The sequence below is a fragment of the Aegilops tauschii genome, chromosome 3 (genome assembly GCF_002575655.3).
Source record: "Aegilops tauschii subsp. strangulata cultivar AL8/78 chromosome 3, Aet v6.0, whole genome shotgun sequence".
Classification (NCBI taxonomy): domain Eukaryota; kingdom Viridiplantae; phylum Streptophyta; class Magnoliopsida; order Poales; family Poaceae; genus Aegilops; species Aegilops tauschii.
The window spans coordinates 61,015,365-61,087,453 of NC_053037.3; the positions used below are offsets into that span (position 1 = coordinate 61,015,365).

The following is a 72,089-nucleotide window of genomic DNA, read 5'->3' on the forward strand; positions in this document are numbered from 1 at the left end:
CTCACAAACCGGATCAACTCACTAAAAGGCTCATGGTTTCGAGAGGGAACAATGCATGTTTGATGACGAATCGAGGATAGCTTCCTCTTATGAGCTTCAAAAAAATTCTAGAATTAACGTGCACTAATACAACTGTCATGTCAAAATTTGGAAAATTTCAGGGGTCATTTGACCTTTTTAAGTCATTTAAGTGATTTTCTAGCCATTTAATGACCGAATTCCAAATTTGAACTACATCTACATGCAGCGGCTAACCATAACAGTTTGAAAAAAATTTGTGTACTTGTGTGCGAGTTAATTCCATGTGCAGTAAATTGGAATGAATTTTCAAACATATTGGTGTCACGGCTTGGACACATGCATGGAATGCCATGGCATCTAAATTCTAGAAAATTAAAAAATGATCAGACGATGTAAATAGTTGATGTTCAAAAAAGAAAATGTAAAGATCTGGCAAGACAACCGGGCCGCACACGATTGGCACTCCATTTCGCGCCTCAAGGTTTGGAAGGTGAGTGGCGCGGGTTATTAATCAGACACAGTTCTGTATTGGAAATTGTCAGCTATTAAGTTCACACACGGCTTTTGTTGCGGGAATCATGTGTAATTCAAACTACAGTACTCGTAAATTTCAGCGACCGGCGTGTGTACTGATCCCGTTGATCTAGATTCTGGCTGCCAATAAATACTACCTTGCTCACGTCGTCCCGCCTGCATTCTCATCTACATCCTCCCCTCGCTCGCCCCCCCTCTCTCTCTCTCAAATCTCATGGTGTCGCCGATCTGCCCACGCGCCGACGAGGAGGCGCCGCCCCCCGAGGACGCTCAGTCGAAGAGCGGCAATCAGGAGGACCCCTACATGTCGCCGGATGAGGTTGCGCCAGACCCCCCAACTCTGGAGTGGTTTTGGGGCCAGTACAATCTTTGTCTGTGGGAGTCACTGCCGCTGGCTGAGAAAGCCAGGCAAGTAGCATTCAAGAAGGAGATGGCGGAGGAGGAAGCCAGGTACCAGGCGGCCTATGAAGCCCGTGATGCCGCCTGGAAAAAGGAGGCGGTGGAGCTTTGGGGGCGGGCGCGTTGTCGTGCGGAGGAGGTGTACAAAGACGGGTACTTCGCGAGGAAGGTCAAAGGTGCTAGGCGCCTCATCGCTGCATGGAGGTGGGCCGATAAGCTCCAGCGTGCCACCGACGACGAGCTTCGGTGGGCGCCCAATGAAATGGCAAGATCGTCCGCGCTTGTCCGCCAGCAAGAGGCAGATCAATGCGTCAAGAGCTACGAGACGGAGGAGGTGGAGTACTGCCTCCGCGTTGGGAAGACGCCGCGCACCAGGGAGCTGCTGGCGGGGGGCTGCCAGAATACTTCCCCTAGGAGGGATTATTAGTTTTAGTATTGTTCGTTTTCAATTTTATGCATTGTACCTAGTAGTTAAGTATCATCACGTCTATGTGATGATATTATATATATTCTGTGATGAACTAATGAACAATTAATAAATATTATGAATTCCATTTTCTATCTGTTTTCGTATACTAATTTGTATCTAGCTATTATCATCCACATATACAAAATGGAAAGCATATACACACACATTGAAATAGAACATATAAGAACGGAAAACATAGTACACACATTGTAACAGAGCAATATTATGATTGCTGGAATACATAGTGATCCACGTCGAAATGTCATGTGTGTACTAGCCACCTATGTAATTGGATGTTTGCCGCGTATCACACACATCTTGTTTATGTCAAACGTTTCTGTTCTCTTGGCTCAACACAAACAGTTTGCCGGAATGAAGTGTATGCCCTCCATTGCACACACATTGATCTGGTTGAACCATTTTTGTTGCGTTGCCTAATCGAAAACAGTTCATCCAAGTGAACCATATGCCGTATATCGCACACACCTTGATCTGACTGACTTATTTTGTGTTGCCTAATCACAAACAGTTCATCTGAGTGAACTGTATGCTGTATATCGCACACACCTTCATCTGGCTGTCCGTTTCTGTTGTTCCGCCTAATCACAAACAGATTATCCGATTGAACTGTATGTTGTATATCGCACACGCCTCCATCTGGTTGCCCGTTTCTGTTGTTCTGCCTCATCACAAATAGTTAATTGAACTGAACCATATGCCCCGCAACGCACACGCAACTAAAATCTGAACCGTATTTGATGTATCCGCCATCGCAAACGTTTTGCATCTTTTTTGACGGGTTTTTTACAGCAACGTTTGCGATTAATGCATCGCAAACAATTTCGTCGAAGGGTCTCTGATAGTAGTGTCGCGTTAGCAGCATCCTGCGGTAGTGCTTATTGCTTTCAACCTCAATCAACTCTTTTATTTTTCATCTACAATCTGAAACATTACTCTTTCCGCTGCAATTATCACTTCCTACCACAAGTTACATTAACCCTTGTAACTAGCAAGACTAGTGAGACTGATAGTACCAGTAGTTTCATTAGGAACCAATACAAGTGTTGTAGTTTTGTGCAGATATTGATCATTGCTTGTTGTTCAAGCACTCCTACTAATTAAATAAACTTTAAGGTCATCCACCTGAGGGAAATTGCTGCTTACCTACAAACCTCCGCACTTGGGGGCCAACAACTTCCTAGAACAGAGGAAGCATTTTTTCATGTAAATTTCCTCCTCCAACCCTGCATTTAGTAAAGATATATTAACATCCATTTAATGAACAATTAGATTGTTTGGGGGAGGGATGAGAGTAGTACTTGAATGGTGGTCAATCCGATCACAAGTACATAAGTATCAAATAAATATCTGACTTCCTTTTGGTTATAACCCTTGGCTACAAGCCGAGCCTTGTACTTTTCAATAGTATCATCTAAGTTTTTGCTTGAACACCCACTTACATCCTATAGTTTTACACCCATAAGGAAGATCAGTGATCTTTCATTTCCCATGAGCCATGATGTAATCCATCTCACTACGTACAACTTCCTTCTACTAGTCAACATCAGGAGATGCATAAGTTCTACAATAGAAGTGGGGGTATCATCCATGAGGTACACAATGAAAACCTCATCAAAATACTGTGTAGTCATTTGTCTCTTGCTCCCTCTTGGAGCTTCATTGTCATCATCCTCATGGATCTTATTTTGTATTCTCTCATAATGTTCCAACGAAGCAGTGGGTTCAAAATTTGTGCATGATCTCTAACTAAATGAGCTAGGCATATCTTTCATAGGAAAAAATCCTCAAATAAAATTGCATCATTCGACTCCATAATTGTACCAACATTCATGTCAAGTACCACACATTTCATCACTAGAAATATATAGCTAATGCTATGGAAAGCATAGCCAAGAAAATACACAATCAACGATTTTTGGCCCAAGCTTATGCTTCTTGGGAATTGGCACATTGACTTTTACCAAGCAGCCCCAAGTTCATAAGTAAGAGAGTTTAAGCATTTTCCATTCCCATTTCTTAAATGGGGTAATCTCTTTATTCTTTGTAGGAACTCTATTTTGGACATAACTTGAAGTCATAAAAAAACCCACCATTCCTTGGAAAGTCCCGCTGTGTCTAGCAAGTTGTTAACCAAATTAGTTAGAGTGCGGTTCTTTCATTTGGCAACCCCTTTGACCGGGACTAATAGTGAGGCATCATCTCATGGATTATATCATGTTCTCACAGAATAAATTTACCTCATATGGAAAATACTCTCTACCATGATCCGACCTAAGCTCTTTAATCTTCCGATCAAGTTGATTTTATCCTTCGGCTTATAGATTTTAAAGTAGTGAAAAACCTCATCCTTTTTACTAGATATACCATGCAATGTCTATTAGAGTCATCTATCGAAGTCATGAAATACCCTTTTCAATCCTTCGTCAACGCACCATTCATCTCACAAATCTCTGAATGTATAAGTTCTATGTTGTCAAGTTCCTCGCCTCAGTAGTCATATGAGACTTGCGAGATTGCTTTGCTTGCACACAAACTTGACACTTAGAACCTTTGACAATGGTGAATTTTGGGATTAAACTTGAATTTGTTAGTCGCATCATGCAACGAAAGTTAATACGAAAAATTTATGAATGACAAACATTCGATTAAATTTTAGTGCAACCATTATTAATAACTTTAGTACAAAAGCCTCACAAAGCTAGGCTATGCAAGCCTCCGCGCTAATATTATTTGCCAAAAAATTGACCATACTTAGAGAATATAACCTTAATAGATTCAAACACCAATTTATAGCCATCTAGACATCCGCTGATAAAAAAATATTTATCGTAGGGACATGTTGCACGTTCTTCAGTCGCACGGTCTTTCCCGAAGAAAACTTCAGATCAACCATACGAACACCATGAATAGTATCATGTGATCCGTTCCCATCAGTATGAAAGTAGTGCTTGCAAACTGATAAGAAGAAAACATAGAAATGTCAGCCCATACATGTATATTGTCACCCGTGCCAATCCATGATACCTCCATCCTGCATCACTATTTCCTATTATAATTTATCCTATTTCAATGATATATTTCAAATTATGATGCAACTATAATGCCTTTTCTATCTCAAAATGCAAGGAATACAAGAGAGAGGAGTTGCCGGAAGAAGGAAATTTGGACTTGCAATAGAAGAAAAAGCAATTTTTTGGGTAGAGTGGATTATTGAGAATTATTGTAGAATATATAAGGAATTATGGAGGAAAAAGGGCTAGAGGGGACCCACCATGCCTCCACACGGCCTGGTGGCATGGTCACCCCCTAGGCGTGCGCCATGGTCATGTGGGGCCCTGGTGGCTCGTCTCCCGATGCCCTTTGACCATAAATTAAGAAAATGCCCTGAAAAAATCACAGAGAATTCTCGGGACTTTTCCCCACGGTCTGCGAGGCAGAACTTTGGCGGAGCACTTTTTCTCTCCGGCAGAGCGATTCTGCTAGGGAAACTTCTGTCCCAGAGGGGAAATCGAATCCTTCATCATCACCATCACTCCAATCATTGTGGGAATCATCATCTTCATCAAGATCTTCACCAACACCATCTCATATCTAAACCCTAGTTCTTTCTTTGTGTTCAATCTTTGTATTAAACCTCAGATTGGTACCTGGGAGTACTTATGTGTGTTGATTACACCTTGTAGTTGATGCATAAGAGTTTTATTGGTGAAACATTGTTGAGTTTAGATTGTTCATCATATATTTATACCTATTGATCATGATCCATATGATGTGTTGTGAGTAGTTTCATGTGTTCTTTAGGACATGGGAGAAGTCTTGTTTCTAGTAATCATGTGAAGTTGATTACCATTCAATGTTTCGATGATATGTTGTGTAGTTCTTCCTTTAGTGGTGTTATGTGAACGTCGACTACATGACACTTCATCATCTTTGGGCCTAGGGGAAGATATTGTGGAATTAGTTGTAGATTATGGGTTCCAGGAGTGATAGAAACTCAAACCCCAGTTTAGGAACTATTGTGTGAGGGGTTGTTTTAGATCATATTGTTTAATGCTATGGTTAGAAACTCAAACCCCGGTTTATGAACTGTTGTGTGAGGGGCTGTTTTGGATCATATTGTTTAATGCTATGTTTAGATTTATCTTAATTACTTCTCTTGTATTTTCATATGCTTGCATGGAGAGTATAACCATAAGTAGGTATTTGTTCAAGTTAGGACAATATCTTAGCTCCAGTTCACCCACACAACACTTATCAAAGCAATGAATGGTAACTTAATGAATCATGGTGAAAGTAACTTGATGAGATTCCCGTGTGTCCTCAAGAGCATTTTAGCTATTATAAGAAACAACACTGGCTTTTCCTTAGATTAAATAAGGAATGAGCCACTTGCTGCACCTATTTACTTTTGTTACTATTTGCCTTGTTACGTATTATATTGCTAACAAACTATGTATCAAAACTATCTTCACAACACTTGTAGTGAAACCTTGCTTAAAACTACTTGTAAATTCCTTTTGCTCTCATTGGGTTCGACACCTTACTTATAGAAAGTACTACGATTGATCCCCTATACTTGTGGGTCATCAATCCACCATTCAGATGAATGACATACCAAAATAAAAGTAGGAAAATTACCATACCTGACATCCTTCATCTCAGTATCGCTAATAGTGAGATTAGAATATTGCCAATGTTCTCATGCTGACGCATGTCAAAGCGGTTCTTGCTGGCTGAATCCCAATGATCATCTGCCTCGTAGACAAGACACTCTCATTTCTTCTTCTTCTTCTTCTTGAAGTTTGCAGATTGAGAGGTTGTGTTCTTGTCTTAAAACTTTTCTTACCATCTTGCTTGTTCTTGTTCTTGAAATTGTGGGAATGGGAATTCTCTTCTCACACCATATTGGCACTAGAACTTTCCTTGTAGACTCGAGCACGTGTATCTTTTTCCCTCGTCTTCTCTTCCACATCAAGAGTGTCAACTAGATTGACAACGGAAAACTCTTACCCCTTGAGTTTTAGAGAAGTGGCGAAATTCCTCCACGAAGGAGGAAGTTCGGCAATAAACTTGTCCCGTGATACACAATTGAAATGCTCAAGTTCCTTAGACAGTGGCTGAATCTCATGAGGCTGCTCAACCACGGAGAGGTCACCAATCATCTTGTATTCATGATATTGCTCCATGACGTACAACTCACTTTTGGTGTCCGAGATCCAATCTTGGCTTCCAGTGCATCCCACATATCCTTACGACCTTAACAACCTCAATGATCATGAAAGGATCGGTGATCTTGTCACAAAGAACACTCATAACAGCACCTCCGAAGAGGGTGTCAATAGCCTGGAATGCTTGCTCTAGTCAAGGAGTAAGCGTTCCCCTGGCTTGCCCTTAGAGGCGTGAAAATAGTTCATGGTGGTTAGCCAAAGAACTGGCCTGAAACGCCATCGCTTGTAATTCATAGCCTCAAACGGAGGAGGTCTAAGGGTCATGGTGAAAGTAATTGAAGAAATTTACCTACACATATAAGTTTTGGGGGTTGTTAAATATTTGAGCAATTTTACATATAAATTAATCTTGAAATGCGATGGATAAATCATGACGAACGAAATAAACATTATGATCAAATAAACAATAGTTCTATGCATGGTAGACATGTAATCAAGTAGATATGATCAAAGCAATCTGTCCAGATCAATTAATAGTAGTAATAAAAAATCCCTAACATTAGGGATAAGAACACATACAATGCAGTGGATGATGAGGCATTCGCATTCACGATACCACACTAGTGAGCGGCATGCTGGTGAAGAGCTCATCAATCGCGGAAGAATTCGTCGTTGGGGAAGTAGTCGTGTGCCACACGGCAGGGAAGAATTCAGCAGTAGCGCTACCCAAAAAGACTTGATCATCCCTCTCATGTACAAGATCACAAGAGGCGGGTTCCGGAGACCTACTATCTCACTTCTCCGTGTGTGCCAACAAGAGAGGGGAAAGACGTAGGCAGCACAAAGCTTTGGGACGATGAGGCAAGCGCATAGAAGGCGAAGTGACTCACACGCACTCGTCTGCATAGATGAACAACCTCTTATAGGTGAGTTGCAACTGACCCACTCAAAAGAGGAAGAAAAACTGACGCTCACCGGGGATAGGAAGAGAAACACTCTACAATGGTTTAGTTTCATCTTTCACTAGCCAAAAACGTTTTGACTTCTTTCTTGCATGACAATAAGAAATTAGCGAACACGTGGCATATGTCCTAGCGCGGTTCGATCATGAAACATGACACGCGCGTGCGAGGCGTGGCTGGCGACGGAGGAGGAGGGTTCATGTATATGCCCCCTTCTCAAGCTCTTAATGTGTGGAACAACCAACTTTATACGTTTGTCCCAAACAACCTCCACTAGCATGATGTAGCTAAACTTACCACACCCGGGGCCATATTGGCCTATGTGATTTTCCCTAGGAATAAATGAAAGTAATAATGGGCAAAGCCCAATAATTCTAATAGGTTAATTTGGCTAGAACCGTTGGCACATTTAATAAGGGTATCAGCCACAATGTTAAACACCGGAAATATAGATTTCCTTGCCAAAGACCTTTCTTAATATGGAAATATTGACCAACATCATCATTGACTTTTATGGCTACCCTACCACCAGACACAAAGCTATTTTTTGATAAGGGGTGTTTTATTACTTAAAAGGTTTAAGTATTACAGCCGATCTCTGCGTAACTAAGATGCACGCAGTCAAACCAAGTCCAAACTCAAAAAGAAAAAGGGCGAAATACAAGTAAACATAAGACTATAAGCCACCTAATCCATGGGAGGGTCAATCCTGAAATCATGCTGCCATCCATGTCGGATAAAAGCATCCCTCGCCGTGCTATCAAGTCGTGTACACACCTCCATAAACAGGTCTCGATTCTCCACACGTTATAGAGACGACCATAAACAAAGTGTATGGGTACATCTGTAGATAACATGCACAAGAGAAGTGCTTTTATCGTTAAAAACATTATCATTTCTACATAGCCAAAGCGACCAAATAATGGCAAGCTCTCCCACCTTGAGAAGAATTCTAAACATGTGATCAATCCCATGCTCTGCCTGCACCATTGCCCCTCCCCTCCATGCCGACGACATCAACATCGACGCTGCTGCTGCGACTGCTGAGCCCCTCTATTTCTCCATGGACCAAGCTGGCAGCAAGGCCCCTGCCGATGAGACAGTCTCCACCAAGGCCTGCCGTGCTCCAGCTCCGGCCACCTCCACTGGGCTGCAGTTGGGCGCGGTCACCGCGCGGGTGCAACAGATGGCCATCCAGGAGGAGGATGCGGCCCCAACCCCCCATCGTCTCTTCGCGAATGTGCCAGCCCCTTTGTTGCCCTCGCCGCGTCCCTCTGCCCCGCTGAAGACAAGGACGGCCTCGGCTCCGGTTCGTCAGAGTGCTTGGCAGGCCAGCAACCAGACGGCGGTCCCGGTGGCGCACCGGGCCACGCTACGTCTGGTTCGCGATCTAGGGCTGCTCGGCCCGAAGGATAAGATGACCCCCAAGGCTGCGAAGGCGCTGATAAAGAAGTTCGATGAGCCGCTCACGGAGGAGGACATAGAAGGCCTGGCCAAGCTCACTCACGTGGATCGTGGGGCTCTCCGCATCACTGCTGGCCTCGCCGGGCCTGATGGTGCTCCCTGTGGGGATGATGTTTAGATATGTTACATTCTGCTGCATGTAGTCTCCAGAGGCGGTCAGCACTCGGCTGGCTCAAGTTAGGTGTCATGATTAGTGCTAGGTTAGTCTGCAAGTTCTCTTGCCGGTGGAATTTGGGGCCTATTGGTGGCCACCGGCATGCCACGGTTGTATGGGTGGTGTTCTTCCTCTTCATTAGTAATATGTTTGTCTCTGGAGAATCCCTAGTGCCCCATGAGTAACATCGACTGCGCCATGATGTCCTGGAATGTTAGGGGGCTGAACTCAGCAGCCAAAAGGGAAGTAGTTAGGGAGGCGGCAACGGCGCATAAGCTAGCAGTTCTGTGTCTCCAGGAGACAAAGATCAAAACCTGGACACAAGCTATGGTGAATGACATTGGAGGAGGGTGGATGAAGGACTGCGTGGTACTGCCTGCGTTAGGATCTAGAGGAGGCATAGCGATTTTTTGGAATAGAGAGCTGGTCACTGTGGCTTCTCAAGCCATAGGTCAATTCTCTATCACGGCCACGGTTAGTTTAGTTGGATCACCATCTAGTTTCACCCTCACCTCGGTATACGGCCCTTCTGACGGCACAAACAAAGAAGCTTTCTTCTCCGAATTAGTTAGAGCCGCTCCTCCTTCAAGCACTCCGTGGCTCCTGAACGGAGACTTCAACGTAATCTACGAAGCTAGGGATAAGAACAATCTCAATCTTAATAGGAGGATGATGAGTAGGTTTAGAGCGGCCCTCGACACGGCGGCACTCAAAGAAATTAAGTGCAAAAATAGGGGATTTACCTGGAGCAATGAGAGAGAATCCCCCACGCTAGTCAGCATTGACAAATTCTTTGCAAATTCGGAATGGGAGGCAATTTTTCCTTCTTTCATGCTGATGGCTGCTTCCACACCATGCTCGGATCACTGCCCTTTGGTCCTAGCCAGTGCAACTGCACCTCCCCGGCGGGCAAGATTTCGGTTTGAGAGTTTCTGGGTGAATTTCCCTCACTTCAGAGAAACAGTGCAGAGGGCCTGGAAGCGCCCAGCCACCCAATCATCTGCATTCAGCAGAATCAAAACTAGGTTTGAAAGAGTGGCCAAAGACCTGAAAATCTGGAGCAACAGCTTATTCAGTGACTCCAAAGTGCAGTTTCACATTGCATCAGAGATTATTCTGCAGCTGGATGTCGCCATGGAGAAGCGTCAGCTAACCGCCTCTGAATTCAACCTCAGAAAGCTCCTGAAGCAGAGAGTCATCGGTTTGGCAGCGATAGAAAGAGCAAGAAGGCGTCAAGCATCACGCATAACCTGGCTGAAGGCAGGAGATGCCAACATTGCTTTTTTCAATGCAAAAATCAACTCCAGGAGAAGACGAAACTTCATACACTCCCTGAAGACTGACAGTAGAGTAGCAACCGAGCATGACGACAAGGCAAACATCATTCACGAGCATTTCTCCAAGATTCTAGGCTGCAGAGAAGCAAGGCCTTGCACCATCAACTGGGCTGAGCTGCATATGCCCAGGGTGGACGCTGAGGGTCTCTACATCCCATTCACTGAGCATGAGGTTTGGACGGCCATCCTGGCTTCGCCTGCCGAGAAAGCTCCGGGTCCGGACGGCTTTAATGGCCAATTTTTTCGCTCTTGCTGGGACTTAATCAAGGATGAGATCATGGCAGTATTCAACCAATTTCACAGTCTATCAGGCGCAAATTTTGCAAGGATAAACAACACCTTTGTCACGCTCCTGCCAAAAAAAGACGGAGCAGAAGGTGTAGGAGACTTCAGGCCGATAAGTTTGATCAATTCGGTAGCAAAGCTCATCACCAAGGTTCTGTCGATGCGGCTTGCAGAGAAGATGGAATCCATCATATCACCAGCGCAGAGTGCTTTTCTCAAAACAAGATGCCTGCAGGACAACTATCTGTATGTTCGAAATTCAGTTCGTTCCTTGCACAGAACAAGAAAACCCGCTCTATTGATCAAACTTGATATAGCGAGAGCTTTTGACTCAGTTTCCTGGGAGTTCATATTGGAATTACTGCAAGAGCTAGGTTTCGGGCCGCGATGGAGGGATTGGATCACCTTACTCCTCTCCTCAGCTGCATCCTCCTTCCTGCTGAATGGTACACCAGGTAATTTCATCAAGCATTGCCGAGGTCTTCGCCAAGGGGATCCTCTATCCCCCCTCCTCTTTATCTTGGCAATAGATGTGCTCCACCGGCTAATTGCCAGAGCAGCGGAAGCTGGTATTCTAGCACCTCTGCCGGGCCGCGAGCTTAAGCTGCGCATCAGCCTCTACGCTGATGACGCGATCATTTTCGCAAACCCTAGGAAGGACGAGATAGACAAGCTAATGGAGATCATCAGCAGTTTTGGGAACGCATCGGGTTTGCATCTTAACATCAACAAGTCATCAGTCACGCCCATTAGACGTGAGAACATTAATCTTCAAGAGGTTCTGCAGAACTTTGGCGGCAGCATTAATGAGTTCCCGATCAAGTACCTTGGTCTCCCAATCATTTTGGGGCGAATCAGACTCGTTCATCTCCAGTTCATTTTGGACAGAATTAGAGCCCGTTTGGCAGGGTGGAAGGGCCGGCTGATGTAAATTGCTGGGAGGAGGGTGCTAGTCAGAAGTGTGCTGTCAGCCATCCCTACTTTCGCCCTCTCCGTGCTGCATCCACCCAAAGGAATCTTCAGAGAAATCAACAAAGTGCGCAGGCGGTTCCTATGGGCACAAGATGATCGGCTAAACGGTGGCCACTGCAAGGTGGGATGGAAGAAAGTCTGCACACCAGTTGATCGCGGGGGCCTCGGTATTCTTGATCTCAATAAATTCTCAAGAGCTTTGCGCCTCAGATGGATATGGCTATCCTGGCAAAATAGCGACCGCCCTTGGAAAGGTTCTGCGCTTCCCTGTGATGCAGGAGACTGGGAATTCTTTGACAAAGCAACATCAGTTACCCTGGGCAATGGCCAGATTGCTTCGTTCTGGCGATCCTCATGGCTTACATCTCCCTGCCTGGCAACTTTATTCCCGGATCTGTACAAGCACTCCAGGGGGAAAACCAAATGTGTGGCTGATGCTCTAGCAAATGACTCCTAGATAAAAGATCTAAGACAACGAGCAAATACAGAATTAACACGGAACTTTCTTATTCTGTGGAGAGCAATCAGGACAGCCAACGTGACCTTGCAGCCCCACTCTGAAGACACAATCACATGGCAGTTGCATACTTCAGGAAGCTACAGCGCATCCTCTGCTTACAATGCCCAGTTTCGGGATCTGCCAAGAACTGATTTCAAGACTTTGATCTGGAAAACCTGGGCCCCTGGCAAGATCAAATTCTTCTTCTGGCTCCTGCTTCAGAACTGGCTATGGTGCAACAATAGATTATAGCGGCGAGGTTGGGAAAATAACTATTTCTGCCCCCTTTGTGTGAGGAGCCTTGAATCCTCCACCCATTTGTTCTGGGAGTGCCCACTGTCAAAGGAGATTTGGCGCCGCACCTCGATCTGGCCGGGCTGCGAAAAGCTCACCCTGCTAACTGAAGACTGCAGCCTCACCTCAGAGCAACGAGTCCTCAACCTGCTCCAACAAGCAAGACCAAGCCTCAAAGCAAAGTTGAGAACAATGATTTTCCTGATTGCCTGGCACATTTGGCGCGAGCGAAATAATCGCATCTTCCAACACACAAATAGCCAGATTTGCAGCATTGTCTCAGCAATCAGTTGTGACATGGACTCCTGGAAGCTAGCTGGAGCGAAGTGCCTCCAGACACCACATGATCACTTGATCATGAACGATTTTCCCGCTCTCTACGTGCTTAATATATGAATGCCGACGAATGTCGGTTCTTTCAAAAAAAATATAGAACGAGCTAAATTGCATTGGAAAAACAAGTATTTTATTGTTTTGTCGTGATGACAAAAAACACATTGTGTACTTCCATGCCAATTCCTCTTAATAAGGTTATCTTTAGTACGAATGACTCCTCGATGAAGATACCACGCAAAGATTTTATTCTTAAATGGTATCTTCATCCTCTAAATCTTCTTATTATTATCAACTGGCACCTCTGACTAGATCAAAGCTCTATACATAGAGTCCGGCGTGAATTTACCACTCACGTGTAGGTTTCAACGAAATTCATCGGTACCTTATGACAGATGTATCGTGGACAATCTCTATAACAAAGTGTTACATGATTCAAGTCTGGTACCAATTAAATCTCTTCTGAACATCACATTTGGTGGAAAGGATTCTATAACCGTGGCGATAGTATCACCCTGTGACACACAATGTTGTATAGACACGAAGCTATTAACCCAAGTCCGCAATTTGGTCATACTTATATGGGAATAATTACACTAAAGTTTAGTTTAAACAACTCCAGGTGGCCAACACGAGGTCCACAAACAACTCCATGAGATCCTCCTTGATTATATCCTAGAAGCTCATAGAGAACTTCAGCCGGGCAACCATCACGACTTATGCTTAATCTTGATGTCAGGAAAGCATTAGACGGGTGGATTGGGTGTTTCTGCTTTCGGCGGGCTATGGCGGGCGTGAATCTGCGGCATTCTCGCTTCGGCTTCAACAACAATGATCGCCAATGGCATACCTGGCGAGGTCATCAACAACAGACGAGGTTTGCGTGAGGAGATCCCCTCTCTGGAGAGACAAAACAATTGTTTTGCCCATCTCCACAGACGCTGCGCAGTAGAACAGAGCCAAGCTACAGGAATCAATTGACGTAAGAAATAGAGAAACTAAATTTTATCCATGCCAATAGATTATGAAATTCAGCTGTTGCTCATAGCTCCACACAAAATAGCAAAAAGAATCCCAAACGCAAAAGCGTGATGCGCAATCATGGATGCCACTATAGCTCGGTGCATATGTGATTCGATTTGATTAGCAACTGGTTGCATCTTTGAACTTGCATTAGAAAAAGTAAGCGAAAGCTAAGACGACTCCATGAAGAATCTGATCATGCAATAAACATTTCCCCTTAGTAGATAAAAAGAAGCGCCAAAAATTTAAATAAACGAAACTGTTGGTCTGAATCATTGCGCACTTTGATCCCGTGATTCGACTCCTTTCGGCCGGAATTTTTTTTTTTGAAACTTTAAGTATGCTTGAATACATGCAGCTCAACTTATCGACATAATTTTTCAGCTGTTCTTGGAGTCATAATCACCACTCCAGCAAGTGGTGGTTCTCCTGTTGATCGCTCTTCTCACTTTGTTGCTGCATGATCTAACCAGAGAGCAGGGCCCGCCGGTAGCCCCAGAATAATTAGCATTTAGGCAGCTGATACTGATCAATCGTAGTACTAGTAGTTATTAAACCCCACTGTATGATGCACATAGACATAGACGTCGATTGCAACAGCTTTCGTCTTGTCTTGGTATTTTCTGGCACACATCACTGACTCATTTTTGCAAAGAAAACAACATGCTTGTACTATGTGTCGATACATACTTCCATCTAGCTACTGCTTCGAATGGGGTTCGGTGCAAGTCAGACTCGGACGAAACACTGGGTCCGTAAAATCTCACCAACACAAGGTCTTGGGGTCACATACGGAGAAGTTTTGACGAGTTAAAACCCTTATTAATTTAGAATGTGTTCGCCTGACAATGCCTTGTTGAACTTGTTGTCTTGATCTTGTTAACAAATTTTGAATCTATGCGCAGTTCCAACGATGACCCTTGGGAGTGACAGGGGGACTCAAATAGCCCCATTTAAAAAAAATTGCGAGCAAATATCGCCCCAGATAATAAACAGACAAGAAGCACAACACCGCATCACATCATGACGAAATTAACGAGAGATGAATGAGGCCGATGACCCAACAACATCAGCAAGAGAAGAGGCAGCGACAGCAACGGCAGGAACGACGACACGACGACAGTGGTACGAGCACCGCACGGCCGGCCACACCAATAACTGTACGCGCCAAGAGCTGCACTGCACGCCCTCGCCGGCCGCCGGTACCAGACTCACTACACATGCCCGCAGGCCGCAGCCAACCCGCTCAGCACGTGCATTGCTCCCGTTCCGGCACGTTGTCATGACCGGATTGGCGAACGCACGCACTATCTTGCGGTACGTACGAAGGGTACTAATCTTCGCTATCGGCGAGATTCTACGGAGAAGTCGAGGGGGGCCGAAAGCGAGATCCTCCGGAAAACGTACGTGCCCAATCACTCGCTCGGTCACCCGTGCAACGTGTCGCGGGGCTTCAGAGTTGCAATCGTAGTTCAGTTTTTTTTTTCGACCTGCTTTGCTCGATTTGTTGGATCGTAATCCATACTATTCTTAGGGTTCATTTGCACTAGATTTTCCGCTATAGCAGATTTTTCGTCCCCTCCAACTGCTCCGACCTTACGTGAAAATCCCGTGCTATCTTTTGCGCATTTTGTACAATCATATGCTGGTATCCAAGATCCAACTCCAAAAAATATTCCCGTGTTCATGCATTTGAGAGGTTCTACAAATCAAAGAGGGAGGCCCTCGGGTGATGAAGAAAAGATGATCCTCCGGGTGTCCATATCATGTGATGCACGGTTGCACAGGCCGAACCCGAGTCCCATGGCCAACACGAGGTGGAGAACATCTTGGTTCGAAAAGATGAAGAAAACGTGCGCATCCTGGAGCAGCACTTCATAGCACTTCACAGATGCAAATTACCACTCCGACTCTTTCGGCCGCGGCCCACGGTAATGACAGCGACCCTTTCAGATCGGACCGAGATAAAATACACGTTAAGAACGAGCTTTTGCATAGGTTCCTTGGGACGGTGCGGCATCAGGCAATGATGCGATGCGACCCAACCCAAACCCCACGCCACCAGAATGATTCACCTCACGCTCCAATCACTTGCTTGACTAGTCTCATGATCAAAAGCAGCCTTCCCCCTACGTGCGTGTCCCTCCCCTTCCATTGTTTTTCCTACGTTAGCTTTGCAGCACTCAGCCACATACTACCTCCATTCCTACATAAAAGACATTGGGCCCCAACGTCTTATACGACCTCCGTTCCAAAATTGATGACGTTTTGGTAGGCTAAACAGGTACTCCCTCCGTTCCAAAATAAATGACCCAACTTTGTATTACTAAGCAATGGTAGCAAGGAATGGAGCTGGTATTTTTTTTATAAAGAGAATATATTAATATCACGAAGATATTGATTACACCCAGCCTCTGCAACAACGCAATACCCTAATGGCATTATGGATGCACACGGCCAAAAAAAGAAGCTAAAAAAAAGAAAAGCCCGCTACAGAGTTCCAGTCCTTGCAGCAGCAGTACAACCACCACCAAAACAACACCTGAAGTCGAAGTTCTCCAAAAGTGATGCCTCGAAGAAGGAAACAGTGCACAAGCGCCGTCGTCACCCGTTCATACATCTTGGGTTTTCGCCCTAAAGATAGTCCCTGCTCTCAAAACAATGCCTTCAACAAGGCCATTGCCAGGCACAACCAATTAAGGCCAGCCCTTAGTTTTTCACCCTGAGAGGTAAGACTTTGAACTGCACTTGTGTTGTCACCCTCACTTACATACCACTGCTACAAAATCCAAAACTCCAAGCAAGTTCCTCATCGCCACAAAGGCTCCAATCACCATTACTAGTTCTCCAATCTCGGCTTCCGTGACATTCTCCGCCTCTGCCTTCACCATGGAACTAAACATATCCCATGATGGCAACAGATAGCAGAGCTTCGCACTGCTCCCTCCTTAACGGAGAACTAGTGGGCACGACCGAATCCCACTCGATCCAGCAATATCCAGGCATAACGCGCCCATGGTAGTTCGCCGGCGGAACCTTCAAGAACCCGACACGCCTACCGGATCAAGGAGGACAGGCGTCAGACAGATCTTCGTCTTGTCACTTGAGCACACCCACTCATGGACAAGCACCAACGCCATGGGTGGCCACCGCCTTGGCCTTGAATCTGAGGGGAAAACGCCGCGCATCGAGATGGAGCTCGCCCCGCCACCGTCGTCTACGGCACAGGCTTAGCCCGGTCGCCTCCTCCGGCGACGAGGAGGGGGGAGGGGGGGTGGAGGGGTGGGGCTTGCGATGGCCGGCGGCTGGGTCTCCCCGTGTCGGCGACGCGGGGGTGGGGACGACTAGTATGGATTCTGGAGATAGTACTAAGCAATCCAAACAATTCAAAAAAAAAATGTAAGCTCTAGTGGGGTCACGGGACTAGTCGCCATTCATTTGTCAGCAACGTCAGTCAGACCTTGAAGAAACATCAGTCCCCATTCACTCGTCAGCAATCTCAACCTGATCCAGATAGGACTGAACTTCATTAGTCTAGGTAAATCAGTGGGACCCTGTACTTAGCATTTAGCAAGCAAGCATGTGGGTATAAGAACGAGGCAAAGGCCAAAGAGAACGGTGCCTGCGTGCGTGTTGGCTGTGTTTTTCGTTGATTATAGCCGAATCCATGAGCGAAACAGATGTATAGAAAATATTGTGCTTTGAACCTTGTGTGTTAGTTGCAGCATCTGGTATTCCGAAAAAGCTTGTCCCTTAAATGGATGTATCTAACACTAATTTGGTGCTAGATACATTCATTTGAGGGACAAGCTTTTTCGGATGGAGGGAGTACTAGATAGCAAATCCCCCCTTTTCAGATCTTTCAGTACTTAGTTCCTTTCCAATTCATATCTCCGGAAAGCAGCAAAGACGCGATCTTCATAGGAAAGAACTGAAAACTAGAAATAAGCCACTGACTTCTTGCCTGAATTTGAAGCCGACTGATGAGGGGAACGTTCAGATATGGGGGTGGCTCTGCGTAAGAACACTTTGCTGAGGAAGCATCACAGCAATTGCTGGTAGCGCGGGCCTTCAAATTCAATATGCATCAGCCACTTGACAGCAAAAGATATGAGAAATTAAAGCTTTGGTTCATGCACACAGCAACACTCGATTGTTGATGTGGCCCATCTATGCATTGCACGCCGATCATCATTATCACTTGCCAAGAATTTCCTGGTCAAAGCGATGGCGAGTGCCATCTTCATTATCACCCCAACAATCCTTTGAATATTAGCTAAGCCCTAACAAACAGAACAAGCTAGTGAGCTACCTATAAAGAAAGGCATCAAGGGATTACGAAATTTCAGCTGCCGATTCGACAACGACCATGACAGTATATTGTTCGAAACGTGGCATTGGCAGTGTTAGTGGAAGAACACAAGAGGAAGGCCACAAGCAAAAAAAACAAGACAGGCCGGTCGTGTACGCACAGATTAGATGGGCATCAGCATCGCCTTGGGATTGACAAGGCAGGCAGGAACAAAAGGAATCAATGGCGGGGCGAGTGCTCTGCTAAAGGACAGCCGCTGGAACAACATTTCATTTCCGGGCAGTGTGGTAGGGCGGCAGTAACCATCAGCAGGCCAAAGGGGGGGGATCTCAATAGTGACCTTGCACAGAGCCGTGCTCCTGTTGCATGCAGCTGACGAGGAGGACACTGGCGGGTTGCAGTTCAGAGCTTTACGGGGTGTGGGTGGGTACATGGGGCATGATGAACAGGGGCGAGATGGCTCGGACGGAGGCTGATGGATCGGGGCCAGGAGGAGAGGATCCCTGTATGGGGCAACAGAAAGCGGAAGTACAGGCTCGTTCTCGGTCCTTGGAATGAGTGCCCACAAATGATCCTGCAGTCTCCGTGCAGTGCAGCGCAGTCCTGCATATCATTATGCATTTCCCTGTTACCACGGAGATGCGCCTAAACGGTAAAGATAAAGATGTCTGACAGGGTTTTGGGCAATTATGCGCTTGCCGGCTGTGAAAAGTTATGTCGAATGTCCACCCTCCCCCTCAAGAAAAAGCTGTGCTGAATGACAACGGTGAACGTGTGAGGTAACCCTGTTGTTCAACAGGAGAAATTGCTCACCAAATGATGGATGGAGGAGCAACAGGAGGCTTGGCCCCTTTGGCCATGGGAATTATTTGCCTACAGATTAATCTGCTGGAAGATCCTGCAGCTGCTTGCAGTACGCCTGTTTCTCCTTGCCGACCACCACATATTACCACAGCATCTCCATCTCTGCGCCGTGAATAGCACGCGCATGATACAGGGAGGCCCTGCAGGAGGAGTGGCAAAGGTAAAATATGAAACGAGGAACCATTTACTCAGCATAACCAGGATATCCGTAGAGCACAAACGCTACCTTAATTTGCACAGGTATTAGCAGAAAAAAAAGAGGCATTCCCTTAGAAAACATGATAAAAACATGCGGCGCTTCTCTGTCCTGGTAAGACCATGCAAGTCAATTATGAGTGGAGTTTGAATGGTATCAGAAAAAGGGGATGATACTGCTTAGTACAGACTTCTGCAAACAATGGAACAGTGATAGTGGTGGTAAAAGGGCCTACAGCTTTATATTTGGCAGATCTAGTCCGTGCAGTGAAACATTTCTAAGGCGGACTATAACATAGATATGCACATTAATATGGATTAAAAGAAAATTACCAGACAGCATTGCAGAGCCTATTAAAACCAACAACTTGGGTGGCAATTGGACCCTCTTTATTTATGGCCCCTACTATTGCACTATTTCTATGTAACCGGGTCCCTGCAAGGTGCATCGCATAATAAGGTCACGTTTGCTAGTGTTGATCATTTAGTGTCTCCATCTGTTCATGGCATAGTTTAGGAGACCAGATTATGGCAGCTCTAGCACGCAGGACACCGTCCAACAATGTTGAAAGGTCCACTGGATTGCATGTCCATCGTGCTTGTGCCAGATTGCATTTATCACGGGACTGGGGAGAAAATTATCAGGATACAGACCCCACTCATTATAAGCACTACCATGAACAGACTAATAATGAGATAAAGTTAAAACCTAGATAAAGAAGCATTGCTTAAAAGAGAGCAACTGTTCACAAGTATATGACTTTAAAAAGCTGCAAACAATGTACCAGAATTAGCGCTGCCATTTCGACCATTGGCTGTTCTTGCTCGGTTGTGCATGGATATGTGGAGGATAGAATACATATCATGTCATCAAGATCACTTTGAACGCTATGGTGATGAAGTTAAAAAACCCACTCAGCGCCCGTGTTTTAAGGGGGGCTTCGCAACTTATCTTGTTCATCCTGAACAGATAAGAATAATGGAAACTCATTAACCGAATTTCAACATAGGAAAGGACCAAAAGTGTTGTATTTAGCATGTCCAATTGATGGATCTATCATGCTTTTTAACTGGTAGGTTTCTGGGCTAACAACATCGTAAACTAGTTCAAGAAAGTTCAATTGAACAATGTACAACAAGAGAAAAATATCCGCTAAAATATGGATGTCTAACTCCTTTCTATGAAGCTACTTTATCCACTTAAGCCCTGACTGGTAGCATATGTATACACAGAACCCAGCACATGCAATTGAGAAGGGACTGTTAGTTCACAATAAGCATCTACATTTCCGCCCTGCAGCTCCAAGAGTCTAACTATGAACTCTAGCAGGATGCAGTTCAAGATATGGTAGGGTTAGCAGAGGACTTTTATGTGGTAGCTAGATAAAACCTGTGCATTCAACACAGCCAACTGAAAATGCATTCTTTCTTGATAAATTTACAGATTCAAGTTGATCAAACTACAGGTGCATTTAAGCAGATGTTGTGCTCACTTACAAGCTAGCATATAATTTCCCCACAAAACCTTCCTCAACAACAACAAACATATATATACATAAAAAAAGAGCAATATAAGCTTAGGAGGCAGAGACAAACAACGAGGAAGGTCTAATTACAATAAGGCAAGAAAATGGAACTTAATACCTAGAGAAACTGTGCATATTAGAAGCTTGTGTTCATGGCTCAACAGGCCATTGAATTTTGTATGTTCCGGCAGAGAAAAATCATGAATCTCCTCTGACTATATCACTCCAAAAGTACTTTCGGTATAGATCAGACAGAACCAAAAGCATAACCACGGCATTTCACACATTGTACAATTTAAAGACCACCCACCTAAATAGTTGGCAAAACTGGCAATGTAAAAGATTTATACCCCCAATCATCAGTTACCAAGTTTGGGGAGCTCTCCTAGAGGAAATGGCTAGCGACACAAGGTTTCACTCTGCACACGAGTCCCCCCCTCCCCCCCCCCCCCCCCCCCCCCACACACACACACACACATTCTATCTTATAATGAAAACTGGGGGGATTCTTCCCCCTCAGTCTCATCTAACTGCCAAGTTGAAAAAGCAAAATATCTTCCTATTTTGCGGTAAAAAAAGAAAATAATTAGAGCATTAATTATATGTTGAACTAATGCTTCAAGACAGTGACATCAGAATGGGCGATGAGAGTAAACTCAAAAAAACATGAGAACCTTTTCAACCGTGAAGAGCTTCTGCCTTAGCATGATTGCATCAATGAGACAAATGAACTTCTAGCCACCAACAGGCAAAAGAAAGGTGGGCAAACCTTAGGTGAAACCCCTCTCAATGCAACCTCTGTGGAAACCATGTGTAGAAGTTATAAAAGATTCCAATAAAAATACCATATGTATGGCAGTTATATTGTATAAACCTGTAAAATTTCAAGATAAAACATCAATTTTGGAAATACGGTATTAAGAAAAAAATGATATGAAGAGTGATAGTGAAAATCACTTCATATTTTGTCTTTTCTGTATCTTTCGAAATAATCTTAAAATTACAGATTTAGACAACGTCACCACATCTATATATAGTTATTATTGAGATTTTTTAGAACTTCACACATGACTCCCACAGAGTTTCCACGGAGAGGGTGGTTTCAACCTGATAATTACCCACAAAAGGTGGCACAAATGAAATAAATAATACAGCTTAAGTACTCTCAATAGGTACTCATGCTAGCTCATATGCACACAAAAAACAGTACTCCCTCCGGAACTAAAACCACGACAAGAACTATGTAACAGAGGGAGTAGGAACATAAAGAAGTCCTTCTGAGAACATGAAATGAATTTCTGACACTGTTGTTTTGGTAATTTTTGGCTATATACAAAAAGCGACAAGCACACAAAACAGTCATGGTGTTACAATGCATTCATCACAGTTATTAAAGTGTAACTGAATTGTCCAAGACTCTTACATAGTTTTGCAGCCTTACAAACCATGATCTTGAGAACTTTATTCTTCTGGTCATGGAAAACAGGAACAGTACATTCATACACATATTTGTGATATAAAGGGTAAAAGGAAGGCCAAAAGTAGTCTTAGAGACCCAACAAGGTAAAATTATTCACTGCTCAGTTATACATTATGCTACGAACAACCTATACAATTTGCTGCCAAATCAAATTACGCACACGTGTTTATGGAGGAGCACAAATTCAATAGTTCAGTGCATGCCACATAACAGAAGACATGAAACAAGAGCAGATGTTCTTATAAAAAAATTGTGAAATAAATAAATGAGACTACTGCAGTACAATCTCTTTCTATAGGTTGAGTAAGCAGTTGAACCAAAGTCTATACCCTGGGACTGGGGTAAGATATAACTGAATGTACTGTAAGGTAATTTCTACAAAATTCTCTGAGAGTTGCATGGACCTATAAATAAGAATTATATAAAGAACTAAGGCTTACTTTTAACAACAACAAAAAACATGTGAGATCAAAGACCCAAATGTTTCACTTGCATCTACCATTGGATGGACATCGTCATCATTATCAACTCAAGCAGAAAACATGGGACTTAAAAGAAGTGGCATCATACATTTAGCATCACAGAAGATGAAAAGGTTAGATGTGATTTGCATTGGCAAATGACATCCTTATGGAAAAGGATTCTCTGCTTGCAGTATTAGCAGTAGCGAATAGCTGCACGTCGCAGAATTTGAATTTAAATAGTGTACAAATACAACTACAACCGGAAGATAATACCATCAGTGGGTTTTTCTCCTCCAGAACCACAGCTCTCACATACACCGGTGATCATTCACTCGGTAAAAGAACTGTTCCAGGGAAAGAACTGGAGCCATTGTTTGGAGCTGGCTTCAAACTGAGAATGGAAGCAATGACATTGTATATCTCCACATTAACAAACGAGGGCACAATTTTACCCTCTTCGAAACGAGGCCCGTGTGCGATGAATATGGTCCTCATTGAGAAGAAGGCATTGTCATACCCGTGCGCCCCTCCACACTCATTTTTCTTTGATACTTTCATCTCCACCTTATAACCTTCAGCTACCAGCCCAATAATTGGTGGTATCCTATAGCTTTCCGAGTAATGCAGGCGAGAAGGCAAATCCTCCTTCAAGTACATCTTCAGATATTGCCCATTCTTCACCTTCCCAGAGCTCAGCCCTTCATTCATCTTGGCCACGACCACTGCCGGGGATACACCATCTGGTGGCCTGATTGCCAGCAATGGTGTCCTCGAAAGAACCCAATCAGCCTTCACCTCAATCCATGGAGCCAATTCCTCGAGAAACACTAGCTTCTGGTCGCAGGTCCCAACCATCCCATGATCCCCAACCAAAATAATGTTCACATCCTCGAACACCCCCCTAGCTTCCAAACCAGCAATGAGCCTCCCGATCATCTCGTCAATGTGCGTCACAGCATCGGTGATGGCTGGGTCATCAGGACCAACCTGGTGCCCCTGGTGATCTGGATCCTCAAAGTACAGTGTCAGGAACTGCGGCATTTCATCAACCGGGAGATCAAAGTAACCAAGGATGGCGTCAACCCTGTCCTCAAATGGCACAGAGCCATTATAGTGGCGGCAATACTTGTCTGGACAGTCCCAGGATCCCTTCTTCACCTCCGAGCCCGGCCAGAAGAACGTGGAGGCCCGGACCCCCTGGTCGGCGGCGGTGACCCAGAGGGGCTCCCCGAGCCACCACTTGGGCTCGTGGGAGCTCATGTTGAAGCTGTCCCCCGAGATGGGGTCGGGGAAGAAGTTGTTTACGATGCCGTGGGAGGAAGGGTGGAGGCCGGTGACGATGGAGTAATGGTTGGGGAAGGTGAGGGTGGGGAAGACGGGGATGAGGCCCTCGGCGGCGGAGGTGCCATTGGCGATGACGCGGCGGATGTGCGGGGTGGGGGCCTTGTGGTGGTAGCCGAAGCGGAAGCCGTCGGAGGATATGAGGAGGACCACCGGCTTCGGGAGCTTGGATAGCGGCCGTGCGAAGGATGCGGTGGAGGCGGACACGGCGGAGAAGGGCGGGCGGAGGAGGAGGAGGTAGGAGGTGGAGACGGCGAGGGCGGCGGTGAGGATGATGAGGAAGCGGGAGGCGGTGGGGGGCTGGGGCGCGGGGGCGGAGGGGGGTTGGGGGTGCGCCAGGAGGGCGTCGGTGGGGAGCGGCGAGTCGCCGGGGGAATGGGGGTGGTCGGAGACGGGCGGAGCTGCCATTGGGGGGAGCTCGAGTTCGCTGTGGCTCTGGGGGTTTGTGGTAGGTGGGGCGGAATCGTGTCGATCTGATTCTGTAGTCGCCATGGTGTGTGTTCAGATCGTGTCAGTTAATGGGCCTGTCTCGTGTATATTAGCTCGGGTTTTGGGCCAGTCAAAGCCCGTTTTTAAACAGACCGCCGGATATGGACGACGGATACTGCTCGTTTTTTATTATTCTGAACAATATTTTTCCTGGTAACAGATCGGGGCCGTTTTACGTGGCGACTAGAGAATCAGATCGAGAATCGGATCACGTAACAGCATAGGTGAGTCTGTAGCTGGTACAGCGAGCTATTTAAGCAGTGAGGCCTTTGCTCTGATGAAAGGGATCGAGCTCATTGAGACGTTGGGGTGCACAAATGTTAACACCGAGCCCGATTCTTTGGAGTTGATCAGTGCAAGCAATGGAGTTGGAGATCTTCAGCCCCTAATCTGCAATTTTGGCACTGTTTTGCGAAGGCCCGGTTCATCGAAGGAATCGCCTTTAATCATTGCCCCAGAGAGGCCAACCGAGTAGCTCATCAGCTAGCAAAACATGCATATGATAATCATTCAGATTTTATTTGGGATGGTGATCCACCCTCTTTTCTTTTACCATATGTATTAAACATGTAACTTTTTTGGCTGAACAATAAACACCAAGAGGTACCCCGTTCAAAAAAAAAAGGAGAGACTGTATTCACATGCAAAACAAAATGGGACAGATCCCCATACTGCATCCACTGGTCAGGATACAAGGAGCAGCAGTGCTCGGGCGAAGAAACTCCATGTCTACACCTTTGCAATCTCTAATTTTGATGCACCTGCGTACAGTCAGGGAAAGGAAAATGAAACAGGCGCTGGGAGACAATGGATGGTGCAATACACGATGAACTGTCCACTTGTTCAGCAATTACAAAGGGGTTGTTTCCTGAGGTTTGACACAATTTTCTAAACTTTTCAGCCTTGTGGGCAGCAACTTTATCCAGTGAAGGCTGCCCGAACCGATTATTCCAAATAATTAGCATCGAATGCTACAAAATTCTTCAGTGACAGCGCGCCAATCACCGCACCTCTGGGTGAATGCCCAGTCTGATTTGCGCGCAGCTACATGATTACACTACATGAGATGACACTCTGGCCAGGTCCCAATCTGAATGAGACTATTTGAGTCTGTCATCTTCTCTATGACTTCTCTTCGTCTGATTGACTCCCGTTGATGGCGTCGGCGAAGTACTCAACTGCAGATAATACCACAAATCATTAAGTGGGGCATGATCATCAATTGACACTTCATGGCTGACAGAAATCACAAACACAACCAAAATTACCTATGTCATCATTATGGTCTGGGGAATCAAGTAAGAGGTCCGAGTCCGAGGGCAGGAAAGGGGTACCTTCGTAGTTCTCAAGAGCCTCCAAATCTGAACATGAATGTGGAATACAACAGTGTGATTATAAATTTAGAATGACAGGCAAATAGGTTGCACAAAATAAATCTGACAGTACAAATGTTGTGTTACTTGACAGCAATCAGAAGCACAGAATTAGCTAATCAAAGTAGGCTATGTGTTCAGCTTTTCATCCTGAGTAAATCACAGTTTCATTTATCGAAGAGCTGGTTATCAAAAGAAATACTATCAAATAAAGTCAAACTACCAAAGCCAGAAGGTCACCTCCTAAACTTGTCAAATCAGCTGTAAGATCAGAGAGGCTGAAATTCCAAAGCTGCCCCAAGGATCGGATGGAATCCCTTGACGACCCATCTGGCCCTAATTGCAGAGGTTCTGTGTTCCCTATGTCAGATCCAAATGCTGAATCTAGCATCGATGTATCCATGGCCATCCCTGGTATCTCCGACGGAGTGAAAGGAGCATGGTTGCTTGATGCTGCCGATGAGGGACTCACAGCCATCTCGGATGACATGGCACCATGTGCAACTTCAGGTGCACCGTTGTCAACAACCATGCTTCAGGCAACATCAGGTAATCAGGTTAAGAAAATATTAGCCATGAATGTGAAAAGCAAGAGCAAAAGTAATCAGGCAACATCAAGTAATCAGGCTATTTGCAAGACAACAAGTCAGAATGCAGCAATCTACAATCCTAATTCCTACATTTGCAGCAATAACAGCTTAACGTACATTGGTTAAAAAAAACATGTTCAAGCAGCATCAGATTACATCATGTGAAACAGATATATGGATAACAACAAAAATGAACAAGATAATTTTTCTAGTGGCAAGTACCTTTCATGAAACATTTTTAGCAGAAGAATGATTAAAAAAACAATCAATAAATAAGCATCGTAGTTAAAGTATATAAATAAGTGAATAACATCCTGTGACATTATTCCAAAGAATCGACCACTTGAGTAAGCATTTGCTCCCTGGCAGTTTGACAAGTGCAGCAACAAAAATAACTGTATGTGCCTTACCTCAGTATGTGTATATGCAGGATGTGCTACAACTATGTGGACAGAAGCAACATCAAAGATAAAAGGTCCCAATCTTTCAATGTGCATACATAGAGAGAAAATGATTTGCCAGACAAAAATATTATCAAGAACATGATTAAACTAATATATCCCATGTGAAGGAAAAAAGAACATGGTTGAACTGATAAAGATAATGCTTACTCATTTCCGGAGTTCATGCGAATTGGTTGATAGCCACCTGGTGCAGGGATCCCATTCACCACATGACCGCCGGATAGACCACAAACCATCGGATCAATGTGAGGCTGGCCAGGAGCAGGCATCAGAGGTTGCTGAAGTACTGGATACCCCATTGGTAGATTGTTAACTGCACCAGATTCGGACTTGCGTTCAATAACAATGATAACGATACTTTCATAAATGTCTAAACCAGTCAATGATTAAAGCTAAACCTGAAACTTGTCTAAATCATGCTAAGGATAATATGCACCATGAAACTCAGTACAAGTGCAGAAAAAACCAATCATTTTAAGATCTTTACTCCTATAGATAGAGATATCATTACAGAGTCTTCCCATACCCAGCCAACACCACTGCAATAAATGATGGATAATATGGACCCGAGAAAGAAGAGGGCGAGCATAGTTGCTTATGATGATAAGATATTTTGATATAAGATGTGGACTTGCAAAACCCTTTCAGTAGAATCACATGAAAGGGGAGAAAATTATCTGATAGAAAAAGTAAACTGTAGTAAAAATAACAGCCAAGGAGAAAAGACAGCATATACTAGAAATCTTAAACAACAATGTGCTTGTTTAGCCTCTTTTGAGCGCTAGACATGTAAAACACGGACATTACCTGGCATAGGATGCATCCCATTTTGCATTGGAGCCAGTGGAACATTCGGATGTGCTGGATATTTCATCAAATTACACTGATGCTGCAACAAATGGTTGAACAAGATAATCTGTCTTTTCAGTTTCAATCTTATATAGTAAGCCCGAAAGAATTCAGGGTTCTCTTCTTCGAGTTTCTGCCATACTGAAATACAAAAAATATCAAAGAAAGTAAGCAGAAAGACTTCAGAACTCCAATAGATGTATATCTAGATGCTTGAGGTTCAAGAAATATAGTATAAAAGAACTTGAGCTCAGAGAGGATTTCAGATTTTCCGTCTGTCCTGAGAAATTACTATCCATGTAGGCATCGATGATCATAGGTCAAACCGGTAAGTACAGGGCTACAACTTCATTATATCAAGCTAATTTGTTCATCAATCTGATGGACAGGATTTGTGCATACTGTAGTAGTATTACTGATGTGCTCTGAATTACATGAAAGAAGCAGACAGATAAATAAACTAGTAAGTACAAAAAAGAACCCCAAACAGGAATATCATCAGCAACTGAATTTGCAACATTACCTAAAGTAGTGAAGCCAGGTTCTATTCTCGCGCGAGTAGAAAGCGTCCTAACAACCTCTCCTTTGGTCATGTATAGCTGCAGACAGCGCTCTATCAAATTCTGGACCTGCAGGAGGATGTCAAGTTTCATTAATTAGTTGACACAAGAGTGTGGGACACCCACTGTAGAGGGATCCGATATGGTGATAAATTAGCATTAATAAAAAAGGTTAAATACTACAGAATAACAGCTAGACATCTTACAAGTTCAATGTCTTCACGGGAGACTTTTCTATTATCATTACTAGCGACTGTCAAAGAACCAGGATCTCCTGCAGGAGCATCAGTGGCCATTGTGTTTAGTTGGTTACTTTGCACTTCATTGGTACCTTGGGGTGACATCTGCAGCTCTGTTGTGCTCTGAATATCCTGTAGGAAATTTGCATAAGTAACATAAATCAATCACCTGCTAAAGACAAAACAAAATGGATGCTAATACTGAAAACAGTATCAGTCAGTTATGAGTGCTATTAACAAGAAGAAAAAAAGATGCCTTGGCATTGAGGAAAGTTTCTCTATATTAGAGGTAACAACGGTATCTTGACTGGTACCTTTAATGCTGAATAACAGAGAACTGTTGGATAAAGAAAGTGTCGCAGCAGTACCTCATATTCTTGATATTAAGCACAAATATTATGTGTTCAGTGCTTAATCCTATATTCACCCGATAACCATAGACGTGTTGTGTTACGAATTACTTGAAAGCTGTAGCAAAATTCTGGTTCATATGCAATGTATAATGTATAATTATATTACTCTCTATAGCGATTTTCGAACCATTTCCTATAAGAGAATGGTTTCCATTACTTTGAGAAATGGATTCTTATATCAAACTATAGCTATTGCATTAAAGAAGAAAAGAAACTAATAGAAGTATCTGATTAGACTAACCAGACAATTTTTTAGTATTTTTACGCTCAAAGATAAAAAAAAACTACAAAGAGTATTTTCATCAACTGAAAATAGCAAGCAAATTCACCTGAGAATCCTTCATTGCAGTTTATCTGCTTATCACATACAAGAAGTAGCTAAATCCAGGATCAATGTCTATCCTGGTAGGAAAAATATATCGATGGTTATGCTAGAATGCATGCAAATGGTGTTACATGTCAGACGGATAGAAGTTAAAAATAAACATCAAACAGTTGCAGTGCGCTCTAAAATAGTCTTGCTGGAAATTGCCATGTTAGCTTTCCCATTTATTTCATTGTAGACTAGGAAGCTAATGATTTTCAAATTTGTTGCTCCGTTGAAAGGAAGAAAAATAATTACAGTGACATCATAGAGAGAATGAAGTATGAGGTCCTTCAAGGTATAAGGAAACAAGTAGTATTGATATTCTACTTCAACAAGTATGGCATTCTGACATTCATAAGATGGGACAATACTGGATGCTTAAATAAGAACATGTTGCAGGTCTCATAAAAAAAACTTGCGTATGCATCTACCGAACATACTGTGAGCTCAAAGGAAATGCATAATGTGGGTTTAATTTAACTGATAATATCCGTAATCGGTAAAAAAAAGAGGTTTGAGATTACTGTGCCCAAGAAGTACCATTCATAAGCTGAGAGAATTCACTGAACTTAACTTGACTCTGGTGTACCAGAGATGACAGTGCAATCTTAATCTTAGAAATTGAACTGGATTTGTAACATTGACCATCTAGAAATCATGGAAACAGAACAGCACGCCAAATACTAAATTGTTGACAGTAGGTACTCAATTAACATCAATTTTAACATATCAGTCCGAGACTAACACTTTCGTTTGCCAAAAAAATAAAGAGCGCTGGTTTTGAAAACAAAGCACATATTATAATAATTCTATGAAGTGCAAAAAACCTGGAAATGTAAAAGGGGGGAAAACAAGAAAATGGTGGGACAAAAATGAACGGTCCACAATCACTTGTGCCAAAATTAACTGATACACTTACAGTACGGCTCGCGTAAAAAGGAATTGCTCAGCAACCTAACCCCAAGAAGGGGCGGACTGAACGTGCGGCATGGAAATTCAGTAAAGAACAGAAATTGTTAAGAAAGACAAGATGGTGTGCCGGGTGTGCACCGGCATACCCAGAAATTGTGAAGGTCCCCGCCCTACCCTAGTGGTATTGGTTGATTTAACAGCACGGCACAGAGAATTGCTACTGCGGTGGATGAAAACAACCTAGCTGCTCATACCTCGAAGGAAGGAAGGAGCCCAATGGCGAGAGACTGGGACCGGGTGGAGACAGCAGCAGGATGTCCCTGGGGGCAAAGAAGAAAGTGAACGGCGATGGCGGCGGCGGCGGCGGCGGCGGCGCGTCTCCCCCGGGAGGCGAGAGGAGGGGGCGGGATTGAGGCGGCCGCTGCTGTAGGTACCTCCGCCGCGAGGAAGGGAAGGTCGGGAGGGAGGGGCCTGGGAAGGGGGAAGTGAAAAGAAACGGAAAATGTACTATACCAGGAAAAGAGGAGTAAGCTTGGCTATCGACAAGACAGTTTTAAATTTAATTAGGAGAGCACGTGTAAAATACTCCTAGATTGTCCTACAATATTGAACCCATGTTTTTAATTACAAGGGAAGTTAAGTCCCACGGGCCTCCAACTCCCATTCCCCACCTCTAACTTCCCCCAAACAAACACGCTGTTAGGAGTACTATTCTTAACGAAAGTATAGATAATACTCGACTTTTTTGAGAAAAAAATCTACGCATTGTGATAATAATTTAATTAGAAGTAGATAATGATTTATTTATTTATTTTTTACGGGGAAAAAGGAATTCTCATTACTCAAGGAGGCTTCTCAGCGAGAGCTAGGTTTACAACAGAATCCATCCCGGCAGTAAGCCAGACTGCTGTGCGCGGAGTGCTACGGCCATAGGCGGCCAGCTCATGACTAATCCTGTTCTGCAGACGGTTACAAAGAGTAAAAGAGATCTCCCTAGCATCGCTTCCAGCCAACCTATGAATCTCCTTTATAAGTGCACGATGTGACGATCTATCCATCTCGCGTGCTGTAATCATCGACACCGCCTCCGCGCTATCCAACTCAACCAGAATAGGTAGGTTAGATCGGTGCAAGGCCAGCTCCAAGCCTTCTCTGCATGCTTCTAGCTCCGCCTCTAAAGCGTTGTCGCATGTACGTAGCTCCCTACATGCGCTGTAGATGATCTCGCCTCTGTCATCACGCAGGATCATACCTCCTCCCGCCGCACCTGTAGATAATAATTTATTGACGAACTGACCGTACTTTAGAATGGCTAGATTCCTTTGGATACAACCATCTCATCTAGGTGTCTTAGGAACAATTATTTTGGTTGATTCTGTCGGAATCTTGAGAATCGCCCACCCCTAGATTCTTCTATAATATTAAACTTATTTTTTTCACAATCCTACCTAGTTATCTGGGCGAATGTCTGATTCTCAAGAATTGGACCTTAAACTTGGCACAAGTGCTCAGACCCCCACCCCCCTATCCATGTGGACCAGGGTTCGCTAAATCTTCTCTGGTGCCGGCATGTCCTCCTTCCCACCCTAAGTTTTGCCACCATTGTCGCCTCCGTGTTGGCTATGCTTCCAACCCGATCAATTCTCAACATTTTGCCGCAAAAAACATGGCCAACCGAAGGAAATATGCCCTAGAGGCAATAATAAAGTTATTATTTATTTCCTTATATCATGATAAATGTTTATTATTCATGCTAGAATTGTATTAACCAGAAACATGATACATGTGTGAATACATAGACAAACAGAATGTCACTGGTATGCCTCTACTTGACTAGCTCGTTAATCAAAGATGGTTATGTTTCCTAGCCATAGACATGAGTTGTCATTTGATTAACGAGATCACATCATTAGGAGAATGATGTGATTGACTTGACCCATTCCGTTAGCTTAGCACTCGATCGTTTAGTATGTTGCTATTGCTTTCTTCATGACTTATACATGTTCCTATGACTATGAGATTATGCAACTCCCGTTTACCGGAGGAACACTTTGTGTGCTACCAAACGTCACAACGTAACTGGGTGATTATAAAGGTGCTCTACAGGTGTCTCCGAAGGTACTTGTTGGGTTGGCGTATTTCGAGATTAGGATTTGTCACTCCGATTGTCAGAGAGGTATCTCTGGGCCCTCTCGGTAATGCACATCACTTAAGCCTTGCAAGCATTGCAACTAATGAGTTTTGTTGCGAGATGATGTATTACGGAACGAGTAAAGAGACTTGCCGGTAACGAGATTGAACTAGGTATTAAGATACCGACGATCGAATCTCGGGCAAGTAACATACCGATGACAAAGGGAACAACGTATGTTGTTATGCGGTTTGACCGATAAAGATCTTCGTAGAATATGTGGGAGCCAATATGGGCATCCAGGTCCCGCTATTGGTTATTGACCGGAGACGTGTCTCGGTCATGTCTACATAGTTCTCGAACCCGTAGGGTCCGCACGCTTAACGTTACGATGACAGTTTTATTATGAGTTTATGAGTTTTGATGTACCGAAGGAGTTCGGAGTCCCAGATGAGATCGGGGACATGACGAGGAGTCTCTAAATGGTCGAGACGTAAAGATCGATATATTGGACGACTATATTCGGACATCGGAAAGGTTCCGAGTGATTCGGGTATTTTTCGGAGTACCGGAGAGTTACGGGAATTCGTATTGGGCCTTAATGGGCCATACGGGAAAGGAGAGAAAGGCCCCAAAGGGTGGCCGCACCCCTCCCCATGGACTAGTCCGAATTGGACTAGGGAGGGGGGCGCCCCTTCCTTCCTTCTCCTTCTCCCTTCCCTTCTCCTACTCCAACAAGGAAAGGAGGAGTCCTACTCCCGGTGGGAGTAGGACTCCCCCCTTGGCGCGCCCTCCTCCTAGGCCGGCCGCCTCCCCCTTGCTCCTTTATATACGGGGGCAGGGGGCACCCCATAGACACAACAATTGATCTATTGATCTCTTAGCCGTGTGCGGTGCCCCCTCCACCATATTACACCTCGATAATATCGTAGCGGTGCTTAGGCGAAGCCCTGCGTCGGTAGAACATCATCATCGTCACCACACCGTCGTGCTGACGAAACTCTCCCTCAACACTCGGCTGGATCGGAGTTCGAGGGACGTCATCGAGCTGAACGTGTGCTGAACTTGGAGGTGCCGTGCGTTCGGTACTTGATCGGTCGGATCGTGAAGACGTACGACTACATCAACCGCGTTGTGTTAACGCTTCCGCTTTCGGTCTACGAGGGTACGTGGACAACACTCTCCCCTCTCGTTGCTATGCATCACCATGATCTTGCGTGTGCGTAGGAAATTTTTTGAAATTACTACGTTCCCCAACAGTGGCATCCGAGCCTGGTTTTATGCGTAGATGTCATATGCACGAGTAGAACACAAGTGAGTTGTGGGCGATATAAGTCATACTGCTTACCAGCATGTCATACTTTGGTTCAGCGGTATTGTTGGATGAAGCGGCCCGGACCGACATTACGCGTACGCTTACGCGAGACTGGTTCTTCCGACGTGCTTTGCACAGAGGTGGCTGGCGGGTGTCAGTTTCTCCAACTTTTGTTGAACCGAGTGTGGCTACGCCCGGTCCTTGCGAAGGTTAAAACAGTACCAACTTGACAAACTATCGTTATGGTTTTGATGCGTAGGTAAGAACGGTTCTTGCTAAGCCCAGTAGCAGCCACGTAAAACTTGCAACAACAAAGTAGAGGACATCTAACTTGTTTTTGCAGGGCATGTTGTGATGTGATATGGTCAAGACATGATGCTAAATTTTATTATTTGAGATGATCATGTTTTGTAACCGAGTTATCGGCAACTGGCAGGAGCCATATGGTTGTCGCTTTATTGTATGCAATGCAATCGCCATGTAATTGCTTTATTTTATCACTAAGCGGTAGCGATAGTCATAGAAGCAATAGTTGGCGAGACGACAAACGATGCTACGATGGAGATCAAGGTGTCGCGCCGGTGACGATGGTGATCATGACGGTGCTTCGGAGATGGAGATCACAAACACAAGATGATGATGGCCATATCATATCACTTATATTGATTGCATGTGATGTTTATCTTTTATGCATCTTATCTTGCTTTGATTGACGGTAGCATTATAAGATGATCCCTCACTAAATTATCGAAGTATAAGTGTTCTCCCTAAGTATGCATCGTTGTGAAAGTTCTTCGTGCTGAGACACCACGTGATGATCGGGTGTGATAGGCTCTACGTTCAAATACACGGGTGCAAAACAGTTGCACACGCGGAATACTCAGGTTAAACTTGACGAGCCTAGCATATAACAGATATGGCCTCGGAACACGGAGACCGAAAGGTCGAGCGTGAATCATATTGTAGATATGATCAACATAGTGATGTTCACCATTGAAACTACTCCATCTCACGTGATGATCGGACATGGTTTAGTTGATATGGATCACGTGATCACTTAGAGGATTAGAGGGATGTATATCTAAGTGGGAGTTCTTAAGTAATATGATTAATTGAACTTAAATTTATCATGAACTTAGTCCTGATAGTATTTTGCAAATTATGTTGTAGATCAATAGCTCGCGCTGTTGCTTCCCTGTGTTTATTTTTGATATGTTCCTAGAGAAAAATTATGTTGAAAGATGTTAGTAGCAAAGATGCGGATTGGATCCGTGATCTGAGGATTATCCTCATTGCTGCACAGAAGAATTATGTCCTTGATACACCGCTAGGTGACAGACCTATTGCAGGAGCAGATGCAGACGTTATGAACGTTTGGCTAGCTCAATATGATGACTACTTGATAGTTTAGTGCACCATGCTTAACGGCTTAGAATCGGGACTTCAAAGACGTTTTGAACGTCATGGACCATATGAGATGTTCCAGGTGTTGAAGTTAATATTTCAAGCAAATACCCGAGTTGAGAGATATGAAGTCTCCAACAAGTTCTATAGCTAAAAGATGGAGGAGAATAGCTCAAGCAGTGAGCATGTGCTCAGATTGTCTGGGTACTACAATCGCTTGAATCAAGTGGGAGTTAATCTTCCAGATAAAATAGTGATTGACAGAATTCTCTAGTCACCATCACCAAGTTAGTAGAACTTCGTGATGAACTATAGTATGCAAGGGATGACGAAAGTAATTCCCGAGCTCTTCGTGATGCTGAAATTGACGAAGGTAGAAATCAAGAAAAACATCAAGTGTTGATGGTTGACGAGACCACTAGTTTCTAGAAAAGGGCAAAGGGAAGAAGGGGAACTTCAAGAAGAACGGCAAGCAAGTTGCTGCTCAAGTGAAGAAGCCTAAGTCTGGTCCTAAGCCTGAGACTAAGTACTTCTACTGCAAAGGGACTGGTCACTGGAAGCGGAACTACCCCAAGTATTTGGTGGATAAGAAGGATGGCAAAGTGAACAAAGGTATATTGGATATACATGTTATTGATGTGTACTTTACTAGTGTTTATAGCAACCCCTCGGCATTTGATACTGGTTCAGTTGCTAAGAGTAGTAACTCGAAACGGGAGTTGCAGAATAAACAGAGACTAGTAAAAGGCGAGGTGACGATGTGTGTTGGAAGTAATTCCAAGATTGATATGATCATCATCGCACACTCCCTATACTTTCGGGGTTAGTGTTGAAACTAAATAAGTGTTATTTGGTGTTTGCGTTGAGCATGAATATGATTTGATCATGTTTGTTGCAAAACAGTTATTCATTTAAATTAGAGAATAATTGTTGTTCTGTTTACATGAATAAAACCTTCTATGGTCATACACCCAATGGTTTGTTGGATCTCGATCGTAGTGATACACATATTCATAATAATGAAGCCAAAAGATGCAAAGTTAATAATGATAGTGCAACTTATTTGTGGCACTGCCATTTAGGTCATATTGGTGTAAAGCGCATGGGGAAACTCCATACTGATGGGATTTTGGAATCACTTGATGCTTGCGAACCATGCCTCATGGGCAAGATGACTAAGACTCCGTTCTCCGGAACGATGGAGCGAGCAACTGACTTATTGGAAATAATACATACTGATGTATGCGGTCCGATGTGTGTTAAGGCTCACGGCAAGTATCGTTATTTTCTGACCTTCACAGATGATTTGAGCAGATATGGGTATATCTACTTGATGAAACACAAGTCTGAAACATTTGAAAAGTTCAAAGAATTTCAGAGTGAAGTGGAGAATCATCGTAACAAGAAAATAAAAGTTTCTACGATATGATCGCAGAGGTAAAATATTTGAGTTATGAGTTTGGCCTTCAGTTAAAACAATGTGAAATAGTTTCACTACTCACGCCACCTGGAACACCACAGTGTAATGGTGTGTCCGAACATCGTAACCGTACTTTATTAGATATGGTGCGATATATGATGTCTCTTACCGATCTACCACTATCGTTTTGGGGTTATGCATTAGAGACAGCTGCATTCACGTTAAATAGGGTACCATCTAAATCCGTTGAGACGACATATTATGAACTGTGGTTTGGCAAGAAACCAAAGTTGTCGTTTCTTAAAGTTTGGGGTTGCGATGCTTATGTGAAAAAGTTTCATCCTGATAAGCTCAAACCCAAATCGGACAAATGTGTCTTCATAGGATACCCAAAGGAGACTGTTGGGTACACCTTCTATCATAGATCCAAAGGCAAGACTTTTGTTGCTAAATTCGGAATCTTTCTGGAGAAGGAGTTTCTCTCGAAAGAAGTGAGTGGGAGGAAAGTAGAACTTGATGAGGTAATTGTACCTGCTCCCTTATTGGAAAGTAGTTCATCGCAGAAATCAGTTTCTGTGACGCCTATACCAATTAATGAGGAAGTTAATGATGATGATCATGGAACTTCAGATCAAGTTATTACTGAACCTCGTAGGTCAACCAGAGTAAGATCCGCACCAGAGTGGTACGGTAATCCTATTCTACAGGTCATGTTACTTGACCAAGGTGAACCTACGAACTATGAAGAAGCGATGGTGAGCCCAGATTTCCGCGAAATGGCTTGAGGCCATGAAATCTGAGATGAGATCCATGTATGAGAACAAAGTATGGACTTTGATTGACTTGCCTAATGATCGGCGAGCCATTGAAAATAAATGGATCTTCAAGAAGAAGACTGACGCTGACGGTAATGTTACTGTCTATAAAGCTCGAGTTGTTGCGAAAGGTTTTCGACAAGTTCAAGGGATTGACTACGATGAGACCTTCTCACCCGTAGCGATGCTTAAGTCTGTCCGAATCATGTTAGCAATTGCCGCATTTTATGATGATGAAATTTGGCAAATGGATGTCAAAACTGCATTCCTGAATGGATTTCTGGAAGAAGAATTGTATATGATGCAACCGGAAGGTTTTGTCGATCCAAAGGGAGCTAACAAAGTGTGCAAGTTCCAGCGATCCATTTATGGACTGATGCAAGCCTCTCGGAGTTGGAATAAACGCTTTGATAGTGTGATCAAAGCATTTGGTTTTGTACAGACTTTTGGAGAAGTCTGTATTTACAAGAAAGTGAGTGGGAGCACTACAGCATTTCTGATAAGTATATGTGAATGACATATTGTTGATCGGAAATAATGTAGAATTATTCTGCAAAGCATAAAGGAGTTTTTCAAAGATATACCTCGGTGAAGCTGCTTACATATTGAGCATCAAGATCTATAGAGATAGATCAAGACGCTTGATAAGTTTTTTCAATGAGTACATACCTTAACAAAGATTTTGAAGTGGTTCAAAATGGAACAGTCAAAGAAAGAGTTTCTTACCTGTGTTACAAGGTGTGAAATTGAGTAAGACTCAAAGCCCGACCACGGCAGAAGATAGAAAAAGAATGAAAGTCATTCCCTATGCCTCGGCCATAGGTTCTATAAAGTATGCCATGCTGTGTACCAGATCTATTGTATACCCTACACTGATTTTGGCAAGGGAGTACAAGAGTGATCTAGGAGTAGATCACTGGACAGCGGTCAAAATTATCCTTAGTGGAATAAGGATATGTTTCTCGATTATGGAAGTAACAAAAGGTTCATCGTAAAGGGTTACATCGATGCAAGTTTTGACACTAATCTAGATGACTCTAAGTCTCGGTCTAGATACATATTGAAAGTGGGAGCAATTAGCTAGAGTAGCTCCGTGCAGAGCATTGTAGACATAGATATTTGCAAAATACATACGGATCTGAATGTGGCAGACCCGTTGACTAAACTTCTCTCACAAGAAAAACATGATCACACCTTAGTACTCTTTGGGTGTTAATCACATAAGCGATGTGAACTAGATTACTGACTCTAGTAAACCCTTTGAGTGTTGGTCACATAGCGATGTGAACTATGGGTGTTAATCACATGGTGACGTGAACTATTAGTGTTAAATCACATGGCGATGTGAACTAGATTATTGACTCTAGTGCAAGTGGGAGACTGAAGGAAATATGCCCTAGAGGCAATAATAAAGTTATTATTTATTTCCTTATATCATGATAAATGTTTATTATTCATGCTAGAATTGTATTAACCAGAAACATGATACATGTGTGAATACATAGACAAACAGAGTGTCACTAGTATGCCTCTACTTGACTAGCTCGTTAATCAAAGATGGTTATGTTTCCTAGCCATAGACATGAGTTGTCATTTGATTAACGGGATCACATCATTAGGAGAATGATGTGATTGACTTGACCCATTCCGTTAGCTTAGCACTCGATCGTTTAGTATGTTGCTATTGCTTTCTTCATGACTTATACATGTTCCTATGACTATGAGATTATGCAACTCCCGTTTACCGGAGGAACACTTTGTGTGCTACCAAACGTCACAACGTAACTGGGTGATTATAAAGGTGCTCTACAGGTGTCTCCGAAGGTACTTGTTGGGTTGGCGTATTTCGAGATTAAGATTTGTCACTCCGATTGTCGGAGAGGTATCTCTGGGCCCTCTCGGTAATGCACATCACTTAAGCCTTGCAAGCATTGTGACTAATGAGTTTTGTTGCGAGATGATGTATTACGGAACGAGTAAAGAGACTTGCCGGTAACGAGATTGAACTAGGTATTAAGATACCGACGATCGAATCTCGGGCAAGTAACATACCGATGACAAAGGGAACAACGTATGTTGTTATGCGGTTTGACCGATAAAGATCTTCGTAGAATATGTGGGAGGCAATATGGGCATCCAGGTCTCGCTATTGGTTATTGACCGGAGACGTGTCTCGGTCATGTCTACATAGTTCTCGAACCCGTAGGGTCCGCACGCTTAACGTTACGATGACAGTTTTATTATGAGTTTATGAGTTTTGATGTACCGAAGGAGTTCGGAGTCCCGGATGAGATCGGGGACATGACGAGGAGTCTCGAAATGGTCGAGACGTAAAGATCGATATATTGGACGACTATATTCGGACATCGGAAAGGTTCCGAGTGATTCGGGTATTTTTCGGAGTACCGGAGAGTTACGGGAATTCGTATTGGGCCTTAATGGGCCATACGGGAAAGGAGAGAAAGGCCCCAAAGGGTGGCCGCACCCCTCCCCATGGACTAGTCCGAATTGGACTAGGGAGGGGGGGCGCCCCCTTCCTTCCTTCTCCTTCTCCCTTCCCTTCTCCTACTCCAACAAGGAAAGGAGGAGTCCTACTCCCGGTGGGAGTAGGACTCCCCCCTTGGCGCGCCCTCCTCCTAGGCCGACCGCCTCCCCCTTGCTCCTTTATATACGGGGGCAGGGGGCACCCCATAGACACAACAATTGATCTATTGATCTCTTAGCCGTGTGCGGTGCCCCCCTCCACCATATTACACCTCGATAATATCGTAGTGGTGCTTAGGCGAAGCCCTGCGTTGGTAGAACATCATCATCGTCACCACACCGTCGTGCTGACGAAACTCTCCCTCAACACTCGACTGGATCGGAGTTCGAGGGACGTCATCGAGCTGAACGTGTGCTGAACTCGGAGGTGCCGTGCGTTCGGTACTTGATCGGTCGGATCGTGAAGACGTACGACTACATCAACCGCGTTGTGTTAACGCTTCCGCTTTCGGTATATGAGGGTACGTGGACAACACTCTCCCCTCTCGTTGCTATGCATCACCATGATCTTCCGTGTGCGTAGGAAATTTTTGAAATTACTACGTTCCCCAACACCAACCACATCAGCCTTGACTCCACCTCAGTGCAATCACAAAGCTTTTCGGACAAAGAGATCCAGACAGGGCAAGAGAGCCCAAGGAAAGGCCATGAAAACTAGGGGCGGGAGGACGAAAACAAACTCCTTCGAAGTGTCCTAAACACCCAGATATAGCAAATTGTCTAGAAGCACCTTTGGTTTCCAAATACCTTGAAGGTATCGGATGGACAATCTCAAAAGTGCGAGCTAAGGAAAAGCTCAATACTTTCGTGAATAAGGCATTCACTCACAAATACTAAGTTGTAATTTCTCGCTGGTACCAGTTCTGACATAGCATCCTTTGGCATGCAACTTTGCATAATTGGGTAAGCCCTAAGTGACATAAGGGAAATAACTCAGAGGTACCGAAGGTGAAGGAGACAACTTTTGACTTTTTTTGGGGGGGGGGGCGAGGGGGGATGCCCGGACTTGCTGGAAAATGGCTCAGCATTTCTCTCGTTGGCTCGGTGCAACTAGTCGGCTGGTCTAGAGGAACCCGGATTTGTTATGTTGGCGGATAGGAGTGTATTTAGTCGAAAGCTTAAAGGGTGCATAGCTTGAATTCTCTGTAAGGTGTTTATCCTTAGATCTTTTGCATGTCTTTCTTTTTATAATACAATTGTTCTTCTCAACGTGGCTCTTTGGTCCATTAAAACCCTAAAGAAAAGTTACAAACGATAATCCTTGGGCTCTAACCTTCTTGATGATCAGAAGTAGTGGTCTCCATGCATGTTTCCACTTACCAAATGGACTATACCTCAAATACAACTTAAAAATACTAGTCCTCTTGATTACCTTGTCGTTAATCACCAAAACTTATAGGGACCTAGATGCGTTTTCACAGACTCATGTGTCCTAAATGACATGATAAAAAAATGCTCGGGACTGTAAGCATTCTGCAGCAAATATTTTTATGAATATACTTTTTGGACATTTGAGTACGTTTTTTGTGGAACTGTCATTCAAAAAGAAAATTACCTTTTTTTTCTAGTTGTATGTGAAAGATTGCTGCAAATCAATAATTCTTTCTTCTTTTTCTTAGCATTTATACTTAGATACTGAAATTCTGAATTACTCGCACGACAAGATTGTTTCTATTCAACAAGATTTTGTATCTCATAAATTTTTACTCCCTCCGTTTTAAAATATAAGATGTTTTTTAACACTATCAAACGTCTTATATTTTGGGACGGAGGGAGTAGGAACAAACGTCTTACATTTTGGGACGGAAGAAGTAGGACTGTTTCAATGCTAGTCTAGAGATTAGCTTTAAACCGCCAAATGGTATAAGCCATCCTTCCTGCACGTACAAAACCCAGTGGCACCAATAAATGGAGGCGTCGGCATCCTGCACGTGAGCGTGCCAAACCCTTCGCACACTGGAGTGTTACATATGTACGATCTCTTCTCCACTTGCCGATGGATGAAGTAGAAAGGTGCCAATTAATTCCATCATGTGTCTCCATCCAGATCAGGCCAGCATGGCTGCATATCTCTCTGAGTCCCCCGAAAACAACGTTGCTCAGTCGTTTGCCGCTGCTGCAGGTTCGGTGAGTGAGTCCTGGCCATTAAATGTCTCGGAGGAGCTCTGGAAGCGCGACTGATGGCAGCACTGGCCACGACGCTCGCGCACTGCAGCTCCACTGTGCCTGGATTATGTTGTCCACTCAGTCGTTTTCTGGGAGACTAATGGCGATTTCGGATAACTACGTAATCTGTAATGTGCCTCCGGGCTACTGGACAAGGGAGGAAAATGACAGCCCACTTGGCATGTGGTATGTGAGGTGTTTCTCTTGCATTGCTCCCCTGTCAATTCTTCACTTCTTTCTCGACCGTCTATTGTGACAAAAAATAATCAATCAAGGTACTGTAGTTGTCGCTGGTGTTTTTGTCCCGAGGATGACCGGCAGAGGGGAGGGGGAGGCTAAATTCCCACTGCTAGTTGCCTCCGTATTGGAGATGATGGTTCTTCATTGCCTTTTCTCTTCTTAATAACACTCATAATTGAAATTTCCTCTAGGATATTCAGAGCACGACAGAGTTGCTGATGTCACCTCAAGGTGCTGATGAAGTGCAAAGTAACCAACTAAACACAATGGGCATTGATGCTCCTGCAGGTCCTGGTACTCGCTAATAATGATGACAGAGAAGTGTCCCGCGAAAACGCTGAACTTGCAAGATGTCTATTCCGTCCATCCCATAATATAATAGGACGGGTCTAGCTGTCCGCCGAGGGCTCGCTAGCGGCCGGCCAAATAAAGTAAGCGTCTGTCCCCCTGTCTCAGGAAAGGCAGGACACTGCTAATTAATCATCTTATATCTTTTTCTAAAAACAATTAATCATCCTATATGATCTCTTTTCACGTGATGGATGTCTGCATGCCGCTGCATTAATGTTTCTCATGTTCGTCCTTTGTGCATTACTTTTTGGTTTTTAAAATTATAAAAAAACATATCTTCTAAACCGCGCGTCAAAATTCAGATCCGTTTTCATCGTTGAAACTCTCGCGACGTGCTCTTCAAAAGTATATCCCGCATGAGGATGTTTCGACGAACTAGTCTTCTGCCAACTAAACATCAATGTGTTTGCAACTAGACTACATTGTCGTGCCAACTGAGCATATGTGTGTGCAACTAGTGTCATGCCAACTAAACATCAATGTGTGTGCAACTAGACTAAATTACAAGCCAACTGAGCATATGTGTGTGCAACTAGTCTTCCTGCCAACTAAACATTAATATGTGTGCAACTAGACTACATTACAAGCCAACTAAAAATCAATGTGTGTGCAACTAGACTACATTACAAGAGGAGGTTGCATATCAACTTTCGTCGGCGTAATAGACTAGTTGCACATCAAAGTAGTCGTGGTTGCTAGGTTGCAACCTCATACGTGAAGGAAATATGCCCTAGAGGCAATAATAAAGTTATTATTTATTTCCTCATATCATGATAAATGTTTATTATTCATGCTAGAATTGTATTAACCGGAAACATAATACATGTGTGAATACATAGACAAAACATAGTGTCACTAGTATGCATCTACTTGACTAGCTCGTTAATCGAAGATGGTTAAGTTTCCTAGCCATGGACATGAGTTGTGTGATTGACTTGACCCATTCCGTTAGCTTAGCACTTGATCGTTTAGTATGTTGCTATTGCTTTCTTCATGACTTATACATGTTCCTATGACTATGAGATTATGCAATTCCCGTTTAGCGGAGGAACACTTTGTGTGCTACCAAACGTCACAACGTAACTGGGTGATTATAAAGGTGCTCTACAGGTGTCTCCGAAGGTACTTGTTGGGTTGGCGTATTTCGAGATTAGGATTTGTCACTCCGATTGTCGGAGAGGTATCTCTGAGCCCTCTCGGCAATGCACATCACTATAAGCCTTGCAAGCATTGTGACTAATGAGTTAGTTGCGAGATGATGTATTACGGAACGAGTAAAGAGACTTGCCGGTAACGAGATTGAATTAGGTATTGAGATACCGACGATCGAATCTCGGGCAAGTACATACCGATGACAAAGGGAACAACGTATGTTGTTATGCGTTTTGACCGATAAAGATCTTCGTAGAATATGTAGGAGCCAATATGAGCATCCAGGTTCCGCTATTGGTTATTGACCGGAAACGTGTCTCGGTCATGTCTACATAGTTCTCGAACCCGTAGGGTCCGCACGCTTAAAGTTAGATGACGATCGGTATTATGAGTTTTGTGTTTTGATGTACCGAAGGTAGTTCGGAGTCCCGGATATGATCACGGGCATGGCGAGGAGTCTCGAAATGGTCGAGACATAAAGATCGATATATTGGATGACTATGTTCGGACACCGGAATGGTTTCGGGGAGTATCAAACATATACCGGAGTACCGGGGGGTTACCAGAACCCCCCGGGGGGTTATTGGGTCTCATGGGACAAGTGGTGGAAGAGGAGAGGCGGCCAGCTAGGGGCGCGCGCCCCCCCTAGCCCAAACCGAATTGGACTAGGGGGCCGGGCCCCCTTTCCTTCTTCTTCTCCTCCCCTTCCTTCCCCTCTCCTACTTGGACTAGGAAAGAGGGGGGAATCCTACTTGGAGTAGGATTGCCCCCCTTGGGCACGCCTCCTTCCCTTGGCCGGCCCTCTCCTCCTCCCCCCTTTATATACGGAGAAGGGGGGCACCTCTAGACACAACAGTTGATCTCTTGATCTCTTAGCCGTGTGCGGTGCCCCCCTCCACCATATTCCACCTCGATCATATCGTAGCGGTGCTTAGGCGAAGCCCTGCGTCGGTAGCATCATCACCGTCACCACGCCGTCGTGCTGACGGAACTCTCCCTCAAAGCTCGGCTGGATCGGAGCTCGAGGGACGTCATCGAGCTGAACGTGTGCTGAACTCGGAGGTGCCGTACGTTCGGTACTCGGATCAGTCGGATCATGAAGACGTACGACTACATCAACCGCGTTGTGCTAACGCTTCCGCTTTCGGTCTACGAGGGTACGTGAACACACTCTCCCCTCTCGTTGCTATGCATCACCATGATACTGTGTGTGCGTAGGAATTTTTTTGAAATTACTACGTTCCCCAACAGTGGCATCCGAGCCAGGTTTTATGCGTAGATGTTATATGCACGAGTAGAACACAAGTGAGTTATGGGCGATACAAGTCATACTGCTTACCAGCATGTCATACTTTGGTTCGGGGGTATTGTTGGATGAAGCGGCCCGGACGGACATTACGCGTACGCTTACGCGAGACTGGTTCTACCGACGTGCTTTGCACACAGGTGGCTGGCGGGTGTCAGTTTCTCCAACTTTAGTTGAACCGAGTGTGGCTACGCCCAGTCCTTGAGAAGGTTAAAACAGCACTAACTTGACGAACTATCGTTGTGGTTTTGATGCATAGGTAATAACTCTTCTTACTCAGCCCGTAGCAGCCACGTAAAACTTGCAACAACAAAGTAGAGTACGTCTAACTTGTTTTTGCAGGGCATGTTGTGATGTGATATGGTCAAGGCATGATGCTATATTTTATTGTATGAGATGATCATGTTTTGTAACCGAGTTATCGGCAACTGGCAGGAGCCATATGGTTGTCGCTTTATTGTATGCAATGCAATCGCCCTGTAATGCTTTACTTTATCACTAAGCAGTAGCGATAGTCGTAGAAGCAATAGTTGGCGAGACGACAACGATGCTACGATGGAGATCAAGGTGTCGCGCCGGTGACGATGGTGATCATGATGGTGCTTCGGAGATGGAGATCACAAGCACAAGATGATGATGGCCATATCATATCACTTATATTGATTGCATGTGATGTTTATCCTTTATGCATCTTATTTTGCTTTGGTTGACGGTAGCATTATAAGATGATCTCTCACTAAATTTCAAGATAAAAGTGTTCTCCCTGAGTATGCACCGTTGCCAAAGTTCGTCGTGCTGAGACACCACGTGATGATCGGGTGTGATAAGCTCTATGTTCATCTACAACGGGTGCAAGCCAGTTTTGCACACGCAGAATGCTCGGGTTAAACTTGACGAGCCTAGCATATGCAGATATGGCCTCGGAACACTGAGACCGAAAGGTCCAGCATGAATCATATAGTAGATATGATCAACATAGTGATGTTCACCATTGAAAACTACTCCATCTCACGTGATGATCGGACATGGTTTAGTTGATTTGGATCACGTGATCACTTAGATGATTAGAGGGATGTCTATCTAAGTGGGAGTTCTTAAGTAATATGATTAATTGAACTTAAATTTATCATGAACTTAGTACCTGATAGTATTTTGCTTGTCTATGTTGATTGTAGATAGATGGCCCGTGTTGTTGTTCCGTTGAATTTTAATGCGTTCCTTGAGAAAGCAAAGTTGAAAGATGTGTTGGAAATATGCCCTAGAGGCAATAATAAATGGTTATTATTATATTTCTTTGTTCATGGTAATTGTCTATTATTCATGCTATAATTGTATTGTCCGGAAATCGTAATACATGTGTGAATACATAGACCACAACCTGTCCCTAGTAAGCCTCTAGTTGACTAGCTCGTTGATCAACAGATAGTCATGGTTTCCTGACTATGGACATTGGATGTCATTGATAACGGGATCACATCATTAGGAGAATGATGTGATGGACAAGACCCAATATTAAGCATAGCATAAAAGATCGTGTAGTTTCGTTTGCTAGAGCTTTTCCAATGTCAAGTATCTTTTCCTTAGACCATGAGATCGTGCAACTCCCGGATACCGTAGGAGTGCTTTGGGTGTGCCAAACGTCACACCGTAACTGGGTGACTATAAAGGTGCATTACGGGTATCTCCGAAAGTGTCTGTTGGGTTGGCATGGATCGAGACTGGGATTTGTCACTCCGTGTGACGGAGAGGTATCTCTGGGCCCACTCGGTAATGCATCATCATAATGAGCTCAATGTGACTAAGGCGTTAGTCACGGGATCATGCATTGCGGTACGAGTAAAGAGACTTGCCGGTAACGAGATTGAACAAGGTATTGGGATACCGACAATCGAATCTCGGGCAAGTAACATACCGATTGACAAAGGGAATTGTATACGGGATTGATTGAATCCTCGACACCGTGGTTCATCCGATGAGATCATCGTGGAACATGTGGGAGCCAACATGGGTATCCAGATCCCGCTGTTGGTTATTGACCGGAGAGGCGTCTCGGTCATGTCTGCATGTCTCCGGAACCCGTAGGGTCTACACACTTAAGGTTCGGTGACGCTAGGGTTGTAGAGATATATGTATGCGGAAACCCGAAAGTTGTTCGGAGTACCGGATGAGATCCCTGACGTCACGAGAGGTTCCGGAATGGTCCGGAGGTGAAGAATTATATATAGGAAGTCCAGTTTCGGCCACCGGGAAAGTTTCGGGGGTTACCGGTATTGTACCGGGACCACCGGAAGGGTCCCGGGGGTCCACCGGGTGGGGCCACCTATCCCGGAGGGCCCCGTGGGCTGAAAGTGGAAGGGAACCAGCCCATAGTGGGCTGGGGCGCCCCCCTTGGGCCTCCCCCCATGCGCCTAGGGTTGGGGAACCCTAGGGGGGGGAGTTCCCCCTTGCCTTGGGGGGCAAGGCACCCCTTCCCCCCCACTTGGCCGCCGCCCCCCCTTGGATCTGATCTCCAGGGCCGGCGCCCCCCCAGGGGGCCTATATAAAGGGGGGGAGGGAGGGCAGCAGACAACAGCCTTGGGCGCCTCCCTCCTCCCCTGCAACACCTCTCTCTCTCTCTCTCGCAGAAGCTTGGCGTAGCCCTGCAGGAGACCCGCTACATCCACCACCACGCCGTCGTGCTGTTGGATCTCCATCAACCTCTCCTTTCCCCTTGCTGGATCAAGAAGGAGGAGACGTCGCTGCACCGTACGTGTGTTGAACGCGGAGGTGCCGTCCGTTCGGCACTCGGTCATCGGTGATCTGGATCACGGCGAGTACGACTCCATCATCCACGTTCATTGGAACGCTTCCGCTCGCGATCTACAAGGGTATGTAGATGCACTCCCTTCCCCTCGTTGCTAGTATACTCCATAGATGCATCTTGGTGAACGTAGGAAAATTTTAAAATTATGCTACGATTACCAACAGTGGCATCATGAGCCAGGTCTATGCGTAGTTAGTATGCACGAGTAGAACACAAAGCAGTTGTGGGCGTTGAGTTTGCCAATTCTTCTTGCCGCTACTAGTCGTTTCTTGTTTCGGTGGCATTGTAGGATGAAGCGGCCCGGACCGACCTTACACGTACGCTTACGTGAGACTGGTTCCACTGACTGACATGCACTAGTTGCATAAGGTGGCTAGCGGGTGTCTGTCTCTCCTACTTTAGTCGGAACGGATTCGATGAAAAGGTTCCTTATGAAGGGTAAATAGAAAATTGGCAAATCACGTTGTGGTCATACGTAGGTAAGAAAACGTTCTTGCTAGAAACCTACAAACCACGTAAAAACTTGCAACAACAATTAGAGGATGTCTAACTTGCTTTTGCAGCAAGTGCTATGTGATGTGATATGGCCAGAAGATGTGATGAATGATATATGTGATGTATGAGATTGATCATATTCTTGTAATAGGAATCACGACTTGCATGTCGATGAGGATGACAACCGGCAGGAGCCATAGGAGTTGTCTTTATTATTTTGCATGACCTGCGTGTCATTGAATAACGCCATGTAATTTACTTTACTTTGTTGCTAAACGCGTTAGCCATACAAGTAGAAGTAATCGTTGGCGTGACAACTTCATGAAGACACAATGATGGAGATCATGATGATGGAGATCATGGTGTCATGCCGGTGACAAAGATGATCATGGTGCCCCGAAGATGGAGATCAAAGGAGCATGATGATATTGGCCATATCATGTCACCATTTGATTGCATGTGATGTTTATCATATTTTGCATCTTATTTGCTTAGAACGACGGTAGTAAGTAAGATGATCCCTTATAATAATTTCAAGAAAGTGTTCACCCTAACTGTGCACCGTTGCGAAGGTTCGTTGTTTCGAAGCACCACGTGATGATCGGGTGTGATAGATTCTAACGTTCGAATACAACGGGTGTTGACGAGCCTTGCATGTACAGACATGGCCTCGGAACACACGCAATACACTTAGGTTGACTTGACGAGCCTAGCATGTACAGACATGGCCTCGGAACACGGAGGACCGAAAGGTCGAGCATGAGTCATATAGAAGATACAATCAACATGGAGATGTTCACCGATCTTGACTAGTCCGTCTCACGTGATGATCGGACACGGCCTAGTTGAATTCGGATCATGTTTCACTTAGATGACTAGAGGGATGTCTATCTGAGTGGGAGTTCATTAAATAATTTGATTATATGAACTTAATTATCATGAACTTAGTCTAAAATCTTTACACTATGTATTGTAGATCAAATGGCCAACGTAGTCCTCAATTTCAACGCGTTCCTAGAGAAAACCAAGCTGAAAGATGATGGCAGCAACTATACGGACTGGGTCCGGAACCTGAGGCTCATCCTCATAGTAGCCAAGAAAGATTATGTCTTAGAAGCACCACTAGGTGAAGCACCAATCCCTGAGAACCAAGACTTTATGAACGCTTGGCAGCAGCGTGCTGATGATTACTCCCTCGTTCAGTGCGGCATGCTTTACAGCTTAGAACCGGGTCTCCAAAAGCGTTTTGAGAAACATGGAGCATACGAGATGTTCGAGGAGCTGAAACTGGTTTTTCAAGCTCATGCCCGGGTCGAGAGATATGAAGTCTCCGACAAGTTCTTCAGCTGTAAAATGGAGGAGAACAGTTCTGTTAGTGAGCACATACTCAGAATGTCTGGGTTGCACAACCGCTTGTCTCAGCTGGGAGTTAATCTCCCGGATGACGCGGTCATTGACAGAATCCTCCAGTCGCTTCCACCAAGCTACAAGAGCTTTGTGATGAACTACAATATGCAGGGGATGGAAAAGACCATTCCCGAGGTATATTCAATGCTGAAATCAGCTGAAGGGGAGATCAGAAAAGAACATCAAGTGTTGATGGTGAATAAAACCACTAAGTTCAAGAAGGGCAAGGGTAAGAAGAACTTCAAGAAGGACGGCAAGGGAGTTGCCGCGCCCGGTAAACCAGTTACTGGGAAGAAGTCAAAGAATGGACCCAAGCCCGAGACTGAGTGCTTTTATTGCAAGGGAAGTGGTCACTGGAAGCGGAACTGCCCCAAATACTTAGCGGACAAGAAGAAGGCCGGCAACACCCAAGGTATATGTGATATACAAGTAATTGATGTGTACCTTACCAGTACTCGTAGTAGCTCCTGGGTATTTGATACCGGTGCGGTTGCTCATATTTGTAACTCAAAACAGGAACTACGGAATAAACGGAGACTGGCAAAGGACGAGGTGACGATGCGCGTCGGGAATGGTTCCAAGGTCGATGTGATCGCCGTCGGCACGCTGCCTCTGCATCTACCCACGGGATTAGTTTTAAACCTCAATAATTGTTATTTAGTGCCAGCTTTGAGCATGAACATTGTATCTGGATCTCGTTTAATTCGAGATGGCTACTCATTTAAATCTGAGAATAATGGTTGTTCTATTTATTTGAGAGATATGTTTTATGGTCATGCCCCGCTGGTCAATGGTTTATTTTTGATGAATCTCGAACGTGATGTTACACATGTTCATAGTGTGAATACCAAAAGATGTAAAGTTGATAACGATAGTCCCACATACTTGTGGCACTGCCGCCTTGGTCACATTGGTGTCAAGCGCATGAAGAAGCTCCATGCAGATGGACTTTTGGAGTCTCTTGATTACGAATCATTTGACACGTGCGAACCATGCCTCATGGGTAAGATGACCAAGACTCCGTTCTCCGGAACAATGGAGCGAGCAACCAACTTATTGGAAATCATACATACCGATGTGTGTGGTCCAATGAGTGTTGAGGCTCGCGGAGGATATCGTTATGTTCTCACTCTCACTGATGACTTAAGTAGATATGGGTATGTCTACCTAATGAAACACAAGTCTGAAACCTTTGAAAAGTTCAAGGAATTTCAGAGTGAAGTCGAGAATCAACGTGACAGGAAAATAAAATTCTTATGATCAGATCGTGGTGGAGAATATTTAAGTCACGAATTTGGTACACACTTAAGGAAATGTGGAATAGTTTCACAACTCACGCCGCCTGGAACACCTCAGAGAAATGGTGTGTCCGAACGTCGTAATCGCACTCTATTGGATATGGTACGATCTATGATGTCTCTTACCGATTTACCGCTCTCATTTTGGGGTTATGCTTTAGAGACTGCCGCATTCACTTTAAATAGGGCTCCGTCGAAATCCGTTGAGACGACACCGTATGAATTATGGTTTGGGAAGAAACCTAAGCTGTCGTTTCTAAAAGTTTGGGGATGCGATGCTTATGTCAAGAAACTTCAACCTGAAAAGCTCGAACCCAAATCGGAAAAATGCGTCTTCATAGGATACCCTAAGGAAACTATTGGGTATACCTTCTACCTCAGATCCGAAGGCAAGATCTTCATTGCCAAGAACGGGTCCTTTCTAGAGAAGGAGTTTCTCTCGAAAGAATTGAGTGGGAGGAAAGTGGAACTTGATGAGGTGATAGTCACCCCTTCCGAACCGGAAAGTAGCGCAGCGCGGGAAAATGTTCCTGTAGTGCCTACACCGACTGGGGAAGAATTTAATGATGATGATCATGAAACTTCGGATCAAGTTACTGAACTTCGTAGGTCCACAAGGACACGTTCCGCACCAGAGTGGTACGGCAACCCTGTCCTGGAAATCATGTTGTTAGACAACGGTGAACCTTCAAACTATGAAGAAGCGATGGCGGGCCCGGATTCCGACAAATGGCTAGAAGCCATGAAATCCGAGATAGAATCCATGTATGAAAACAAAGTATGGACTTTGACTGACTTGCCCGATGAGCGGCGAGCCATAGAAAACAAATGGATCTTTAAAAAGAAGACGGACGCGGATGGTAATGTGACCATCTACAAAGCTCGACTTGTCGCTAAGGGTTATCGACAAGTTCAAGGGGTTGACTACGATGAGACTTTCTCACCCGTAGCGAAGCTGAAGTCCGTCCGAATCATGTTAGCAATTGCCGCATACTATGATTATGAGATATGGCAGATGGACGTCAAAACGGCATTCCTTAACGGCTTCCTTAAGGAAGAGTTGTATATGATGCAGCCGGAAGGTTTTGTCGATCCTAAGAATGCTAACAAAGTATGCAAGCTCCAGCGCTCAATCTATGGGCTGGTGCAAGCATCTCGGAGTTGGAACATTCACTTTGATGAGATGATCAAAGCGTTTGGGTTTACACAGACTTATGGAGAAGCCTGTGTTTACAAGAAAGTGAGTGGGAGCTCTGTAGCGTTTCTCATATTATATGTGGATGACATATTATTGATGGGAAATGATATAGAATTCTTGGAAAGTATAAAGGCCTATTTGAATAAGTGTTTTTCAATGAAGGACCTTGGAGAAGCTGCTTATATATTAGGCATCAAGATCTATAGAGATAGATCGAGACGCCTCATTGGTCTTTCACAGAGTACATACCTTGACAAGATATTGAAGAAGTTCAATATGGATCAGTCCAAGAAGGGGTTCTTGCCTGTATTGCAAGGTGTGCAGTTGAGCACGGCTCAATGCCCGACCACGGCAGAAGATATAGAAGAGATGAGTGTCATCCCCTATGCCTCGGCCATAGGGTCTATTATGTATGCCATGCTGTGTACCAGACCTGATGTAAACCTCGCCGTAAGTTTGGTAGGAAGGTACCAAAGTAATCCCGGCAAGGAACATTGGACAGCGGTCAAGAATATCCTGAAGTACCTGAAGAGGACTAAGGATATGTTTCTCGTTTATGGAGGTGACAAAGAGCTCGTCGTAAAGGGTTACGTCGACGCTAGCTTCGACACAGATCTGGATGACTCGAAGTCACAAACCGGATACGTGTATATTTTGAATGGAGGAGCAGTAAGCTGGTGCAGTTGCAAGCAAAGCGTCGTGGCGGGATCTACATGTGAAGCGGAGTACATGGCAGCCTCGGAGGCAGGACAGGAAGCAGTCTGGATGAAGGAGTTCATTACCGACCTAGGGGTGATTCCCAATGCGTCGGGCCCGATGACTCTCTTCTGTGACAACACTGGAGCTATTGCCCTTGCCAAGGAGCCCAGGTTTCACAGGAAGACAAGGCATATCAAGCGTCGCTTCAACTCCATTCGTGAAAGTGTTCAAAATGGAGACATAGATATTTGTAAAGTACACACGGACCTGAATGTAGCAGATCCGTTGACTAAACATCTCCCTAGGGCAAAACATGATCAACACCAGGACGCAATGGGTGTTCGATTCATCACAATGTAACTAGATTATTGACTCTAGTGCAAGTGGGAGACTGTTGGAAATATGCCCTAGAGGCAATAATAAATGGTTATTATTATATTTCTTTGTTCATGGTAATTGTCTATTATTCATGCTATAATTGTATTGTCCGGAAATCGTAATACATGTGTGAATACATAGACCACAACCTGTCCCTAGTAAGCCTCTAGTTGACTAGCTCGTTGATCAACAGATAGTCATGGTTTCCTGACTATGGACATTGGATGTCATTGATAACGGGATCACATCATTAGGAGAATGATGTGATGGACAAGACCCAATATTAAGCATAGCATAAAAGATCGTGTAGTTTCGTTTGCTAGAGCTTTTCCAATGTCAAGTATCTTTTCCTTAGACCATGAGATCGTGCAACTCCCGGATACCGTAGGAGTGCTTTGGGTGTGCCAAACGTCACACCGTAACTGGGTGACTATAAAGGTGCATTACGGGTATCTCCGAAAGTGTCTGTTGGGTTGGCACGGATCGAGACTGGGATTTGTCACTCCGTGTGACGGAGAGGTATCTCTGGGCCCACTCGGTAATGCATCATCATAATGAGCTCAATGTGACTAAGGCGTTAGTCACGGGATCATGCATTGCGGTACGAGTAAAGAGACTTGCCGGTAACGAGATTGAACAAGGTATTGAGATACCGACGATCGAATCTCGGGCAAGTAACATACCGATTGACAAAGGGAATTGTATACGGGATTGATTGAATCCTCGACACCGTGGTTCATCCGATGAGATCATCGTGGAACATGTGGGAGCCAACATGGGTATCCAGATCCCGCTGTTGGTTATTGACCGGAGAGGCGTCTCGGTCATGTCTGCATGTCTCCGGAACCCGTAGGGTCTACACACTTAAGGTTCGGTGACGCTAGGGTTGTAGAGATATATGTATGCGGAAACCCGAAAGTTGTTCGGAGTCCCGGATGAGATCCCGGACGTCACGAGAGGTTCCGGAATGGTCCGGAGGTGAAGAATTATATATAGGAAGTCCAGTTTCGGCCACCGGGAAAGTTTCGGGGGTTACCGGTATTGTACCGGGACCACCGGAAGGGTCCCGGGGGTCCACCGGGTGGGGCCACCTATCCCGGAGGGCCCCGTGGGCTGAAAGTGGAAGGGAACCAGCCCATAGTGGGCTGGGGCGCCCCCCTTGGGCCTCCCCCCATGCGCCTAGGGTTGGGGAACCCTAGGGGGGGGAGTTCCCCCTTGCCTTGGGGGGCAAGGCACCCCTTCCCCCCCACTTGGCCGCCCCCCCCCCTTGGATCTGATCTCCAGGGCCGGCGCCCCCCCAGGGGGCCTATATAAAGGGGGGGGGAGGGAGGGCAGCAGATAACAGCCTTGGGCGCCTCCCTCCTCCCCTGCAACACCTCTCTCTCTCTCTCTCTCGCAGAAGCTTGGCGTAGCCCTGCAGGAGACCCGCTACATCCACCACCACGCCGTCGTGCTGTTGGATCTCCATCAACCTCTCCTTTCCCCTTGCTGGATCAAGAAGGAGGAGACGTTGTTGTACCGTACGTGTGTTGAACGCGGAGGTGCCGTCCGTTCGGCACTCGGTCATCGGTGATTTGGATCACGGCGAGTACGACTCCGTCATCCACGTTCATTGGAACGCTTCCGCTCGCGATCTACAAGGGTATGTAGATGCACTCCCTTCCCCTCGTTGCTAGTATACTCCATAGATGCATCTTGGTGAACGTAGGAAAATTTTAAAATTATGCTACGATTACCAACAAGATGATGGTAGCAATTACACGGACTGGGTCCGTAACTTGAGGATTATCCTTATTGCTGCACAGAAGAACTACATCCTGGAAGCACCGCTGGGTGCCAGGCCTGCTACAGATGCAACTGGCGACGTTAAGAACGTCTGGCAGAGCAAAGCTGATGACTACTCAATAGTTCAGTGTGCCATGCTTTACGGCTTAGAACCGGGACTTCAACGACGTTTTGAACGTCATGGAGCATATGAGATGTTCCAGGAGTTGAAGTTAATATTTCAAGCAAATGCCTGGATTGAGAGATATGAAGTCTCCAATAAGTTCTACAGCTGCAAGATGGAGGAGAATAGTTCTGTCAGTGAACATATACTCAAAATGTTTGGGTATAACAATCACTTGATTCAACTGGGAGTTAATCTTCCAGATGATAGTGTCATTGACAGAATTCTTCAATCACCGCCACCAAGCTACAAGAGCTTCGTGATGAACTATAATATGCAAGGGATGGATAAGACAATTCCCGAGCTCTTCGCAATGCTAAATGCTGCGGAGGTAGAAATCAAAAAGGAGCATCAAGTGTTGATGGTCAACAAGACCACCAGTTTCAAGAAAAAGGGCAAAGGGAAGAAGAAGGGGAACTTCAAGAAGAACAGCAAACAAGTTGCTGCTCAAGAGAAGAAACCCAAGTCTGGACCCAAGCCTGAGACTGAGTGCTTCTACTGCAAGCAGACTGGACACTGGAAGCGGAACTGCCCCAAGTATTTGGCGGATAAGAAGGATGGCAAGGTGAACAAAGGTATATGTGATATACATGTTATTGATGTGTACCTTACTAGAGCTCGCAGTAGCACCTGGGTATTTGATACTGGTTCTGTTGCTAATATTTGCAACTCGAAACAGGGACTACGGATTAAGCGAAGACTGGCTAAGGACGAGGTGACGATGCGCATGGGTAATGGTTCCAAAGTCGATGTGATCGCCGTCGGCACGCTACCTCTACATCTACCTTCGGGATTAGTTTTAGACCTGAATAATTGTTATTTGGTGCCAGCGTTGAGCATGAACATTATATCTAGATCTTGTTTGATGCGAGACGGTTATTCATTTAAATCTGAGAGTAATGGTTGTTCTATTTATATGAGTAATATCTTTTATGGTCATGCACCCTTGAAGAGTGGTCTATTTTTGTTGAATCTCGATAGTAGTGATACACATATTCATAATGTTGAAGCCAAAAGATGCAGAGTTGATAATGATAGTGCAACTTATTTGTGGCACTGTCGTTTGGGTCATATTGGTGTAAAGCGCATGAAGAAACTCTATACTAATGGACTTTTGGAATCACTTGATTATGAATCACTTGGTACTTGCGAACCATGCCTCATGGGCAAGATGACTAAAATGCCGTTCTTTGGAACTATGGAGCGAGCAACTGATTTATTGGAGATCATACATACTGATGTATGTGGTCCAATGAATGTTGAGGCTCGCGGCAGGTATCGTTATTTTCTCACCTTCACAGATGATTTGAGAAGATATGGGTATATCTACTTAATGAAACATAAGTCTGAAACATTTGAAAAGTTCAAAGAATTTCAGAGTGAAGTGGAAAATCATCGTAACAAGGAAATAAAGTTTCTACGATCTGATCGTGGAGGAAAATATTTGAGTTACGAGTTTGGTCTACATTTGAAACAATGCGGAATATTTTCGCAACTCACGCCACCCGAACACCACAGCGTAATGGTGTGTCCGAACGTCGTAATCGTACTTTACTAGATATGGTGCGATCTATGATGTCTCTTACTGATTTACCGCTATCATTTTGGGGTTATGCTTTAGAGACGGCTGCATTCACGTTAAATAGGGCACCATCGAAATCCGTTGAGACGACGCCTTATGAACTGTGGTTTGGCAAGAAACCAAAGTTGTCGTTTTTTAAAGTTTGGGGTTGCGATGCTTATGTGGAAAAACTTCAACCTGATAAGCTCGAACCCAAATCGGAGAAATGTGTCTTCATAGGATACCCAAAGGAAACTGTTGGGTACACCTTCTATCACAGATCCGAAGGCAAGACATTCGTTGCCAAGAATGGATCCTTTCTAGAGAAGGAGTTTCTCTCGAAAGAAGTGAGTGGGAGGAAAGTACAATTTGATGAGGTAACTGTATCTGCTCCATTATTGGAAAGTAGTTCATCACAGAAACCGGTTCCTGTGACACCTACACCAATTAGTGAGGAAGCTAATGATATCGATCATGAAACTTCAGATCAGGTTACCACTGAACCTCGTAGGTCAACCAGAGTAAGATCCGCAGCAGAGTGGTACGGTAATCCTATTCTACAGGTCATGTTACTTGACCAAGGTGAACCTACGAACTATGAAGAAGCGATGGTGAGCCCAGATTCCGCAAAATGGCTTGAGGCCATGAAATCTGAGATGGGATCCATGTATGAGAACAAAGTGTGGACTTTGGTTGACTTGCCCGATGATCGGCAAGCCATTGAGAATAAATGGATCTTCAAGAAGAAGACTGACGCTGACGGTAATGTTACTTTCTATAAAGCTCGAATTGTTGCAAAAGGTTTTCGGCAAGTTCAAGGGATTGACTACGATGAGACTTTCTCACCCGTAGCGATGCTTAAGTCTGTCCGAATCATGTTAGCAATTGCTGCATTTTATGATTATGAAATTTGGCAAATGGATGTCAAAAATGCATTCCTGAATGGATTTCTGGAAGAAGAGTTGTATATGATGCAACCAGAAGGTTTTGTCGATCCAAAGGGAGCTAACAAAGTGTGTAAGCTCCAGCAATCCATTTATGGACTGGTGCAAGCCTCTCGGAGTTGGAACAAACATTTTGATAGTGTGATCAAAGCATATGGTTTTAGACAGACTTTTGGAGAAGCCTGTATTTACAAGAAAGTGAGTGGGAGCTCTGTAGCATTTCTGATATTATATGTGGATGACATATTTACTGATTGGAAATGATATAGAATTTCTGGATAGCATAAAAGGATACTTGAATAAAAAAAATTCAATGAAAGACCTCGGTGAAGCTGCTTACATATTAGGCATCAAGATCTATAGAGATAGATCAAGACGCTTGATAGGCTTTCACAAAGCACATACCTTGACAAAGTTGAAGAAGTTCAAAATGGATCAAGCAAAGAAAGGGTTCTTGCCTGTGTTACAAGGTGTGAAGTTGAGTCAGACTCAATGCCCGACCACTGCAGAAGATAGAGAGAAAATGAAAGATGTTCCCTATGCTTCAGCCATAGGCTCTATCATGTATGCATTGCTGTGTACCAGACCTGATGTGTGTCTTGCTATTAGCCTAGCAGGGAGGTACCAAAGTAATCCAGGAGTGGATCACTGGACAGCGGTCAAGAACATCCTGAAATACCTGAAAAGGACTAAGGATATGTTTCTCGTTTATGTAGGTGACAAAGAGCTAGTCGTAAATGGTTACGTCGATGCAAGCTTTGACACTGATCCGGACGATTCTTAATCACAAACCGGATACGTGTTAACATTGAACGGTGGAGCTCTCAGTTGGTGCAGTTCTAAACAAAGCGTCGTGGCGGGATCTACATGTGAAGCGGAGTACATAGCTGCTTTAGAAGCAGCAAATGAAGGAGTCTGGATGAAGGAGTTCACATCCGATCTAGGTGTCATACCTAGTGCATCGGGTCCAATGAAAATCTTCTGTGACAATACTGGTGCAATTCCCTTGGCAAAGGAATCCAGATTTCACAAGAGGACCAAGCACATCAAGAGACGCTTCAATTCCATCCGGGACCAAGTCCAGGTGGGAGACATAGAGATTTGCAAGATACATACGGATCTGAATGTTGCAGACCCGTTGACTAAGCCTCTTCCACGAGCAAAACATGATCAGCACCAAAACTCCATGGGTGTTAGAATCATTACTGTGTAATCTAGATTATTGACTCTAGTGCAAGTGGGAGACTGATGACCCACAAGTATAGGGGATCTATCGTAGTCCTTTCGATAAGTAAGAGTGTCGAACCCAACGAGGAGCAGAAGGAAATGATAAGCGGTTTTCAGCAAGGTATTCTCTGCAAGTACTGAAATAAGTGGTAACAGATAGTTTTGTGATAGGATAATTTGTAACGAGCAACAAGTAACAAAAGTAAATAAAGTGCAGCAAGGTGGCCCAATCCCTTTTGTAGAAAAGGACAAGCCTGGACAAACACTTATATAGAGAAAAGCGCTCCCGAGGACACATGGGAATTATCGTCAAGCTAGTTTTCATCATGTTCATATGATTCGCGTTCGGTACTTTGATAATTTGATATGTGGGTGGACCGGTGATTGGGTGCTGTTCTTACTTGAACAAGCATCCCACTTATGATTAACCTCTATTGCAAGCATCCGCAACTACAACAAAAGTGTTAAGGTAAACCTAACCATATCATGAAACATATGGATCCAAATCAGCCCCTTACGAAGCAACGCATAAACTAGGGTTTAAGCTTCTGTCACTCTAGCAACCCATCATCTACTTATTACTTCCCAATGCCTTCCTCTAGGCCCAAATAATGGTGAAGTGTTATGTAGTCGACGTTCACATAACACCACTAGAGGCTAGACAACATACATCTCATCAAAATATAGAACGAATACCAAATTCACATGACTACTAATAGCAAGACTTCTCCCATGTCCTCGGGAACAAACGTAACTACTCACAAAGCATATTCATGTTCATAATCAGAGGGGTATTAATATGCATATAGGATCTGAACATATGATCTTCCACCAAATAAACCAACTAGCATCAACTACAAGGAGTAATCAACACTACTAGCAACCTACTAGTACCAATCCCGGACTTGGAGACAAGAATTGGATACAAGAGATGAACTAGGGTTTTGAGAGGAGATGGTGCTGGTGAAGATGTTGATGGAGATTGCCCTCTCCCGATGAGAGGAGCGTTGGTGATGACGATGGCGATGATTTCCCCCTCCCGGAGGGAAGTGTCCCCGGCAGAACAGCTCTGTCGGAGCCCTAGATTGGTTCCGCCAAGGTTCCGCCTCGTGGTGGCGGAGTCTCGTCCCGAAAGGTTGCTTATGATTTTTTCCTCGACGAAAGACCTCATATAGCAGAAGATGGCCACCGTAGAGCCAACAGGGGGCCCACGAGGCAGGGGGGCACGCCCTGGGGGGTAGGGCGCGCCCCCCACCCTCGTGGACAGGCGGTGGCCCCCCTGACGTATTTCTTCCGCTCAGTATTTTTTATTATTTCCAAAAATAACTTTCGTGGAGTTTCAGGACTTTTGGAGTTGTGCAGAATAGGTCTCTAATATTTTCTATTGTCACATAACGTATAATAACAGCCCATAATGCAATAAATATAGATATAAAAGCATGATGCAAAATGGACGTATCACCTCCCCCAAGCTTAGACCTCGCTTGTCCTCAAGCGGAAGCCGATAACGATAAATATGTCCACATGTTTAGAGGTAGAGGTGTCGATAAAAAAAATACGGACATGAGGGCATCATGATTGTTTTCATAACATCAACATATATGGATATTGTCATATGATTTCTTATGCTCAAGTAATAATCTATTCACAATGAAAAGTATGAATCAGAAACTTTATTGAGAACTAACAAACTATAATCTCAGTCATTGAAGCAATTGCAATTTATCATAACATCAGAAAGAGTCTATGTCAGAGCTTTCTAGCAAGTCCACATACTCAACTATCATTTAGTCTTTCATAATTGCTAACACTCACGCAATACTTGTGGTTAGGGAGTTTTAATCGGACACAGAGAAAGATAGGGGCTTATAGTTTCGCCTCCCAACCTTTTACCTCAAGGGTAGTGTCAACAATAATAACTCATGCTCCCCTACATCCAATTAGATATATCTATCAGGATCTTTCCAACACCCTGTGCCTGCCAAAGGATAAAATGTAAAAAGGAAAGGTGAAGATCACCATGACTCTTGCGTAAGGTAGAAGATAATAATAAAAGATAGGCCCTTCGCAGAGGGAAGCAGAGGTTGCCATGCGCTTTCAGGGTTGGATGCACAAAATCTTAATGCGAAAGAATGTCACTTTATATTGCCACTTGTGATATGAACCTTTATTATGCAGTCCGTCGCTTTTATTTCTTCCACATCACAAGATCGTATAAAGCTTATTTCCTCCACACCAATCAATCATACATATTTAGAGAGCAATTTTTATTACTTGCATCGATGACAACTTACTTGAAGGATCTTACTCAATCCATAGGTAGATATGGTGGACTCTCATGGAAAAACTGGGTTTAAGGGTTTTTGGAAGCACAAGTAGTATCTCTACTTGGTGCTAAGAATTTGGCTAGCGTGAGGGGGAAAGGCAAGCTCAACATGTTGGATGATCCATGACAATATACTTTATCTCGGATATAAGAAAACATAACCCATTACGGTGTCTTCCTTGTCCAACATCAACTCTTTAGCATGTCATATTTTAATGAGTGCTCCCAATCATAAAAGATGTCAAAGATAGTATATTTATATGTGAAACCTCTCTTTCTTTATTACTTCCTATTAATTGCAAGGATGACCAAAGCTATGTTTGCCAACTCCCAACAACTTTTAATCATCATACTCTTTCTATGTGAAGTCATTACTCTCAATAAGATCAATATGATCTCTTTATTTTTTATTCACTCAAGATCATGGCAAAATAATCAAGCCCTTGACTCAACACTAATCTTTATTATATATAGCTCACAGACTCGATTACATAGAGAGATCATAAAGCAAAACTCAAAACTAGATCATGCCCTAAACTTTATTCTACTAGATCAAGATACTACTAATAGGATCGAACTAAGGAAAACGGTAAAGATAGGAGTGTGATGGTGATACGATACCGGGGCACCTCCCCCAAGCTTGGCAGTTGCCAAGGGGAGTGCCCATACCCATGTGATTATGTCTCCTTTGCTGATGAAGAAGATGGAGGTGTTGTTGATGATGCGGGCTTATCATCCATCTTCCAAGGCATAGGCTCACCATCATAGAAGGATGATCGAGTCTCCGGGATCCTCAAATCTGCAGCCAAACTCATCCTTTTGAATCTATATTCATACTCACAGTTTTGGTTTTGCAGGTCATAGATTTGGGCTTGAAGGTGCTCACTGGTCTCCCCGATGTTGTCAGCATCCAGCTAGTGTTTGTTGGTGAACTCCGTGATCATCATATGGTTGGAGTTGAGTCCACGTTCCACCATCCCTTGGCACTTGAAAACTCGTTGCTCCATTGCTTCGAGCCTCGTCTCCACGCTTCCGGTCCCCTTTGGTCCCTCAACATCGCGGATGTGCAGCAACCCATCACGCATCTCAATGGTTTGAGGGTGCCGCAACACCTCCGCGAGGTAGGGGTTGATGACCTTCTCGAAGAACTTGTCCTTGGGGGCACTTGGAGACGTCATGATAATCTAGATCTGTCAGAAAAACAGCTCGAAACAAGAACATAGGATATTTGCGTGATACAGGAGTCAAAACCTTCGAGAGATTATATAATGAATTTTTACCAACCAAAATACGTATCGTGCAAGAAAACGGAGTCCGGAGAGCACACGAGGTGCCCACGAGGTAGGGGGGTGCGCCCAGTAGGGTAGGGCGCGCCCTCCACCCTCGTGGAGCCCTCGTGTCCTTCCCGAACTGCTTCTTATTTTTCTATTTTTCTAAATATTCCAAAACGGAGAAATATTGCCATAAAAATTGTTTTGGAGTCGGTTTACTTACCGTACCACATACTTATTCCTTTTTGGAGTCTAAAACGTTCCGGAAAGTGTCCCTTATGTATTCCTCCGGGGTTACGGTTTCAATAACATTGGTTTCAACATTTATAGGATTACCTGAGATATAATGTGTGATTCTTTGACCGTTCACCACCTTCGGATTTGTGCCTTGAAAGTTGTTGATTTTTATGGCACCGGAACGATAGACCTCCTCGATAACGTAGTGGCCTTCCCATTTAGAGAGAAGTTTTCCTGCAAAAAATCTTAAACGAGAGTTGTATAGCAATACATAATCACCTACATTAAACTCACGCTTTTGTATCCTTTTGTCATGCCATCTTTTAACTTTTTCTTTGAACAACTTGGCATTTTCATAGGCTTGGGTTCTCCATTCATCAAGTGAGCTAATATCAAATAACCTCTTCTCACCGGCAAGTTTGAAATCATAGTTGAGCTCTTTAATAGCCCAATATGCCTTATGTTCTAGTTCGAGAGGTAAGTGACATGCTTTTCCATAAACCATTTTATATGGAGACATACCCATAGGATTTTTATATGCAGTTCTATAGGCCCATAATGCATCATCAAGTTTCTTGGACCAATTCTTTCTAGATCTATTGACAGTCTTTTGCAAAATTAATTTGAGCTCTCTATTACTCAATTCTACTTGACCACTAGACTGCGGGTGATAAGGAGATGCAATTCTATGATTAACATCATACTTAGCAAGCATTTTACTGAAAGCACCATGAATAAAATGTGAACCACCATCAGTCATTAAATATCTAGGGACTCCAAACCTTGGAAAAATAACTTCTTTAAGCATTTTCATAGAAGTGTTATGATCAGCACTACTAGTTGGAATAGCTTCTACCCACTTAGTAACGTAATCAACAGCAACTAAAATATGTGTATATCCATTAGAGGCAGGAAAAGGTCCCATATAATCAAAGCCCCAAACATCAAATGGTTCAATAACGAGTGAATAATTCATAGGCATTTCTTGACGTCTACTAATATTACCAATTCTTTGACATTCATCACAAGATAAAGACAAACTTACGGGCATCCTTGAAGAGAGTAGGCCAATAAAAACCGGATTGCAATACCTTATGTGCAGTTCTATCTCCAGCGTGGTGTCGTCCATAAGCCTCGAAGTGACACTTGCGTAGGATCTGTTCCTGTTCATGCTCAGGTACACAACGTCTAATAACACCATCTACTCCTTATTTATAAAGATGTGGGTCATCCCAAAAGTAATGTCTCAAATCATAGAAAAACTTTTTCTTTTGCTGGTATGTGAAACTAGGTGGTATGAATTTAGCAACGATGTAATTAGCATAATCAGCATACCACGGAGTAGTACGAGAAGCATTTATGACATTTAATTGCTCATCAGGAAAGCTATCATCAATAGGTAGTGGGTCATCAAGAACATTTTCTAACCTAGACAAGTTGTCTGCAACGGGGTTCTCAGCTCCCTTTCTATCAACAATATGCAAATCAAATTCTTGTAGCAAGAGAACCCATCTAATAAGTCTAGGTTTAGCATCTTTCTTTTCCATAAGATATTTAATAGCAGCATGATCCGTGTGAATAGTTACTTTAGAATCAACAATATATGGTCTGAACTTATCACAAGCAAATACAACTGCTAAGAATTCTTTTTCTGTAGTAGCATAATTTCTTTGAGCATTGTCTAGAGTCTTACTAGCATATTGAATGACATTTAATTTCTTATCAACTCTTTGCCCTAGAACAACACCTACAGCATAATCACTAGCATCACACATAATTTCAAAGGGTAAGTTCCAATCAGGTGGCTGAACAATAGGTGCAGAGATCAATGCTTTCTTAAGTATTTCAAATGCTTCTACACAATCATCATCAAAGACAAATGGTATATCTTTTTGTAATAAATTAGTCAGAGGCTGAGAAATTTTGGAGAAGTCCTTAATGAACCTCCTATAAAAACCGGCGTGACCCAGGAAACTTCTTATACCTTTGATGTCCTTGGGACATGGCATCTTTTCAATAGCATCAACCTTGGCTTTATCAACCTCAATACCTCTTTCAGAAACTTTATGCCCCAAGACAATACCTTCATTAACCATAAAGTGGCACTTTTCCCAATTCAAGACAAGATTAGTTTCTTCACATCTCTGCAAAACTCGATCAAGGTTGCTCAAGCAATCATCAAAAGAGGATCCATAGACGGAAAAGTCATCCATGAAAACCTCACAAATCTTTTCACAAAAGTCAGAGAATATAGCCATCATGCATCTTTGAAAGGTAGCAGGTGCATTACATAAACCAAAAGACATACGTCTATAAGCAAAAGTACCAAAAGGGCAAGTAAAAGTAGTCTTTGGTTGATCATTGGCTGACACAAGTATTTGAGAGAAACCAGAATAACCATCTAGAAAGCAAAAATGTGTATGTTTGGATAATCTTTCTAGCATTTGATCGATAAAAGGTAAGGGGTAATGATCCTTTTTAGTAGCCTTATTTAATTTGCGGAAATCAATTACCATCCTATAACCTGTAATAATTCTTTGTGGAATCAACTCATCTTTATCATTAGGAACGACAGCAATACCTCCCTTCTTAGGGACACAATGGACAGGACTTACCCACTGACTATCAGCAACGGGATAAATTATACCTGCCTCCAGAAGCTTTAGTATTTCTTTTCTTACCACTTCTTTCATCTTAGGATTCAGCCGTCGTTGATGATCACGAACTGGTTTGGCATCTTCTTCCAAATTTATTTTATGTTGACATAGAGTGGGACTAATGCCCTTAAGATCATCAAGAGTATATCCAATAGCAGCAAGATGCTTCTTTAGAGTTTTCAATAATCTCTCTTCTTCATGCTCTGAAAGGTTAGCACTAATAATAACATGATATATCTTCTTTTCATCAAGATAAGCATATTTAAGAGTATCAGGCAACGGTTTAAGCTCAAACACGGGATCACCCTTGGGTGGAGGAGGATCCCCTAGGATTTCAACAGGCAAATTGTGTTTTAGAATGGGTTCCTGTTTAAAGAATACTTCATCTATTTCCCTTATTTCATTCATAAACATATCATTTTCATGGTCTAGCAAATATTTTTCTAAAGGATCACTAGGAGGTACGACAATAGAAGCAAGACCAATAATTTCATCCTTACTAGGCAATTCTTCTTCACGGTGCTGCCTACTAAATTTAGAGAAATTAAACTCATGAGACATATCACCCAAGCCAATAGTAACAACACTCTTTTCGCAGTCTATCCTAGCATTAACGGTGTTCAAGAAGGGTCTACCAAATATAATGGGACAAAAGCTATCTTGTGGGGAACCAAGAACAAGAAAATCAGCAAGATATTTAGTTTTCCCACACAAGACTTCAACATCTCTAACAATTCCAATGGGTGATATTTTTTTTGAGTGTCAACGACAGTGGGAGAGGCTCCCACTGACTTTTGTATTACTCACAAAGAAACCAGTTACATCATTGTTACAAGTGGGTTTTGTGGCCCCCCGGCCAAAAACTCTATGAGGCTACGAAGGCAAGTATTACAATTGTTGCATGTATGAGTCTAGGAAAGGACGCAACTCCTCCCTACAACTGTGAACCAATAGGGTCAGAAGCTCTTTGAATCTAGCCAGCCATGAACCAAAAGAGTGTGGAACCCCTCTAAAGTGTTGATTGTTTCTCTCCTTCCACAAGCTCCATGCAGCCATCAAGAAGATGTCCATAAACAGTGGTCGCCGCCAGTGTTCTCTGCCAGCATGCAGCAGAGCGAGCCTGTTCCCATTGCTTGGCCAGAGCATCCCAACCTTAGCCCAACATTGTTGGCTGAACGGGCAAGTGAAGAAGAGGTGTTCCACCGTTTCCTCAGGGGGGTTCTGGCAAAGCATGCAAGTGTAAGTGTTGCCTGCCACGACAAAGTGCCTGCGTCTCAGCATGTTCCTAGTGTTTAGACGATCAACAAACAACAGCCAACCAAACATTTTGAATTTGATCGGGCTTTTAGCTTTCCATAGCCAGCGGAAGGCATCATCAGCAGCTATATCTCTGAAGCAGTGACGGTAATATCGCTTGGAGGAGAAAGCCCCACCAAGGTTGCATTCCCAGGCATCAGTGCACCCCTCATCAAGAATCACATGCATCATTCCTTGCTGGATTTCTCTAACTTCCTCTCGAGCTTGTGTGGACAGCGGCAGGTGGAAGATCAAGCTCGGGTCCGTAGCAGTGAGAATTTTTGCAACCGGCTCATCTTCATTTAAGCAAAAAGAGAAAGCTCTGGGACAAATCTCCATTAATGATGTGTCATGGTTGTCAAACCAGACGTCTTTCCAGAACAGGGAGGAAGATCCGTTGCCCAGAGTGACTTTGGTGATCCCACGGAAAATATCACTGAGCTGCATTACGTCACGCCACCAGAAAGAGCCAACAGGGTCCATCACATGCGGAACTCTATCCGTGTAGTAAGTATCCCAGACCATAGTTACCCAGGGGATGTCATGGTGATTGTAAAACTTAAACAGATGCTTCAGAAGCAATGCAACATTCTGTGTCTTTATATCGATGACCCCAAGCCCACCTTTGCATTTTGGTCTACAGACCAACTCCCAGGCTGCTAGGGAGTTGTTTTTGACACCATATTCAGAGTTCTTCGCCCAAAGACAGTACCTGCGCAGCTTATCAAGGTGCTCAATCACTTTGGGGTGGAGTTTGATTGTACACATGGCATAAATTAGCATCGACGTCACTGCTGAGTTAACCAGAGTAAGCTTTGCCCCAGAGGACAACAAAGACAGAGCCGTGGACATTTTCCTCTCCACCCCATGCACAAGTGGCATGAGCTCAAGTAATGTCGGTCTGGTCGTGCCCATGGGGAGGCCAAGATAGGTGAACGGCATTGAGCCAACCGAGCAACCAAGAACTTGAGCCAGTTGCAATGCACACTGTTGATCAAGATTGATAGGGATGAGGGTGGATTTGTGAAAGTTGATCTTCAGACCAACCGATGCTGCGTAGTCCTCAAGGATTGTTTTCATGCGGGCAACTTGATCAGGGCAGGCTGGCATCACCAGGATGGTGTCGTCCGCATATTGCACCACCAGGTAGTCACTGTCACGATTGCATGGGATGGGCAGCTCAAGCATCCCACGAGCATACGCGTCATTGACCGCGGCTTGTAGGAGATCAGCAGCGAGGACAAAAATCAGTGGAGAGAGGGGGTCGCCTTGCCGCACCCCACATTTGCACTGAAACTTTCTGCCAGGGACCCCACTAAGGAGGACAGACGACACTCCAGCTCCAAAGATTGTTTCCATCCATCCCAGCCATTTGTCATCGAACCCCATGTGTCTCATGATCTCCATCATTGGGATGTGCTCTATGGTGTCCAAAGCTTTGGCGAAGTCCAGCTTGAGCAAAATAATCTCACGCGACGACCTCTGACATTGGTGAATATATTCAAACGACCATGCAAGACAGTCTTGGATGGCTTTCCCCTTAATGAACCCATACTGGTTCTTGTGTATGGTTTTCAGAATAACTTTCTGCAGACGATTGGCCAAGATCTTTGTGACAATTTTCAGACAACAGCTTAGCAAGGTTATTGGCCTGTAGTCGTTTGCGGTTTCCGAAGATGAGGTCTTTGGTATCAAGGTAATGTATCCCTCGCTAATGCTGGTGATATCAAGGGTGCCCTCATGGAAATCCTGACATATCTTGTAGAAGTCCTCCTTAATATTTTGCCAGTAACTCTTAAGAAAACAACCATTAAAACCATCGAGGCCCGGAGCCCGGTCTGTCGGCATCTCCTTTATCACTGCATCAATTTCCTCCTTAGAAAAGGGAACTGACAGCTCTTCCAAACCAGGGATCCGTCTGATGATCCGGGGCAAGTCGAAGCGCATGGTAGTTGGTTTGGAGGTGCCCAATCTTTCCTTATATGTGTTGTACAAAACCCCTTCTTTGCCAATGTGATCACTCACCACCACGTCTCCGTCCCTTAAATTGGCAATCGAATTCTGCCTAAACCTCTCAGTCGCTAGGGATTGAAAGAGTTTAGTATTTTCATCCGCAAATCTGAAATATCTAACAGTGCATCGTTTCCTCCAATAATCATTTTGATATTTCAGCAGCATATTGAGGTGCATTTTCAAGATTTGCCTGAAGTTCTTTTCCTGTTTGAATAGAGCACGTTTGTCTTCAAGAAGATCCAACTGAGCGAGAGCTTCGTTGCTGTTCTGAATCATGATTTTCAGCTTGGAGATCCCTTGACTCCAACGCTTAAGTTCATAGCGCAGATTTTTCATCTTTTTGCAGATAAGCGCCGCGGAGTTGGGAGCATGGCATGGCTTGGACCAGGACCGTTGAACTACGTCAGAGAAGCCCTCATGATTGACCCAGTAATTTTCAAATCGGAAGAGCTTGGACTTGGGGATTTTGGACTCAATGGTTACAACACACGGGATGTGATCAGATACTGGCTTGCCAAGAGGTAAGACCATCGTGTTATTGTATCTCTATTAGCAAGTTTGATGGTAACATCAATACCTTCTATCTCAGCAGGTGCAATTTCATGCATAATTTCTTTGTATAAGTCATGAGGTATAGCACTAGCACTAGCACCCATATCACATAAGCCATGATAACAATGATCTCCTATTTTAACAGAAATAACAGGCATGCCTACCACAGGTCTATGTTTATCTTTAGCACAAGGTTTAGCAATTCTAGCAGTTTCACAACAGAAATAAATAACATGCCCATCAATATTATCAGCCAACAGATCTTTAACAATAGCAATATTAGGTTCAACTTTAATTTTCTCAGGAGGTGTATAAGTTCTAATATTGCTTTTACGATCCACAGTTGAAGCTTTAGCATGATCGTTTATCCTAACAGGGAAAGGTGGTTTCTCAACATAAGAAGTAGGAACAATGGGATCATTATAAGTGACAGTCTTTTCTTCAACTTTAGTAGGTGCAGCTACTTTTACTTCTATGGGAGGATGATATTTAAACCAATTCTCCTTGGGGAGATCAACATAAGTAGCAAAAGATTCATAGAAAGAGGCTACTATCTCACAGTCAAGTCCATATTTAGTGCTAAATTTATGGAGAACATCGATATCCATAAAAGATTTAACACAATCAAACTTAGGTGTCATACCTGACTCCTTACCTTCGTCGAGATCCCAATCTTCAGAGTTGCGTTTAATTCTATCCAATAAATTCCATTTGAATTCAATAGTCTTCATCATAAAAGAGCCAGCACAAGAAGTATCGAGCATGGTGCGATTGTTATCAGAAAGTCGAGCAAAAAAGCTTTGAATAATTATTTCTCTTGAGAGCTCATGATTGGGGCATGAATATAACATTGATTTAAGCCTCCCCCAAGCTTGAGCGATGCTTTCTCCTTCGCGAGGCCAAAAATTATATATATAATTGCGATCACGATGAACAAAATGCATAGGATAAAACTTCTGATGAAATTCCAATTTCAATCGTTTGTAGTTCCATGACCCCGTATCATCACATAGCCTATACCATGTCGATGCATCTCCCTTCAAAGATAAAGGGAAGACCTTCTTAATAACAACATCATCGGGTATACCTGCAAGCTTAAATAATCCACAAACTTCATCCACATAGATTAGATGCTCATCAGGATGCTTTGTTCCATCTCCTGCAAAAGGATTAGCTAGCAGTTTTTCTAACATACCCGAAGGAACTTCAAAGGGAACATTTTAATTTTCAATAGGTTCAGTAGGTTGAGGAGCAACTCTTTGCTCTACTGGTCGGGGTGAAGATACCCCAAACAAGCCCCTCAGAGGATTATTTTCCATAGTAACAAGTGACAGTAAATTTCAGCACACTATATAAAATTTTCCTTACCAAATTCCACCTACCAAAGGCGCTTCACTCCCCGGCAACGGCGCCAGAAAAGAGTCTTGATGACCCACAAGTATAGGGGATCTATCGTAGTCCTTTCGATAAGTAAGAGTGTCGAACCCAACGAGGAGCAGAAGGAAATGATAAGCGGTTTTCAGCAAGGTATTCTCTGCAAGTACTGAAATAAGTGGTAACATATAGTTTTGTGATAGGATAATTTGTAACGAGCAACAAGTAACAAAAGTAAATAAAGTGCAGCAAGGTGGACCAATCCATTTTGTAGCAAAGGACAAGCCCGGACAAACTCTTATATAGAGAAAAGCGCTCCCGAGGACACATGGGAATTATCGTCAAGCTAGTTTTCATCATGTTCATATGATTCGCGTTCGGTACTTTGATAATTTGATATGTGGGTGGACCGGTGCTTGGGTGCTGTTCTTACTTGAACAAGCATCCCACTTATGATTAACCTCTATTGCAAGCATCCGCAACTACAACAAAAGTGTTAAGGTATACCTAACCATAGCATGAAACATATGGATCCAAATCAGCCCCTTACGAAGCAACGCATAAACTAGGGTTTAAGCTTCTTTCACTCTAGCAACCCATCATCTACTTATTACTTCCCAATGCCTTCCTCTAGGCCCAAATAATGGTGAAGTGTTATGTAGTCGACGTTCACATAACACCACTAGAGGCTAGACAACATACATCTCATCAAAATATAGAACGAATACCAAATTCACATTACTAATAGCAAGACTTCTCCCATGTCCTCAGGAACAAACGTAACTACTCAAAAAGCATATTCATGTTCATAATCAGAGGGGTATTAATATGCATATAGGATCTGAACATATGATCTTCCACCAAATAAACCAACTAGCATCAACTACAAGGAGTAATCAACACTACTAGCAACCTACTAGTACCAATCCCGGACTTGGAGACAAGAATTGGATACAAGAGATGAACTAGGGTTTTGAGAGGAGATGGTGCCGGTGAAGATGTTGATGGAGATTGCCCTCTCCCGATGAGAGGAGCGTTGGTGATGACGATGGTGATGATTTCCCCCTCCCGGAGGGAAGTGTCCCCGGCAGAACAGCTCTGCCGGAGCCCTAGATTGGTTCCGCCAAGGTTCCGCCTCGTGGTGGCGGTGTCTCGTCCCGAAAGGTTGCTTATGATTTTTTCCTCGAC

At 44.0% G+C, this 72,089-nt stretch overlaps 2 protein-coding genes across 3 annotated transcripts; both read right to left on the bottom strand.

The window, feature by feature from the left end:
• Positions 1-22,833: 22,833 nt before the first annotated feature.
• LOC141042269 (uncharacterized) lies at positions 22,834-24,624 on the bottom strand. Its single transcript, XM_073510017.1, has one exon. It carries the CDS (start codon positions 24,607-24,609, stop codon positions 23,101-23,103), a length of 1,509 nt encoding a protein of 502 aa, XP_073366118.1. The 5' UTR covers positions 24,610-24,624; the 3' UTR covers positions 22,834-23,100.
• A 783-nt stretch (positions 24,625-25,407) lies between these two features.
• LOC109769794 (uncharacterized) lies at positions 25,408-30,928 on the bottom strand. Of its 2 annotated transcripts, XM_020328504.4 has the most exons (9): positions 30,628-30,928; positions 29,424-29,496; positions 28,649-28,813; positions 28,406-28,511; positions 27,841-28,023; positions 27,181-27,346; positions 26,220-26,512; positions 25,875-25,967; positions 25,408-25,784 (listed from the first exon to the last, which is right to left on the bottom strand). In XM_020328504.4, the coding sequence occupies exons 2-9, from the start codon at positions 29,436-29,438 to the stop codon at positions 25,729-25,731; spliced, it is 1,077 nt and encodes a 358-aa protein (XP_020184093.2). In that variant the 5' UTR covers positions 29,439-29,496; positions 30,628-30,928; the 3' UTR covers positions 25,408-25,728. The 2 variants fall into 2 exon arrangements, with proteins under 2 accessions (XP_020184093.2, XP_073366119.1); XM_073510018.1 differs by lacking the exon at positions 29,424-29,496 and having other exon boundaries at positions 30,628-30,859.
• Positions 30,929-72,089: the final 41,161 nt, after the last annotated feature.

Coding starts and splice junctions, on each gene's coding strand:
- LOC141042269 (XM_073510017.1), bottom strand. CDS start 24,609: ATGGCGACTACAGAATCAGATCGACACGATTCCGCCCCACCTACCACA.
- LOC109769794 (XM_020328504.4), bottom strand. Junction 28,512..28,648: donor CCCGTGAAGACATTGAACTT/GTAAGATGTCTA, acceptor ATCCTCCTGCAG/GTCCAGAATTTGATAGAGCG. Junction 26,513..27,180: donor CGCATGAACTCCGGAAATGA/GTAAGCATTATC, acceptor TGTTGCCTGAAG/CATGGTTGTTGACAACGGTG.